This window comes from Indicator indicator, chromosome 20, assembly GCF_027791375.1.
Source record: "Indicator indicator isolate 239-I01 chromosome 20, UM_Iind_1.1, whole genome shotgun sequence".
In the NCBI taxonomy this organism is placed as follows: Eukaryota; Metazoa; Chordata; class Aves; order Piciformes; family Indicatoridae; genus Indicator; species Indicator indicator.
Window position 1 is genome coordinate 18,719,969 of NC_072029.1, and position 70,577 is coordinate 18,790,545.

A 70,577-nucleotide genomic window follows, 5' to 3' on the forward strand; every position below is an offset into this window, starting at 1 on the left:
GAAGTGCTTGGCAGCAGCTGGAGGGAATGGGCAAGAGAGGATGGCAGCTGTCAGCTCCCGGCCCCCGCTGCTGAGCCCTTGCCAATGGGACAGCATGGGGACTTGCAGGGCTGCCCTCCCTGCTTGGGAAGAGCCTTGGGGTTGGGGTCACACCGAGCTAGTCTTGGTGTGACCAGTGCAGCAAGCTCCAACACAGGCACCATATTTATTTGTATGCTTCCACAGTGCCCAGCATGGAACAGTCTGCACCTGTGGATGCAACAATAAAACGAGTGATAAGTAACAAGCCAAGAACGAGCCAGTGCAATTAAATCTGTGAAAGTGACGCTCACTTTCTGGGGAAGGATGCTCAGAGTGGCTGAGGATGTCTTTTCTGTGGGTCTGAAGATGCATGGCCAGGCTAAAGCCCTGCAGCAGTTAGAGGACACCACACAGAGAGCCTTGCCCCACTTCTTCAGTTTCTCTGTAGGAGATGAAGGGAGCATGTCTGAAAAAAGGAAATGGAAGGCATGCCAGCTGCAGTGGGAGAAAGATGGAGTGGCAAGTGAACTGCTTGTCTAGTCCTTCCTTCCTCCCTTCCTCTCTACCTTCCTCCCTCCCTTCTTCCCTCCATCCATTTATTGGCACAGAAGATCCCACTGACTTGCTCTGGGCTTCAAAGCCCTGTTACACCTTCTCATGGAAGGTAAGCAACGATGATATGTTCTTTCTCATGGACTCAGAACTGTAAGGGACCTCCAAGGCCAGCATGCCCACCTGTGGCTTCATGTAGAACCTCACCAGGTCCAACTCTAAGAGATGTTCCTATAAATAAAGCAACGTCTAGTGTTTGCTCTGAGAGACCTCCACAACCTCCTGGCACTGTGTCCTGGTGCCTTCTCACTCCTCTCCAGCAGGAAGCTTTGCCTGATGTGTACCCTAGATTTCCCTTGGTGTAACGGAGGAAAGTCCCTTACTCATCCTGTTCAGGGAGAACAGACTGTCCCTTAGTGCCCTCAGCAGCCTTTCATAAACAGACTTTGGCCTGTGTGCTGTGTGCCCCAAACGGGATGTTGAAGTCAGTTCTGCATTTCCAGGTAGTAAATACAGGAAGGAGTCTACTTTCTCTTCGGGAAAGAGCTTCATGTATATTTTCCTTCCTTATACCACCCCATAAGTCTCACTAGCACCATCAGGGGATGTCATCTCACAAACTTCTTCCATGACTGCTGACACTAAGGCCAAAATCAGGTGCTGTGCAGACAAAATGGGTGCAGGTGATGACCTTACCAGTTTCAATGGGATTAACTTAACATATGCCTAAATGCTCTGCTGCAGGAGGTCAGAGTTGCCTGTAGTGGGTCACTGCAAGATGTGATAAGAGAGTTCCTGATGTACTTCTTGGGCTTTGGAGCATGGCAATCACTGAGTATTATGGCTTAGCACTGTAGGTGAGCAGAAGGGCAGTACAAACTTTGGTACAAGCTACTCCCTACCTTGCTGCAGGTCACTTACTCCATAACTCACTGGAGTCATTCCTCCCTGCAAAGAAGGACAAGCTGAAGAATTTGGCTGGCCAGATTTGATTTCTTTCTTTCTTTTTTTTTTTCTTTTTTTTTTTTTTTCATTTGGAAGAATAACTGCAGAGCATTTCCTCTGCCTTGTCCTCTCCTGTGCTGTACTGGTAGCTGCACTGAAGCTGATTGATTAGTTTAATAACAGGCAGTTGATATGCAGCCATAAAATTATGCACTTTTACTCATCAGCCTGATTGAACTCCTCTGCTGAGCACACAGGAGCAGAATGGCAGAGTTATAATAATGAGGGAAACAGCCAAGGGAAAAGCAAGCACGGTGGTGGTGGTGTTATTGTTGTTGTTTTAAAGATGAGGAATAAAATTACTCCAGGGAGGAGCTTTTCCAAAATAAATACCAAAATACAGAGGGAAAATGTTAAGATGTAATTAGCACTGCTACAAGCACCATTAAATGTCTGCTGAGGTTGGAGGTGGCAGCAGAGCTTCCTTTACACCCACCTGGTCTGTGTTGGAGTTTCAGGAGGATGGGACTGTCCCTACAGAGCACTCCCAGTCCCTGTGTCCTCAGAAAGGGTGAGTGGGACAAAGTCCTTTCCAGGATGAATCAACTTGATGGGGAAAAGGAGAAACTAGCTTGCCTTTTTTTTTTTTTTTTTTTTTTTTAATTTTTCTGATTCTGGCCAAAGAGGGAAGGATATGGGGATGGAGCTGGGAAAAATGTTTCTGGGAATGGTTTGGCCCCTCTGGCCCCATGTTAATGGCAGCAGTGGATAGGAGATGGTGTGATGGAGGTGAAGGAAGTAGCAGGGCTCTAGCAGCCTGGCCTGATGAGGACATGACTCCTATTGGTGATGTCCCTATGGCCTTGAGCTCTGCTCTCTGTTTCTGGGCTGAACTCAGACTCTGCCCTGGGGGTGTCAAACATGCTCTCCAAAGCTCCCAAAGGGAATTGAAGGTCCCCATTCAGCTGTGAATCAATATGCAGGAGCAGGCAGCAGGGCTTGCTGATGAAAAGCCACACAACCCCCATCCATGCATGGAGAATGGTATTTAAGACTTTATTTCCCAATAAAATATTTCCCAGTGCTCCAGCATGGCCTGCTCAGCTGACAGGCTCCCTGTTTGTCCTGCACACATTCATTTTATTTATAAGACTCATTTGTCTGTGAATAGGTCAGCCTGCTCCTGGTGCCTGTGATCCCCATCGGTCTCACTGCTGTGGAACATTTTAATTGAACCCAGCCGCGTGCTGTGACCCCAGCAGAGGCACCACGCCGAGGGCTGGATGCTTTGCCACTAGCACCATTCTCCATCCAGAAGGTTTGCTGCAAAACTACCAGATTTTCCCTTTGGGACAGATTTCCCTGAAGGAGGAGATGGGAACAAGGGAGGGAACAAGCACTGCTTGGTATTTATTTTCTCCCAGACAAATGCTTGGCAGATGGTTGCACAACTCTTCTTGCCCTTCTCCCTGATTGCACCCCATCCAGGTTGTAACTGGCAGCAAGGGTCTTTTTCATCTGCTCCAGAGGGCTTTGGGTCAGGCCATGTGTGGCTTGTACATTGCTGTTGGAGATTATACACAGCTGCACTGACATATCCAAGGATGCTGCTTCTCCAGCTACTCCTGTGTCCATTATGGGTGCCCTCAGCTGTGGTTCTTGGGTGGGTTTTCCTTCTGGTATCTTCCTATGCCACCTCCCGTTTCCCATCTCCCTGTGGTCAGGGTTGCTGTTGCTGAGTTGCTGGTGGTGTGTATTATTTTGTCGAGATAACCCTGCAGGAGCCTCCAGTCAGGAAACTCCTTCAGAGCTCCTGAGAGCTAAGTGCTGACTGGCACAGTCACCCTGCCTGTCTGAAGTAAATGTCCCCTGAGGGGTACAGGGACAATACCCCTGTACAGAGGTACAGTTTAGAGTCACTGTAGGATCCCTGTTGTCACCTCCAACAGATCTCAATGCCTGTGCATGGGCCTTTGAATCCTGCCAAGGCAACCTGGTGACCATCATTGGAAGGCAAACCTTGAGTTCATGCACAGCTGTTTGGATTCTGCAGGGGCAGGACTAGGCAGGATTCAGTTTCTGTCTTCACACGGGATTGACTCAGCCCATGCCACTCCTGATGGACATTTCTCCTCTTTATCGTTTATCCTCCACCTCCTCTGGTGATGGAGGTCCATAGCATTAGTGGTAACTCCAATGCTTCACCACCCTGAGGCAGAGGGGAGGTTCAGCTGCTTCTCACAGACATCTGGTATCACTTTAGCACTCTGTTTTATATGATTCCACGGGACGCTTGTGAATCCACAGCCTAAACAACCTCCCAGCAAGAGCACAGTTAGGATTTCTAAAGCTGCAGCCACAGAGAACTTCATGTCCCTCAAAACAATGTCTGTAATCATCTAGCTGCTCCTGGCAGTGTTCCAGTGGCACCTGAAGCACATCTGTCCTGGGTATTTCTTGTAGTGCAGTATGGAGTTTAATCAGAGTCTGCAGAAAGTGGTGGAATTCTTTCAACATCCAGCACAGAGATGGATCAGACATTGTGAAGAGCATCCTCACACAAGCCCAGGAACCAGGAGTGAGGTCCTAGGTTGAGGAGTGTGGGGCTGGAAACCCTGAACTCTGTTTTCTCCCTCTACTGTTGTGTGTCTGCTTCCTTCCTGGTGGCCTGTACTCTTTGTTAGTCAGCAAAGGAAGATGTGGAGCATGGACCTGAATTGAGAGCACTGCTGGTGCTAAAGGAATATCTTGTTCCACACCACCAGGCCTACAAGTGGCTCCTTGTCCTCTAGGCTGGAGTGTGTCCTCTGGCCCATAGTGGAAGAGAAGCACACTGTGTTGTAGCAAAGACTTTGCTTTTATTTTTCTTCATCAAAAATAAAAGCAGACTCTGCTAATGACTAATAAATTGTCTTTCTGCAAGTGAAAATGTTGGCAAAAGCTGATCATAGGGCTTCTTTATGCAATGAAGTTGGAAAACCTAACAAAGCTTTCTTTTTTAACTTCTCAGTTTGAGCAGTAAGACAGAGGAGCCCTTTCCAAGGTAAAGCATGTCCCAGGGAGAAAGCATAAGTGGAGGCAAAGGAACATGTGGACAGAAGCCACAACAACAATATTCTGACTCAAAGAAGGTTGCAAATACATTGTACATAGTTGGAAATATTCTAAAACCATTTTTTAAACCAAAGCAGAAGTTGACCAGAAGATAGCCCAGGGCAGGAGGAGAAAGATGTGGAGTTTGAGTTAGGAGTCCAGGGAGAGTGAATGATCATCAGCCTGAGAGGGAGCTTCAGGGCAGCATGGAATGGGGCAGGGGCAGGAGAAGAGGCAATGAAGAGAAAGGAAGGAGAAAGAGGGAAGGGAAGGGAAGGGAAGGGAAGGGAAGGGAAGGGAAGGGAAGGGAAGGGAAGGGAAGGGAAGGGAAGGGAAGGGAAGGGAAGGGAAGGGAAGGGAAGGGAAGGGAAGGGAAGGGAAGGGAAGGGAAGGGAAGGGAAGGGAAGGGAAGGGAAGGGAAGGGAAGGGAAGGGAAGGGAAGGGAAGGGAAGGGAAGGGAAGGGAAGGGAAGGGAAGGGAAGGGAAGGGAAGGGAAGGGAAGGGAAGGGAAGGGAAGGGAAGGGAAGGGAAGGGAAGGGAAGGAAAGGAAAGGAAAGGAAAGGAAAGGAAAGGAAAGGAAAGGAAAGGAAAGGAAAGGAAAGGAAAGGAAAGGAAAGGAAAGGAAAGGAAAGGAAAGGAAAGGAAAGGAAAGGAAAGGAAAGGAAAGGAAAGGAAAGGAAAGGAAAGGAAAGGAAAAAGAGAAGAGTAAATATTTTCTAGTGATTTAAAAAAGTATTTTATATAAAGTAGAAGGATTGTGGTGTGAAGCAAAATCCAGATCTTAACTGTACTGCTTGTGCTTTCTCCTCTGCGGGGGCAGCTCTGTGGCTGCCCTGTGCTGCAGGAGGGTCACTGCTTTCATTTTCTTCTGGCTGAGTGACCTCCTGGTCACTCCAAATGTCACAGCAGAGCCCAGGCCCCCTGCTGCAGCCCCTTTCGGATGGGGGACACTGTCACCAGATGAGAAACTTGGCTTCAAACACCAGAAAGCAAACCCATGCCAGAAACAAGCACCACTGAGAACAAGAGGGAGGGGGGTGCCAGGTCCCAGTAACTATTATTGACCAACATACCCAATACTAACAGTCCATGGACTGCAACAGTCACAATGCCTCAAATTCCCCTCAGACAGCACCCCTAGAAACAGAGGGTTTCTTCATGTTGCCTCACTGTCAGTGATAAAACCTTGAGCTACACCAGCAAAGCGTGGTCTTTCCCAGGCAGCACTGCTTTATTTTGTGGTTGACATTTAGCTGTCACTTGAGATGGGTACATTAAAACTATGATAAAATAAATATTTGCTCAGCAGGAAGAGCTGCTGGTAGGTAAATTGCCTGGCATTACCTCCAGCATCTCACACAGCATGAGTGGGGAGGCACAAGCTGGAGCCAGGGAAATCTCAACCTCTGACCATTCACAGGCTATTAAAGATACCAGTTTACCGCTCTGGGAAGCTCATCTGCTGGCTTAAAGCTCAGCTTGCCATGTAAGCAGCCTTGATTTGAAAGTATCAGGTGCTGGCTTCATCTACCAAAATCTGTTGAAATCCTGATGGAGCAGTTGATAGAAACCAGGACACACTCATCCCATCTTACAGTAGGAATCCAAAATGGATTAGATAAGCTACAGTGTCTCCAAGATGCCTCTTCCCTTCCATGTCCTGCCAAAGTATCTGCTAGCTGCACAGGAGGTTTGGTGTGGGGGAACAGATACTGCTGCTCTTTAAGTGTGTCCTAATCATTTGTCAGCATCCTTTCTAATGCACTTCCACCTGGACCTCGGCTTTCTGGCTCTCTGCTGTTGTCACATTTTGTTCCACTCTATCAGGCAGCCCTCTATCTTGTATCCTTAGCCTGTGGAGGCCATCCTCCGCTGTAATCAAGTCCACTCCCAATTTTAGCTTGTGTTTGTTAACCCCTCTCCCTGTGATAATTACCTTCAGCTCTCAGAGTGTTTTGGTGACTCACTATCTCCAGCTTCCCAGCATTGTTTGTAACTGGAACTTTCCAGTACCTGTTCCATTAACCCCCTGTATGGAAGCAACCTTACCTCTGCATCCCTCTCACACTGACTCAATCCTCTACCTCCAAGATGAAACCAGTCCCTTCTGACTCTCCCTTGGGGTGAGTTCCTGGCCTGCTCTTTGTCCTCTGTGATCACTTCATCTTTCTGTGCTGCCACTGCTCTGCCCATGGCCAGATGGGACTGTCCTTTCTTTGAATGTCACTAGTTAGTAATACAGGTCCCGGGGCAACCAGTAATTTTTGTTTGTCCAGTGCTGAATTCATCCATAGCCACCATACTGAGCTCCTCCACTGAGCAATCTTGGGTTTGATGCCTGATACTGTGTTCAGAAATGACCAGCTGTGTTTTTAGAAGCACTAATGTTATTCTGCTATTGCAGAGCAGGTTCCTCAGACTGAAATTTCTATTAAGCAAAACCTTTTCATTTCTGCATATTAAAGGCTGGAGCTCTTCTCCACTTGAATTCAATGGCTCATAACAGATCCCCTCCACTACCCACTCTCGGGTAATGTTAGCTCAAAGATGCAAAGGCATGAAAGACTCTCTGGCTCTGAGCTTTCAATAAATCTTGAATGGAATGTGGGTTTTTTTATTAATAGGTGTCCTCTGCTCCCTTTCCTCCCTTCCATCTTCCTCCACACTAACAGCCCATTACTGCAGCTCTCCTGAATCCCTTGTTTGTCACCCAGGACTATACCAACTACTGAAAAAGCTCTCCTTCTTCTCTGTCACCTCACTTCAATCTGCTCGTCACACAAAAGCTGGTTTTGTTTTGCATTTGCCTGCTTTAATCGTGTCCATTTCGTTATCATTTTAACACCTTTTGGCTCGCATTCTCCAGTCCCCAGCCAAAGAAAGAGACCAAAAGAAAAAAGCTGCTGTCTTGTTTTGTTATCTGCCCATCTTTGTCTTCCACAAAACCAAAACTTTCAGCTGCATACCTCAGAGCAGGCAGTTCATGCCAATATTTTTTTGCTTTCTTTCCCAATCTCTCACAATAATCTCCCAGCTGGTCCCCCCTCCAAATGATTTCTTCTTCAGACTCATGGATTCTGTGAAGTCTGTGCTGACCTGTGTTAACTCCATGTGATGCTCCATCTGTTGTTGACTTCTATGTGTTTACTTCCTAAGGGGAAAACTGAAAATGTGACTTCAAGATCTGGCCATTGTCACTGTCATTCCTCAAAAAACAAGGTCTGCTGTGGATTGAGCTCTGATTTTGATCTGCTTAAGCCTGCTCTGGTTCTGCTTGACTGGCAGAGGACTCATGAAATGCTTCCTGTGCAGTGTTCTATCTCACCTCAGCCTGCGGAGAACCAAGGGCGTGAGCGAGGAATGGACAACACCAATTTTGTATGCAAAGACTCCAGAGTGGTCCCCAGATTATCTGTGCTGTATCCCTGGCTCCACCATGGGGTACAAAGCACATCCCAGCATGGGCATCATGGTGATCAGCCTCCCTAAGAACCACCACAGTAGAAGCAGATCTCCAGAAGAGACCAGAACCCCCTGGTCTGTGCTCAGGTCAGTACATGTGAACCTGTTTTCATAGAGACAGACTCTGTTATCTCAGCATAGCAAAGGCTCTGCATTCAGACAGAGACTGAAGCTGTCTCTGAGCTTACATGTACATAGTTCTCTCTCTGTTTCTGTCAGCATATAGGCATACGTGATGCCAAAGGTTGGAGCTCTAGTTCAAGTATATTTACACAAACGTGTGAGTGCATGGCCAGTGAGGTGCATTAAAAACACTTTCTTTCAGAAATAGCGTTGTTTTTCCTGGTGAAGGAGAACAGTTTCTCTTATTTTCTGTGCCACTTGTATTTTTGGGCTTTGTGAGGCAAAATGCCAAGGAGCGACAGCATGTTTACCTAGAGGCAGCTAAAAGAGCTGTGTAGCAATCAAGGTATTGAGTGGGTTGGGCTGAAAATAGATCAGCTTGGAAAGACTTTGATCACAAAAGTTCAGCAGGGGACTGGATGGCCGTTAAATACTGAAAACAACCTCTCTGGGAATATAACAGGTTGTTCAGAGAGGTGGTAGAAGCCCCATCCCTGGAAAAATTCAAGGTCAGGTAGGACAGAGCTCTGAGCAACCTGATCTAGTTTAAGATGTCACTGGTTATCACAGGAGAGTTGGACTAGAAGATCTTTAAAGGTTCCTTCCAACCCAAAGCATTTTATGATTTATGATTTTATGGTATCCTCATCTTGCCTGAGCTAATTAGGTGAAATGATCTTGTTTAGTGCCCATGGTCTGCCTCACTGACCTGTTGTGCCATAGCTACTCCCAGCTTGGGAACTGAATTGCCCTCTCCCATCCTCTGGGGCTTAACTTTCTAGGTCAACATTGAGATGGAGACATGTGGAGGATCCCCTTAAAAAAATACTGAGCAAGGTGCAGACTCCTTCCTCCAGTCACTCCTGAACATTATCATGGATTCAGTACCTGGAATGCGATTTTTTTTTTTTCTGGGAAAACTTCTTTCAAAAAGATATTTGTGGCCTCACTGGGATATCACTAAGTGCTTCACCTCAACCTTTCTGGGGCAGTTATTGAGACTGGCACTTCAGGATGTGGTTTAATGGCCATGGTGGTAAGTCAAAAGTTGGACTTGATCTTAGAAGACTTTTCCAACCAAAACAATTCTATAATACTATGATTCTAAGAGTTTTGTTTACACCCTCTCCTGGGCTCCCACGAAAATAGGCTCCAGCTCTTTCCCAAGCTGATAAAGTTTTGCTTTCTTCTTTCTTGGTGAGCAGACTTGCCTTGCCTTCTGCCAAGCCTAACCTACCTGAGAGATTAACAAACTATTTGCCTGCAGCTTCATGTATCTCTCTTTGTACAATACCTTGTGCCAGCTCTCCTTTCTGGGCATGTCTATACAGCTGTTTTGGCCCAGAGTCTAAGTCTGGCATGTCTCTTGGCATCTTGACAGTCATGATAGATTACAGAAGAAAGTGTTTGGGCCCTTTTGGCAGCTCCAGGAAAGCTCTCACCCTGTGATAGGAGAACATGAACACAGCCCAGGCCCTGGCTTTGAAGGTGTGGGGACATGACAGGTCCAGTCACAGGTCCTGGGCTCAGGTCCAGACAAAACCAACAACATCATCATGTCTCTGTAGCACTTTGTTGGGAAGTGTTTCTGATTCTTAATTGCTTTATTTTGTAGCAAACGGCTTAGAATCGTAGAATGACAGAATTGTAGGGTTTGGTAGGGACCTCTGGAGATCATTGAGTCCAATCCCCATGCCAGTCCAGGATCACCTAGGGCAGGCCACACAGGAGCTCATCCAGCTGGGTTTTGAAAGTCTCCAGAGAAGGAATTAGGATATTACACTATGAGGCTCTTTTCTTTGCAGATTCTAGCTGCAAACACCAGGGAGAAGTGGTCACGGTATAGGGCTGCACGAAATCTGTCCAGCAGATAGAGCACTGTAAACCCAAGGGCTCTCCTCAATCTGCCAGCTGTGGAGCTTGTTACAGACTTCAGTACCTACTGTTATCAAGAAAGCCATGGTTACTTCAAGACTTTGTGTTTTCATGGCTGACAGACCCTAATTCTGTACACCATTAGTGGGAAGAAACAAAAGCATCATTTAAAGGTTGTTTGAAGGGGGTCCCCAACAAGTGCAGAGCATGCTGGGTCCATTGCTGTTCTGGATGATACTGCTCATGCTTGTCCTCCCAGCCCTGTTGATACTTAAGGCTTTATCAGACTCCATGGGAAGTGGTTTGAATGTGGTCCAAGAGATTACCTGAGGTTTTCCAGCTTCCTACATCACATCTGGCACAACTGAGCTGAGGGTTCCAGATTTCCTCCTCCGTGTTATACACCTCAGGTCTTCTGATGCCTAGGGCAGTATTTTAGCACTCTGTAAGAGGCTTAGAGACCACATTACTCTTTGAACACAATGATACTGGCCATGAAACTCTTGCAGCTCTTGAAAATTGCTGGGACTGATTGTTCATCACTATGGGCAAAAATATATCTACAGCACAATCAGCTACAAAACAAACAAAGATACCTCTGTGGGACAACTGACTGGTGGTAGAGATGTTTTATTTCAGCATGTGATGGGGACACTGATACAGTCCATTGCCAGGGGCTCAGACACTTGATTCTGCTCACAGAACAAACACCCTGTATCTGTTATCCCTAAGAGTGCTGTGCCACTGAGAATTTGAGGTACCAAAAAATCCCTGTATAAACAAGCAGAAACATCAGCCCACCAGCCAGCTCCTTACGTGTTTACATTCAATGTGCATGGAGAACCAGGTGAAAAGTAAAATATCATGACTGGATAACACTCTCTTAGAGACTGCTTGTATTTCATATCACCTCAGTATAATGCCACAGTCCAAACTTGCCTGAAAACCTGGGAAAAAAAATATTTGCAGGACTACCAAAGCTCAAAAAATATCTCCAGCTGAAGGCCTTTTATTCCTTGGATTTTCCAAGCAAGGCTTATGTAGTTGACATAGGAATCATGTTATTTTTCAGGAAAGAGGTTTAGAGAGAATGGGAAAGAGCAGCAGTGAGCAAGCAGCAAGTGCTCAAACCAGCCCATCTGCTGTTGTTGGATTAATTTCTAACCTGTCCTCTCAGCTGGCCAAGGAGAACTTGCTAGGCTGAATTTATGTCTTTAGCCCAGGTTAAGGTCTGCCACATTAAAATAAATCAGCACCAACTTTGGGTTAACTTTAGAAGATTAAAGATGGAGAAGAAATCACAGAAGAGGCTGCACACAATCATCAGTGTGGGGAGAGGGAGACAACCCCATGCCACCAACAGCTTGAGTATGGCCAGGGTGCTTCCCCAAGATAAAGGAAAGAATGGAGAACCCCAAGGTGAAGGAGTGGATGAAAACAGACTTGGACCCATGAGCAAAAGGCACTTTCCTTCTGCTCTGGGATCAAAGGTTGTGTACTCTGAAGAAGTAAATTTGAACCATTGCTTGTCTTGTTACCATTGTTTCTTGTTACCAGTGTTTGTCTTCTCTTACAAACCATCCTCTGCCAGAGGAGTAGTAATCCTTAAAACTTGGAAGTATTGTGGAGGAAGGAGGAGTGAGTTTGTTTTTTGTTTTGTTTTTATTTCCTTTTTAAAAATGTGAAATAACAAAACAAAACAAAATCAACAACAAACAGATGTTTTTACTGCCAGGGAAAGGTTAAGCTAGAAACAGAGGAGACACATCTGCAGAAAAGAAAATCTTCCTCCTAGCTTTGTGGAATGCTGGAGCACTACAAAGGGAGGGAAAGCACTACAAAGAAAAAAAGTAAGTCTGAAGAGTGGACTTGAAGTCTGATTTACTGCTTACCTGCTTACCTGATTCCTCGCAAGACGGGCTGGCAGTCTCGCAGGGCTGTATCAGGCAGCATCTGATCAAGTTTTCTAACTCATCTGCATGTGAGTTTGGGGGTGTTTGAGCTGAGCTAAACCTGCCAGTGGTTTAAAGTTGGCTATTACACACACGAAGGAGAGCTGGGCTGGTTGGACCCAGTGTCACAAAGCCTCTTTCTAGGAAAGCAGCTTTGCGCAACGGAAGGAAAGAGAGGTGGTTGTCAAGGTGTAGGGCATTCTCGAGTAAACAAGTGGTGTGATGTGGCATGGCTGGGTGAGATGGGCAGTCAGCCCTGTGCTGAGCAGGATCTGTCCCCTCTTCAAGACAAGGCTGGGCTTGCAGGAGAGTTTGGCTGAAAGTCAGCCTGTTGTTTATGGCAGCAGGACTCAAATCTTTGCCCTGCCCTGACTCCCTGCGTGGTCCCTGGCAAGTCACTTAATCCCAGTGCCCTGTCTAGGTACAGGGAGGAATTACCACCCCATGACACCCAAGGTTTTGGGTGCCAAGCTCTGTGGAGGGGCACGGCTTCCATGTGGGCATGATGCACTCTTAGCAAACAGGGCCAAGGGCATTGCAGTGGAGCTGCTGCAGGATAATGGGGACGGCGGACAGTGCAAGAGCACCAGCTACAGCCATGGCAGACGCAGAGCAGAGCCTGTCCCTGAGAGGTTCACAAGCAGAAACAAAAACAATGCAAAAAATAACAACCACTGAACCACTGCAAAAGCACCGCAAATCCTTAAAAACGCCCTCAGGCATTCACCGAGCAAAATCCCAGCGGAGCTCAGCTGCCTCCCTGAGTGATACCAAACCATAGCGAGTTACCTTCCCACCGCCCCTATTCCGGGTGCGCAGTGCTGGTGGTGGGGGCTGGGGCACCCCCCTCCCACCCCCGCCCCTGCACTGCCTGCTACAGGAGGAGGCAATGGATGGCTCTGTCCTCGCAGCGAGGACTGTGGGTTTGCCCTCCCCAGGAGGGGACACGCTGTGCTGCAGCAGGCCCGGGGGGTTGTGCTGGGGCTGTGGAGCACATCTGCCAGCCTCCAGCCCGCCAGTACATCTTGTTTGTGTTTTTCTGCGGAGTACACTCCCAGTGGGTTATGTCAGAGGTGAGGAATGCAGGGCCACCCTGTGTCATGAGATCAGACTTACATTTTTAGGCTGAGCGCTTACCGTATTTGCTAGGAAGCAGCACGCAGGCGGCACGCGGGGCCCCAAAGGGGTGGGAGATAGCTACCCCCTTCGCCTTCCATCCCTTCTTTTCCAACCCTCGCTCCAGCAGAGCCGGGTGGAGCGGATGGGGCCCGTCTGCTGGAACAAGCTCTCCCTCTGTTCCTCGCAAGGAGCAAGAAAGGAAACGCAGTGAATTAAGGCGAATGAAAAGGCAGCAGTGAAAGGCACCCGGGCGCCATGCCAAGCGCTCGGAAAACGCTCGCAGGGAGAGGTGGTGGCGAGCTGCTCTCTGCCGCCGCTCAAGGCATCGGCACCCGGGACTGCACCATGGGGAAAACTCAGTCGAGCAGCAGAACCCACAAAAATCACCATTCCAGGGGCTGAAAGCATTAGGAGAGACAAGAGCCCATCAGGGAGGCTCGGAAAGTTGGGCTGGGGGACTCTTACCGTGAAAGACATTTGCAGCGTCTGACCCAAAGTGCTGCCCAGAGGAGTAACTTGCCCCCAGTTTCATTGCTGGGAGCCAGCACCTTACATCCAACTTTCCTAAAATCTCTTGACTGCTTTGCAGGAGTCGTTCAGATCAAGAAAAGCTGGAACAAAAGAGCTCTGCCTTACAGGGTCACTGACCGCACTGCCCATTCCCTGGTTTAACCACTGAAGACTTGGAAGCTCCTTTGTAGCTTGCTTCACACCTAGGGCAGAAAGATGGGAGCTGCTTTGATCCCAGTGCTACTGCACAGAAAACCCACTGAGGTAGGGTAGGGAAGGGCTCCCCTTCTCTGCTCTGTTTTTCTTTTTATTTTTTTTATTTTCCTGAAATAGCTGCAGTAGTAAGTATCCTAAGATTGAAAAGCCAAAAAGCAATGAGAAATCCTTCCATAGTCCATGTCAAACTGAACTCCACTCTTTGTTGTTTTTTTGTTGGTTGTTTTTTTTTTTTCCTGCTTTCCCTTATAGAGGGTTTTGAGATGGTGGTGTTTTGTTGTGTGTGAAGGAAAACAAACCCTGACATACCAAATTCCTTCACACAATGGACTTTCCTCTCTCTAAACATCCTTGTCAGATGGGCCTCTTGCAGCTCTCTCCTCTTCCCAGAACAAGAGAACAAATACTAGGAAATGTGGAGAGATGAACTGCGTGGAGCTAGCTGCAGTGGAGGAGTGCAAATCAGCCCCATATTTCTTAGCATCTCCACTGCTGTCTGGTCCTCATCTGGAGGGGCCAGGTGAACCTGTGCCACTGACAGTTTTCTGCTCTGCACCTCAGACTGTGATTGGTCCCTGCAATTGGTAACAGGATAATTTCAAGTCCTTGTCTATTATCCTGGACCCTCTGCCATCTGTTACAATCTTGTTTTGCCATGTCACCTCCATGTGCAGTCCCAGACTATTTTTGTTACTGTAACTTAGTCTCAAGAGCCTTTTTGGGTAATTCTTCCATTCATGGCAGATTTTGGGTGTTTTGGGGTTCTCTCTAGGCTTGTGGTCCTATGAAGGTACTGTAGATGTCCTATGGAAATTAGAGGTGCCCATCAGGGACAGGAGGAATTCCTAATTGTCACTTTTTCTATGACTGTTTCAACAGAAACAAGGAGCATGGAAAGAACAGTGCTTTCCCTGTCAGGAATGGGGCAGAGAAGGCAGAAAAAAAAGACTAAAGAAAGAATTGGTGAAAGGCACCACCACATCCAGGGGCCTGACTCTGATCTTGCTTGAAGCAGGTTATAAAACCCAGGACATCTTACTAACATTGGCACCAGAAGAACGAGGAAAACATATTTTAGACCAATTATGCTGCAGAATATGCATGAGATTTCCAATGCACCTAAAGCCATCATAATCAGGGAGTGCAGTAATTTGAGCTCTAGGGGCAGATCTACAGACTAGGGCCACAAGAATCAGATGTTTAACCCAATATAAAATGACCTTGTTGTGTTGTTTGGAAACATTTTCTAGGGTTTGAAAGATTCACAACCACAAGAGCTCTCTGCTGCTCTGCTAACCTCCCTGCTGTGACACCCTGCAGCTAGCTCAGACTCATCTCTCCCAAGCCCTCCACCTATCTTTCTGCTCTCTGTATTCCAAATAACAGGTATCTCTGTCATTCCCTGAAGGCTGGCATGGGTTTTCCCTTTCCTGCTGGAAAAAGGTTTTCTGCACCCAAACTTTCCTGTCCTACTGCCATATTTCCCCAGTTTTTGTAACCACCAAACATGACAAATCTCTCTGCACATATTCAAGACAAGACTGCCTTCACCTGTACTCCCTTCTATGAAACTCAGTGTAAGAGCATCCCATACACTTGTACTCTTGAGCAACTCAACTCACCTACATAAAAAAGAATGACATAGAGCTGATAACTCTAAGCAAGAGGCTCAGGCCAGACCCCATGGAGTAATAGGCCAGGACTTGCAGGGAGCTCTTGTTCCTTGATGTTGTCCAGGCTCCCATTATGAGCCAGGAAGACTTACCTGGCTTGTGTGGATTCAACTAGCTGTCCCTCCTGGCCATGTTTCCACTGGTCACTGGTGCAAGCTAGGAACGTGGGACTGCTTCTCCACCTCTACCCATGCCCTCCAGGGTAGAGCTAGAGCATATAGTCATAGCTGATCTGTCTGAAGACCAAGGACACTGAGAGATAATGCTGGCAGCAGTGGGGTGCCCTGCCCCTACCACAGGGAGGTCCCTTGAGCACTACATTAGGTTAGATGTATTGCTCCACAGTATGGCCAGAGATTCCCTGGAAACACCACTTTATTCAGGGGCATCATGTATTCCACAGACCCATGATCAAGCACCTTGCCATACCCTCATAATTTATCTTGTCTCATGCCCATGTAGCCACAAGAAAGCCACAGAAGAGCCCTTTGTGGTTTTAGTTCCCCTCAGCTGTGGATCATTCCTCCAGTACTTCTTGCTCTTACATTCTGCAAGGCAAACCAGGAAAGATCACAGTGCAGAAACAATGATCAATATGATGGTCCAGCTTCCCTTCCACTAACCAAGTGCATGCTCCACTGTAGTGCTACAGCCACCCAGAAGGAATGAGATATCTGGGAGATGCTCTGGGGTGCTAGGTACTGCTGCACAAGCCACTCCAGAGAGAGGTATAGGAAGGACTTCAGGCAGCAACAGCATGATGATTTAATAAACTTCAGCAGACTCTTTGCCAGGCATATCCTGCCCAGCTTGCATTGAACTGACTGACAGTGAGGCCAGTCAGTGGCACCCAGCTCCAAATGACCAAGACTAGCCTTGTTTCAGTGCTTAGTAGCTGATTCATGTTTTGGTCTTCTGCCCCACCCAGTCTAGAGTGAGTTCAGCATGTCTCCCTGCACTTCACTCTCTTGCTTTCAAGGCTCTCCCTCACCCAGAGAGCTTCCCACATTCACAGCCCAACCTTCCACAACCAGTCTTCTCTGGTCTCCTGGACTGGACACCATGCAAGGCAGGAGCCAGCAGCTTGCTGGCTTTGATTTACCATCATCTAGGAAAAATGCTGGCTGATCCTGCCAGCTCTGCTTCCTCTTGCACCATCTGCTGTTCATGATAGCCATCCCCAGCACAAAGACTCGGTGGTTACCTCCACCAGCCTGTCTCCTGGGAAGAGGTCACTTTTGGGATCCCTGTTCCTGTATGGCACTGCTGAAGATGGCATCTGGGAAGTGGAGTTGTGGAAATGGTGCTGTGCTGTGCCCTGGCAATGCAATGGAATCCTGTCTTACTGCTTTTTCTGAGGCTTTTGTTAACATAATGACTCAGAAACATCAGCTTAGCCTCGAAGCAACACCCTCCACGCAACTCTCCACCACACAAGGGCTCCCACATGTCCTGGTGTGACAGGGAACATGGCAGTGCTGGCTGTGATGACCAGTGGGATAGACAGACTGACAGTTTCTGGACTTGGCAAAAATAGCATGGCCTTGGGACAGTGGGAATACATCTCCCACCAGTTTTGTAGCACCAGGTAATGCTCAAGTTTGGTCTCAGGGACTCACCTGTCTATGGAGGGAGTTACAAATCAAAACTTGATGGTTTCCCATGAGACTCCTGAATGAAGTAAGTATTTGTGGTCTCTTTCATTACAGAACTACAAAGCAGAGCCAAATGGGTTTTCTCTCAAACAGATGGGATGCTGACAGGTGCTGCTGGAGGCTGAGAGATGGAAAATCAAAGAAGATGCCCTGGCTGGTCTGTTACTAGCTTGAAGAGAGAGGAGCAGGTGAGATTTGAGTTCCTTATTCTGTCTGGCTAGTCAGATGCTGTAGCAGTACAATAACATAAACATGTATTATTTTTTTCTCTCTATTCTGCTGGGTCAGGACAATATTATTACCTTGCCTTAAAGGCAGAAGAGTGAAATGTATCTTAAAGATGGGAGACTGAATTACCTCCCTTGAGACAACAAGGATCTACTTGTATAGCAAAGGTCCCAGAAGAAGCAGGGTTATGTCAGAATAGTATTCTGTAAAGTAATAGAAAACAAAAGATTTTCTTTCTCCCTACATAAATAAATTCTGTGTTTCCTTTGTGGTTCAATTTTCAAGGCTTGCTGAATTCAAGGAGGATGTGGTCACACTCATTGGAAACTCCAGATGCTACAAGATATAAACACAAATCTGCATTAAGCTCACATTTTGGATGAATTAAATCTCATGTGCTTTCACTCTATTTTATCTTGCAGGATGATGGCAAGCTGCTATAGTTTTCATGTCCCTTGGAGAGCATTTGCCCAATATCTCAGATATCTCCTCCTTGATTTCTTTGACAGGATCCAGTCTTTTGTTATTTACTGAGGTCACTGTAGCCTTGGAGAGAAATCAACACAGTTGTGAATTATGAGCTATGCTGGTAGGATATTTCCCTCTGATTGTTTGACTTTAGTGTGAATAAACTCCAGATAATTAAAGATGAGTTCAAGTTACAGCACTTCACTTATGGCTTCTGAATTCCTTGTCTAGGTTGAGTACTTTCATGTGGGTCGTTAGGAATTGTAGAATGGTTTGAATTGGAAGAAGCCTAGCATCACAGCAATGGAGCTGCATCTCCACTCACCTCTCACCAGACTTAAAATAAAATAAATCTCAGAATCTCTAGGATGAAAACATCATGGCTTGTTGCATGGCTGTTCTTCAAGTTTAGACATGGTACTCTCCAACTGTTTTTTCACCTGCAAAATATTTCCATTCCATCTGACACTTTCTGTTGCTGAGCATCCAAGGGAGAAGGGAAGTAGTATCCTGGCCAAACTGAAGTCACTGCATTTTGAAGCCACATTGGTAGATAATGTGCAGTGCTGTGATACAACAGTGCAGGAAGGGTGTCCCTAAGTGCACAGCCACCCCAGGGCACGGTTAAAGGAGTAAATTAGACTTTTCCATCTGAATGCTCCATTTATTATAAATAACCACCACTTTTCATCATAACTTACTGCCCACTGGAAGCCCTGCAGTAATGCCATCGTGGAGCCTAGGGAGGAGAAGAGGGCAGGATGTGTATAGTTATTTGATGGGCTCTTTTCACCAGGGCTGTGTTTGCATCTACCCATGTGCACAAAGCACTGCAATTTAGAAAGTCTGGGCAGTCTTTGGCAAGGTCCTCTTTGTACACCCAAACTACAGCCTAACACATGCTCTTTGAAACAGTCAAGACATACTTGACTCTTGCCTTACTTTGGGAGTTTATAGCTCTTATTTTTAGTTAAAACTCTAAGTAAAGTAGGGCAATAGGTCTATGTTGGATCTGGAGGATGCCTCAGCACCCAGCTAGCTGGACAGCTTTAAATAATGAATTGTAACAGTGTGAGAGCTGAAATCCCTGTCCCACACCGACAATAACCAGGCTAGCTCAGTCTGGAAGCAAATGCAAGCTGTATTTACAAGCAGATCTACAATCTACGATGAAATGCAATGAATATGTACAAATAGACACAATTCACAACATTTACAAATATATACAATCAACAGAAAAGCACAACCAAAAGGCCTTCCCCAAGGGGCCTTCCCCCCAGCCAGAAGGAATCCCCCCAGACTCCCATGGCAGAAGGCAGAGAGTCAAGAAGCAGAGAGGCTGTTAGACTTAGCTTGTCAAGGTCAGTGTGGTATCTTCAGCCAGAAAAGAAGAAACAGCAGACAGACAGAAGCCCAGCAAGCAGAGAACTGGGACTGCCCAAACTCTCCAACCTTGTTTTGAGTAGAGATTCTTAAACATTTCTATCTCTCCAATGGAAGTGTTTGGAACAATCCTTATTTGCTTTCTTACACCCAATAGTGATTTATTTACATTCTTTCACTTTCTCTACTTGAACTTTGTGAAGAAAAATTAAAAAGACAGTCTTAAAACCATCACAGGTTTGGAGTTTGTGAAAAGCCACAACGGCACAACCAGATATAAGGCAGTATTTTTACCCTCTGGGAGGAGTCATGGACTTCCTTTGGATGTGAAACTAAACCACTGATTATTTCTAGTGGATTCAGACTAAGCAACTTGGATCTTTTCTTCAAATTAAAGAGCTCCATGCTCCCCTGTGAAGAGCTTCTTTGCTAGATCAGGCTGGGTCCATTTCGAGGAGCAATGTGTGTGCATTGCCTCAGGAGAGTTCCTGTGAGAAGCAAGAGAGTGAGGGTGAGTTCCCATTCCAGCTGTTGTCAAGAAATTGATTTTTGGTTGCCAAGATGAAGAGTTTTCTTCGTGATGGCTGGCACAAGCAAGTCACCAAGAGGCTGAAAACAGAGAATGAATTAAATGAATATTTAAGGGAAAAAAATATTGAAGCATTTGGCAAAATACTTTTTTCTTTGTATCCTTCTATGAGGTAATGATCATCCACCACCTGAATTATGGTGGTGGGCATGACTCCTCTCAGGACATACATATGAATCACTGCTGGACTGTGTGTGTGATGGGCTGAATGGACAGCTCAGTCCCTGGGGAAGTGTCTGGTGACTGGTGGCTTTTATTTGACCTACAGGAAAGCCACTCATGGTGGAGAGAAGCACTTCAGATTTCAGCTGGTTCACATTTTATGTGTTGTCACAAAAGACCACATGTGCATTTAGCATGCAATCAGTAGATGGAGGAAGGTTTTTTTAAACCAGAATCATAACAGGTCATGGCCAGTCACTAACCTCTAGCTCTCATGGTCACAGGTCCCCCAACACACGGGGGGACCCTCCTATCTGTGCATGAGGTGAAGGCACTGATTGCCATTCAACATCCTGTCCCACCAGAGACTGGATGGGAAATACTGATTTGCTTTGAGAGCTCAGGAGCAGAGGCAGATTCACAGATGCACTTGTCTCTCTGTTCACAATCAGTGGGAGTTGAGGACTGCTGGGGCTCAAGCTTTCCGTTTAGGCATTGGCCTAAGCTGGGCTGAACAGTGGATTTGACACTGCACCATCCATCAGGGGCCTTGTGTTTATTGTGGGCTTGTCTCTCCTTGCAGGCAAAGGAAACGCAAAGTCAACTCCCCTCCCATGCCAGGTTGAAGGCACCAGTCATGGAGCAGGAAGGTAACACTGAAATAAGTCTCCATAAAATGCAAGATCTTTGGTCTTCTACACCAAACCAAAATGCAGACCTCTATCTCCTATGTCGGCCACCATGGAGCCAGCAGATATTAAATAAGCTACTGTCTCCACCCAGTTGGTCTATATTCATCCTGGCAGTCCCAGTGTGCCATGTCTGGCTACTCCTACAAAATGTCACATCCTTCCCAGGGGATGTTTTCAAGCCAAGGTGCCCTTTAAAACCTGAACTTCATGGCTAGGAAGAAACCACTTAGGATTAGATGTAGAGGTCAAAGAAAACATAACTAAGGAGGCATGAGGTTTTCTGTCACCTGGTGACAGCAATAACTGTCTCAGATTTGTTTGGCTTATGTATATGATGCTTTCAGAGGTGGGACCTAAGCACCATCATCTTCTGAGTGCTGCACATGGGTGTAGTTACTGGCCACTGAGGCAGGTTATTGATGTTCCTCCTGGGAATGCTTTGAGAGCTAGGGCAGAAAAATGCTTGTTCTACAGCCCTCTGCAATCAAATCAGCAACAGCCATAGGGGAAGTCCAAAGAAATGGCTCCTCCAAGGACAACCCACAGCCAGTCACTTGAGGGACAGAGACCCCTCTCCAGGAGAGTCTCTTTGCAATTTGGGAACCTTGAGGTTGAAAGCTCTTCTGTGGCTCACACCTGAAAGGACACTTTGTCTTCTCTGGATGAAGGAATCTGTCTTAACTAAAGCATTTCAATTAGAACTCATGACTGAATCACTGCAAAGTGCCAAGGACAAGAGTCATTAATACTGGAAGACAAGTTCTAAATAATTTTTAATATGCTCTGCAAGGCATTCATAAAAGGCCCTTAATCAATATGCACTTCAGTTCCTTGCATTAGGGTTTGTAGAATTTAAATTCACAGCAGATCAAAGGTTGGGAAACCAACATACATTTCTATCAGAGCTCCTGCACAGCCACCTGGGTCCAAGCTGTTGGGCGAGTCTGACCAAATGGATCAGACTGTTTTGGTCACCTGTGCCAAAACAAACTGATGGTCCCAGTCTCTGAAGAACAGGTGTTAGGGCACATCACTGACATGGGTGGAAGTTTATTAGTTCCTCTCAGTGACAGCAACCAGGATTTTGTTTGGTCTTCTCAGCCAGTGTTAAATATTCACAGGCACTGTGTCCTGGTAAGAGCAGGGAGATGATAGAGCAGGGAGATGATGGGCTGAACTGCTCTCAGGGCTGCAGCTGTTCATGCCTGGGGATTCCAAATCTTCACCTGCAGCATTCATGTACCCTCATGGCTTATGCCATAGATTTGATAACTGTCTCCCTGCAAGGGTATGGGGCTAGACTTGTGGTCCATGCCAAGCAAAGCAAGCTGATACTCCTTCCTCCCACTGCTGGCAGTGAGGAGATCCATCATCTCACAGCAAGAGCACTGAGAAGCACAAACTGCCCCAAGGCAAGAAGAGACAATGAGCCTCATCCACAACTTGCATGAGTGCAGGGAGCTGGACAGTTTGAAGCTAAGCATGTGCTTAAGCATTCGGCTGGATCAAGGCCAGGGGTGCAGAAAATAAATTTCCCTCAAGGAGAAATATCTAGGAAAAACCAAACCCTAGAGGAAGCTGAGGGTGAGGTTTGTGCTTCCTATTTCAGTCTAAAAAAAGCCTTGTCCCAGAAGGGGGTGAGTTTCAGTAACATCCACTGTGTCTGTGTCACCCTCCAGATAGCTCAATTCTGTTTTATACAGAATAGGGATGATGAAAGTAACCCCCCACAATGCAGATGAGCCGTCAGAGCCTCCTTTTCTGCAGTCAGCATTCAAGGGCAGAGCATCATCACCCTGTGAATGATTCATAGGAGAAGAGATCCACCGACAGGAGCACAGATGGTTGTTGCAACAAACTTTACACCTCGAGATGAAAACAGGACCTGGGGACAGATTCATGCCATGGTTAATTGCATGCTCTGTGCTATGGGTTTGGATGAGGCCAGCTAGCTCTCTCCTCAGACATGACTTGGGGGAAGTCAGGGGTTGAAGGAGGTATCCTGGAAGCAGGCTAGATGCAGGCACCCTGTTTTGGAAGCTAAAAAAAAATGCAGTTCTATAGAGGCAAGCCAGGTTAAGCCATTTCTCTGCCTGCCTCAGGCCCTGCTCAGTTTCCTGCCAGCCTAAAAATTCCCCAGTGCTGGGAAATCATCTTGAACCTTGTATGCACCCTGCTGCGGCTCAGCTTGTGTTCAGAGGGAGGCATCTGTCTGATTTTGCTACCTTGATGCTTGAAATGAGCTAAGGAGAAGAATGCAGCCTTTCGAAGAGAGAAAAAAAAAAAAAAAGAAAAAAAATGAAAACCAGAAAGAAACCAAAAGCGGGGGCGGAGGGAAGGAAAAGGGAGGGAGGATTTGGTCTCTGAGCGTCCTCTTCGTCGGCCCGCATTGCGAAAGACACTTTTTGCTAGGGCTGGGGTGCCCCTCGGTTTTGCAAAGCATCCGGGCACGGAAAACTCTGTCCCAAGCTGCACCTCTCCAAAACGCAGCGGGAAACGCTGGCAGGGCGGGAGGCCCCGCGGTGGGGCTGCGGGGAGCGGAGCGGGCGGCGAGGGGCCGCCTGCCATCTAGCGGCACCGGACCCGGGCAGCCACCCCCGCAGCACAGGCCGAGAAAAACATCCCAAAGCAATGCCCAGACCGCCCCCCACCCTGCAAGCTTTTCTTCCCCATCCTTCTGCAGGGGGATCGGTTTGTGTTTTGGGGTGGGGGGTGTTTAAGGAGTGGGTTTGCCAGCGGGGTCTTGTGCATCAGCCAGGAAAAGGCAGCGAGACGTAAGGGCAGTGGAGCAGAAATGGATTTGTGAAGTGAGGAGCCAAGGCTGAACCGAGGAGCCATTTACTCCTCCTGTCTGGGTGTTTTTCCCCGCTCCTCCTGCATGACTCCTTTGTCCTTCCTTATACCTCCGTGGAGGATTTTTTTTCTCCTCTCCCTCCCTGAAAAGAAATGCCTCATGCCCGAAGTAAGGCTCTCCCCAGTCTCCTGAAGCCTCCCTCCTCCCATTTTGTGGCTTCCCATTCTCATCCTGCTGCTGGCCCCGATGGGGATCCAGGGAGGGGGAACAGAGGGGTACTGCCATGTTTCTGTTCTCCTTTCGATTATCTCTTACCTCCTTAACAGACCCCCAGAACTTTGAAGGGAAGTTATCTCAGTTGTGGTGTGAGTTCAGAGCACAGGCAATAGGTTGTGTCCTGAAGGATTTATTCACTCATCTTGCTCCATAGGTGCTATCAGCCAGATGCTTTTAAAACTCCTTTTGGTGGAAAAGCTCTACCCCCAGCTAGATGGGAATAGGTGGGGAGAAGGTCCTTTTGGCCCTTGTGTTGAGGTTATCCCATACCAGATGGTCATAGTGCTGGGAGCTGGTCCCAGGTGTATTTCATCTATCAGGAGAGACATTGTTTGGGTCAGCAGCCTGTGCAAAGAGGGATTCTGCAGAGGGGAAAAAGGTTCAAGGCTGCAGCTCCACAGTGCTGTACTGGGGGACCAAGCTCACGCTGCTGTGGAGAAAGGGAGGAAACCTTGAGGGGGAAAAAAGGGGCGTTTTGGATAAGTGCTGCTACTTGGTCCTCTATGTTTAGCACAGGAGAATTGAGCTGCTCCTCATCTCCCCAAATCCTGTCCAGGTTTCCTCCATAGTCCCAGCTGGTTTGCCCACTCCTGATTTTTCCACACAAGCCAGTTTCTTCTGGGACTGATTCCACTATTTTCACATGTTAGATTGCTGAAGCTAGAAAAGGATTGCAGAGTCCTGATGCTCTTATCAGCACTGGATTAATTAAAAAAAAAAAATCAGGAATACAGAAAAGCTCAGCTTTAACCTCGTGCTAGAGCAGTTTCTAAGGTATGCCAGTGAAATAAAAACAGCAATTTGCAGCTAAATAAAAATAACAATTAAGCATTTGAAATACAAATTTACCATTCAGAAGAGGCAGATAAATATTCAGAGCTGTTCATTACAAGGTTGCTGCTGTCTCTCAAATAAACAGACAGGTACAAAATAGCAGTCTGAATATTCCAATTATGCCAACATCACATCAAGACGGATGCTTCTGGTCCCAGGTGGCAGAAAGGGGTGAAGGGGAGATGAGGAGAATGGGCAATGGGCAAAGCGGGTGTGGGAAGCATATTTTTTTTCTAATTGATCTTAAATTTTGTTTTATGCAACTGCTGTCTAGATTCTCCTTCATGGAGGGCTTAAATTCTCAGGGATGGGAAGCTGTCTTGGGGCACTGGTGCTCCTCATGGCTCCTCTTTCTGACATGGGGTTGTCCTTTCTCCCAGGGAAGACCCACCACAGAGGGGAAGCAGGATTTGGCCTCTTGCCCTACAGCCAGCCCTGGGGGTCTGACAGCAGGGTGCTGCAGTGCACCGGCTCGGGAGGGCAGAACGTGGATCAGTGAAAAGCAAACCGCTGCCAAGCACAAAAGCTACAAAGCTTTTGGAGCTCAAGTGCTGCAGCTGATTGAAAAAATAACATCCCTCCTCATCCCCCCAGGGCTTCCCTGCCCCATGGAGGTGGGGGGATATGGTTCAGGGACAAATGAACCCTGTGTTGCGGTAGCCTGGGTGAGTGCTGGTGGTGCCGAACCCCATTATGGGGCCAATGCAGGTGTCCAGGTGCTCAAAGGTGATGTATGTGACACCTTGCCGGGGGATCTACAGTTCTGAGGGTGACAAGTGTCACTCGGGGATGGGGGGTGGGAGGGAGGGGTGTGATGGTTTGAAACTGTCTTTTTAATTTTTTCCTTGCAAAGTTCAAAACAGAAAAGTGAAAGATTGTAAATAAGTCACTATTGGGTGTAAGAAAGCAAAATAACGATTGTTCTAAACACTTCCATTGGATAGATAGAAATGTTTAAGAACTATTACCCAAAACAAAGTGGGGCATTCTGCATATTCTGCGTTCTGCAGTGGGGGCAGTTGCTGGGCTGTCTGGCTGCTGTTTTTTTCTTCTTCTCTTCTGGCCGAAGATAACATGTACTGACCTTGGCAAATAAGTTAACAACTTTCTGCTTAACAAACTCTGCTTCTCTGTCCACGGGGGTCTGGGGGGAAGCTCCTGGGAGAGAGAGAGGCCCCTCTGGGAGGGTCCCCTTGGGGGGAAGCAAAGGGAGATCGGTTGTGCTTTTCTGTTGATTGTATATATTTGTGAATGTCGTGAATTTTGTATATTTGTACATATTCATTGCATTTCATTGTAGATTTTAGACTCTGCTTGTAAATACAGCTTTTCATTTGCTTCCAGACTGGGCTAGCCTGGTTATTGTTGGGGGGGGGGAATTTCAGCTCACACCTACACAGAGGGGACAGCACATCTCTGCCCCATGAGCATCCTGAGGGAGTGTGGGGTGTGAGAGCAGGTATGGCTGGGTGAAGAGTAGTGCTAGGTCCTGTACTTGAGTCACGACAACCCCAGGCAACGCTCCGGGGTCGGAGCAGAGGCTGGAAATCTGGACAAAAAGGATCTGAGGGGTGCTGGTTGCCAGCCAGCTGAAGATGAGCCAGCAGCATGCCCAAGTGGGCGCCCAGTGGCACTGGGTTAACAGTTGGACTTAATGATCTAGAGGCCTTTCCTGCCTTAACAATTTTTTGACCCTGTGACACGCCAAGCACCCCGGAGCCAGCGGCAGGAGTCTCCAGCCCATTCCCACTCGGAGCTGGGGAGCAGGCCGATTTGTTGCGCGCAGGCGCAGCCCAGCCCCGTAGCACGGCGTGATGGCGCCGCCGTGCGTGTGCGTGTGTGAATGACGCGGCCGGGCCTCGCTTGCGCGCCCCCTATCGGCTCGGCGTGGCCGCCGTTGTGCGTCGTGCCGAATCTGCGGCGGGGTGGCCGCGCGTTGCTGGCGTCGCAGCGTTCTCTTTGCCGTGCGGAAAGTGCGACGGCGGGACACGGGTCGGCTTTACACCGGGAGGGATTTCATCATGCGGGGGGGGGCTGGGCGGCGCGTCGTGCCTCTCCATGCCGCTGCTGCCGCCCCGTAGCGTCGTGCCCGCCCTGCTGCGCCGCCTCCGCCGCCTTGCTTGCCCGCCCGCCGCCGCCGCGCTTCGCTCACGGCCCGCCCCGGCCGCGACCCCCATGGACGGTCCGCAAGCTGAGGCGCTGCTTGCGCCCCTGCGGCAGGCGGTGCGGCAGCAGGTAAACCCGGCTTGGCCTGGATGAGTGGGTGATCCCCGGCTGAGGGGAGTCTGGTTCAGGCGGGTGGCTTCTGAGGTGGGGGAGACACCTTCTGGGAAGGATCCACCTGAGACGGAGACATCTGAGGGAGGACACCGGGCAGGGGGGACTTGCCTGAGGAGGGGGAACATCCTCCGGGAATGACCTTTTTTGGGGGGGGACACACCCTCCGGCAAAGGCCTTGAGGAGGGGGGCACCCGCCGGGGACGATCCGCTTGGTTGAGGGGAGAGTCCCGGCTTGGGGTTGGGGATGTGACTGAGGGGTCGGGTATGTGACAGATCCGCTCGGATCGCTTTGGCTTGGGTCTGGGGAGGTGTCCCCCGTTCCCCATCGAGTCTTGCCGGCTTGGGTGGCTGTTTGCCCTCCCTGCCGAGTGTTTTCCCTCAACCCGACAGGGCCCTGCTTGCGACCCTCTAGTCCCGTGCTCTGGGGCATTGCAGTGCTTCAGCCGTGATCCCACAGAAGAAAGTCTCTATAGCTTTTCCCGGGCTTCCCGGCCAGGGTCGGCTCTCTGGGGTGGGGGTTTGCACTTGTTTCCCCTCGGATGGACCGTGCTGTGCCCCAGAAGTGGGCTGTCAGGGAATGCGGGGGCGGCAGCGTGTGGAGGTTTCCCGCAGACTGCCCTTTCCCCTCCCCGTAGCGATGCTGCTGTGTGTAGGAGCTGGCTTGCAGAACTGGATCTGTGCGTCAGTCTACCTGGCTTTCCTCTCCTGGGCTTCATCTGACTTATGTGCCCAAGCTAGAGCTGACTTTGTCATGCTTTTAGGGCCCTGTAGCTGGCTCTTGATGTTTTCTTTGTACAGCAGCCTGCATAGGTTTCCTTGTCCCATAGGGTCACAAGATGACTTCCCTTTAGAGGTATCTTTGTGTTGGATTTTGCAGGTGAACCGTATGTTTTGGAGCTGCATGCTTGCCTGATGCGCTGTAAGGGATAATCCCTTTGCACGTTTTCCATTTCGTCATTCTTATTTGGCTAGATATGTAGCTGCCTCCTATTAGCTTGGTCTGCATCACATTATCTTTACACTTTCCTCACAGGTGAAACTATTATCTTTAGCTTACTTCTTACCTGAGAAGGATTTGGTTGTCTTTTTACTTCCTAACTGAATCTTGATTTTGGTCCCCTTGCTGTGTATGTTACTGGCAGTGGAGCCTGCTCACAGCACATGGGAACTCCCTTTCCTTCTTGCTTTAGCATCAAGACCCATGCGTGTCAGTTCCCCACATGCATCTTTTAAAGTGGCTGAATCCATAGTCTTCTGCTTAGTTGCACACATAGCTATGTGTGTGTCCCATGTATCTGTAGATTTGTGCATGTGTTTTCCCATTAAATGAGTGGATTTATGGCCCTCTAATTATACCAGCAGCAGCACTTCAATGAGTTTTTATTATGAATCATTGTACAGCTTAATGCCTTGGCAAGAAAGCTTCTTGTAAATAAAATTACGATCTCCTGACCTAGCCAATTTATTTGTTTTAAAATCCTGTATCTTGGGTGCTGTTATTTGCCTTTAAAGTATCAATGCACCCTTTCTCTCTGGCTGCCTGTGGGATTGAAACAGGAGTGAAGGGTGTCAAGTAAAGGTCTGTGGGTACATTTGTGTAGCTGGGACTGTGGATATTGTGTTTTACAGCTCACAGTAGTAATTCACTACAATGTTTGCAGAAGAAGAAAAGGAGGGAGTAAAAAAGATTGGGTTAGTTGATACCTTCTGATGCAGGGGACCCTGGCTATCAGCTTGTAGAGAAGCAGGTTAATTAAACCTAAGGGACTCTTAACCTATGGAGAGGAAAGTGAGAGGCGTATCTTCCTGCAGCAGTGCCTGATGCAATAAGCTGCCGTGATCTAGGGGTGGATCCCTCTCTGCTTTCCTGGTCTGTGGGACAAAGCTGCAGCAAAATTTGCCACATCGAGTGCTGCTGTGAGCTCCTCCTCTGGGTTGGGCTCAAGACTGTAGCTTTAATTAGATTGAGTCCTGTCAGCAAACATAATTGTTTGCTTCAGTTGTGGTGGTTTTTTTACCCTCTTCTTGCGTATGTCTGAGTTCTCTTTCTTACAGATCAGGACAAAGAGTTGCTGTATGCTGCTTTTAGATGCTCAGCAATGAGGAGGGTGATAGCTTTGTTGCATCAGCAGTAGCTGTTTTGCTGCTTCCTTGATGTTTTCCCACTGCCGACCCCCTAGCTCAACAAAGGCAATGTGGACTTACTACTTTAAAAGAAAAAAAAGAAGGATCAGATCCCTCCCTCTGCCACGTTACCCAGGAATGGCAGTTAAGTCCTCAGCCCTCGAGTGAAACTTTCATGTTTTGGTGTAACTGGTTAACAGGAAGGAAACAGCAGATTTGTTTTATTCTTACAACCGATGGGATTAGGGAGCTTGACAGGATTGTTGTTTTTCTTTGTTTTCTTTGTGTGTGTTTGTTTTGATGCAGTCTTTTGAGTCTTCCTCCTTTTATTAATAAAATTAGCTTTTGAACTCCTTAGTCTCTGAAGCACTTTCAGCTTTTGTAATCTGATTACTGAATGGCAGTCTGTGGATTCTCTTCTCCTTTGTTTCTTAGTTGCCTGTAATAGTAATGTCAGAAAAGCAGAATTTATGACAAAGCTGGTATTATGGAAATGTTGGAATCTCTGTGGACTCTGTGGGTTTTTTCTCTCTCCCTCTTTCTCTTTTCTTAAGTTTTCGTTTAATGTTTCTTACATGGTGCTAGAGAAGTGCTGAACTTGGAGCATCCCGTTCTTAGAACTTGAGAGGGCATTGACATCTCTGTGCTTTTTCCTCCTGGGTCAGCTCCTTTGTCCCTTTCAGTAATTCAAGGTAGAATATTGGCCAAAGAAGAGTGCACTGAAAGGAAGACTTTTAATTAATTCATCTCTAAGAGCAAAATGAGCATCATTCTGAGAATCATAGTCAGAAAAGCTGCTGCTGAGTATTTAAGGGTTGAACACTTCCCTGGGATGAAAGGGGAGAATCTTTCCCACAGGCCAAAGAGAACTTTGTGGAACCCTAGCTAGGTATAGTGGTTTGACTGAGGTCACGACTTCAGTGTAAGCCCACAGCAAGGTTTTGCTGCTCTGAAATACTTAATCTTTGGGGTTCTGTTTGTGGGGAGAGGGTTAAATTTTTCATTTTTTTAAACTCCATTCTTTCCCAAAGTTACTGGACAAGCTTTTAAAACAGTCAGTTTTACAGATAATGCAGTGCCTTCTCGTCTGTCTTCTGTGAGACCTTGTTCTCAAAATTCATGTACTTACTGTACAGTTTTAAACAGGATATGACAGAGGAAAAGAAGTCTGAAATGGTCCTAAATTTTGAAGAAAAGGGAAGATGTAGAAAGAAGAGAAGCCTTACTGCCAAAAAAGAGAGCACAGAGTGTATTAACCAACTGAGAATCCACTTGGTATTTTTCTGTCTTTGAGGATGCACTATTTTTGAATATCTGCTGTGAAGTGGTACACACAGGAGTGTGTGTGTACACACTGAGATTGAGTAACAGGTCTGAGATTTAACAGTAGTATGTGTGGGGGCTGAGTTTCTCTAATGATGTCTAGTTCTGCTAACTCTCAAACACTTAAAGTGTTTCTCACTTCTACCAGCTGAAGCAGCCTCTTGAGACCTGTGTGGAGAGCGACAAGGCAGGACAAAAGCCTCCTTTTGGATTGCCAGGGGAGCTGAAAGGAGGAGAGTTCTTGTCTGTGGCATTCAAAGAAAGAGTCTATGTCTTATGTTTTGTCTCCTTCCAGGGAGAGCTTGTAAGGAAGCTGAAGGAAGAGAAAGCTCCCCAGGTGGATATCGAAAGAGCTGTAGCAGAGCTTAAAGCTCGGAAGAGAGTCCTAGAAGCAAAGGTGAGTCTGGATATTAAATTCAAGTTCCACAGTTCTGTCTCAATAAGCTTTAAAACTTGGAACAATCATAGCAGGGTAGGCTGCTTGAATCACTTCTGAAAAAGTTTGCAATTTCATCCTTTACTTGTTAGGTTAATATCTTTTAGTGTTAAATCATGGAGTGTCTGCAAATAAATGTGAGTTCAGGTTGTTCAGCTGCAATTCAGTGTATGTGTCACTAGTCCTTGTTTATTCTGTAGATCTTTTTTGTGCACAGCAAGAACACATTCTGTTCACTGTAGTGAGCTTCATCTTCAGGCACTTTGTGTAGCATTTAAATTCCCAGACTGGCACAGAACATGCTTCTTTAGAAACCATTTTTTTGCTAGTTTAAACAAAGGTTTTGAAGATGTCTCAAACAGCCTTAAAGAGAGGAATATATTGTATGAAATTGTGCCCTCTTTTTTTAAAGGTGATAGTGCTCTGAAAAGGCTTTCTGCAAATTAAATGATAGAACTTCAAGTTTGTTTTGTATCTAGATCAATAAAGTAAAAGTACACTTTCTTATCCTGCAAGGTTTTCTGACTGAAACAACAAAAGGACTCCTGGAGCTTAAAAAACAGTCAGGTGTGCAGATTCACCCAGGAAGCTGTGAGGTTCTTTCAAATTTGTGTCACATAAAAGTGATTGTAGTTGTGCTTTGGTGGTACCCTTAAAAATAAAGGAGTAAATTAAAAACACCACTGATTGCAACTAACTCACTGTGAGAATAGGAGTATACCTGAGTTGAAATCAGTTGACCCTCTTTGTCCTAGAGAGTCATGTGAGGCAAGCAGTTGGCATGCTCTATCTGGTCTGGTGTGATGGCTACCTGTTTGTATACATATAACTAAAATTAAAAAACCTGATTTTTCCATAGTCTTCAGCACAGAAATGTGCTCTGAAATGATTGCATGAAACTTGGAGTAAATAGCTTCTAAATGTGTCCCAATTCTGTTTCCCACCCTTAGAAGCTTGATGTAGAGATGTAACAGGGCAGGTTGGGAGTCTTGGTATCCCTGTGAGCCTCACCTCACCTTTCTACTGGAAGAGTGCTGGTAGGAGGCTGCGTAGGAATGTGCTTGCCAGTTACACAATATGTGTGGGCTGGATCCCTGTCAGTACCAGAATGACCTTGTAAATGCATCATCTGCCCTTCTGAGTGCAGCACTCAGAGTCTCTCTTGATGGTGTTCCCAGCAATGCATCATAATTAAGCTGTTGCACCTTGTGCAGAAGGCAGCAGTCTGAATGCTCGTTAGCTGTAGCAGCTGCCACTTCAGTTTTCAGTCCCTGTGATTCCTACTTAAGGATGGCAGAGTGGCTCTGAATTTGAAGCTTTGAACAGGGCAGAGCAGTTGAGTGTTTAAAATTCTTTGGGTTTATGTCCTCAAACCTCATCATAAGTCAGTAGACGATTCTGCTCCTCTGCAGGGTCTTTTTTCTTCTTGAAGACTTACACAGGCACTTTTCTGCCTTCTATTTATGAATGTATTTATGAATATATGTCAGAAGAGACTGTTCCTTTGACTTTTGCACTAGATCGTTAACTATGCTCTTTAGATAGTAGAAGGGAGCTCTACAGAATTCTTTAACCTATGCCAGTTACTCTATTCTGCTGGCTATTTCTCTCTTCCAGTTCAGAACTGGGCAGTGTTACTGTACATGTCTGGGCAAATTCATCCTTCTTGTACAGTGCATTTAAGTCAGGCCACATTTATTTGTCTTTACAGGTGCCAAAAAAACCCCAACCCAACAAGAAGAGTTTGAAATGCTTTGCTGTACAGTACTTGTTACCAAAAGGCTTTTCAAACTGACAGCATTAGCCACTTACTGAGCTTCTTGGCTTGACTCTACTTTAATTATCAAATCATATTTATTAAGAAAATGTTTCAAGTCTCTTGACTTCATTCATGGAGTTGGTTGCAAAAATCATGAGTTTTAAGATAAAAGAGCAAGTCTGCTGTAGAATTTTCACAGAATCTAGTCATGGCATTTCTCTGTAAGTGATTTTTTTGAGTGCAGGAGGCCATCTTTGGGAAAGCCTACGTTTTGCTAACAGATATTCTTCATACAAGTAAGTAGCTGAATACACACCTTTGGCAGAGCACAAGGATGATGATGTTTGTCATCTTCATAGTCAAAATTCTTTCATGTGATGAGCACTATTGAAAGCTTCATGTATGCCAGGAGTTACATGTTTGTAGTCTGAGCTAGTCACTTCAAGATGTTTATAGCCAGGGAAATAGGTCAGAAGAATTGCTTGGAAAACTGGCATTTCTTTCCAGTGATTGTAAAGAAAGCTGTGGATAACCAGCTCAGGCTTAGCTGTCTGAATGTTAGGGCAGATGAGTCCACCTCGAGTGTGTAAAATGCTGCATTTACCAACAATCATGTCGGTAATTGACTGCTTGAATCTCAGTGTGGCTGTTCCTGTTTGGAAAATGAGTGTGTTGGCAGGGTACCTGTGCTTCAAAATGGCCTTTACAGACTTTTGACTCGTAGTGGTGAATGGAGAAGATTTCACCTCCTGCCAGAAATTGGAGCTATTAACTGGTTATGTTTTTCTTGAATTACAGGAGTTAGCCTTACAGCCCAAAGATGACATTGTGGACAGAGTTAAGATGGAAGACACCTTAAAAAGGAGGTTTTTCTATGATCAAGCCTTTTCTATTTATGGAGGTATGGATGGGAAGAAGTCTACATTTTGATCCCTTTAGGCTAATGTTCTGGTCTTTATAGCTGTGTGAAGTGCTGTATCCTTGCAGTGTTAATGCAACATAAAAGAAATTCCTTGAAGTTGCCTTTACACTTCCCTACTTGAGCCTTTCAGAAGTTCCCCCTTTCCAAAGTCTTGATGGGGGCTCAAATTTTGTCTTCTGCTTTCCGAATGTGAGTGGATTTTAGGATGCATGTTCTGAGCATTAGTGTAGAATATGGTTTCTTTGCAGAGGGTGCTCACGTGTTTTGGTGTTTAAGGGGGTGATCAGCCTATTTCCACATAGTCATACTATCTGAACTTTTCTTGGCCAGACAGTGCTCAATAGTACTGTGAACTTTAGAACCTGTTACCTAGTGAACCCTGTCAATGAACTCTGGTACAGGTGAACAAATGTGACTGTTAAACCTCTTCAGATAGCTGATTTGAGCATCTTGAGGGGCAGCACAGTGCCTGTGTGGTTTCTGCTCTTTCATTTAAGGCATTTAAATAAATATTCTCTGTTCTTTTCTTGGCTTTTTCTTCCTCTTTCATCCATGTGCCTAAACTGGTGATTGGCAAATACGTTCTGTTACTGACCATACCATACTGTTTTGGCCCATGCATTATCACTGCTGTATTCAGATTCTTCCTTCAAACAGGTTGCTCCTGAAAAACTCTCCACAAAATGTAATCCATCGGTGGAGAGAGTGTAGGTTTTAGAGCTGTTAGTTGCTTAGTTTCAGCTTCTACCACTCTGTGACACCCTAGCGTGCTCTGCACCTGAACTGTATTGGTTAGTGTACAGGGCAGGGTCTCTAGGTGCTTCACAGAGTTTACTTTCAGCCTTTGTGTCATGGTCTTTGCATGAAAACCTCTTTGCAGTGAGCCACATTCCCTATTCTGTTTAGCACAGGGAAGCTGATGCTCAGAAAATGACCTCTGACTTAAATCTACTGCTGGAAACACTGAGAAGGGAGGACATTTCCTCCAAACAAGGCAGGTTCATGCCATCTCACACGTTTTTTTACCTTTTTCTGTTTGCAGGTGTCAGTGGTCTGTATGACTTTGGGCCTGTTGGGTGTGCTTTGAAGAACAACATCATCCAAGCATGGCGGCAACATTTTATTCAGGAAGAGCAAATCCTGGAGATCGACTGTACCATGCTCACGCCAGAGCCAGTTCTGAAGTAAATGTGGATCTTTGGTTTTTTTCTGCAGCATGTAATTTCTGGTTATAGTTGCTTCTTTTTTTACAGTCTTCTGTAAAATTACCCACAGGGACGCTGAGGTTGGGCCACCCAATTTAATACTTTGTTGCACTGCAAAATAATTAGGTATCCAGTGCACAGCTCAGTGTGATAAGCTGATGCTCTGTAAATCAGGGAGAGCAGTGGGACTTATGGCTGAGAGTCTAATGTCTTAAAGTTTCCTAGCACTCTCATTAGGTAAGAAATTGCCATTGTCCTTTTTCCTAAAAGATAGAGAAGACAAGAAAAAGTATTAGGTGACTGGTTGACTTGCCTAAATCTGGAACATCTAGGTCCCAGATTTAGGAGAGAGGCCAGGTTGCTTGACCACCCCTCCCCTCTCTGTGGAGGGCTGGCAATATGCAGTGTATTAATTGAGCTCTGAACGCAAATGCTGCTTCTGTAGCCCTGGGGATTGAAACCCTGTTTTTATCCACAGGCGAGGTAGAGGGACCATCTTCCAGGGTGAGAGCATACTTCAAACTCTGGACTCTCTATGTGTCTTCACTAAGACTGCCCACAGGTTTACTGAATACATCAGGAGCTTTTGGGCTGCGAGCCTGAGCTGGGTCAACTGTTACTTTGTGTGGGTCACAGCACAACAGGCAGAAGCTTTCACGGATCACTGGTATAAAATAGTGGTCCACCTGAACTACTGGTTACTCCTCACAATTGTATCTATGTCTTGCTTCAGTCATTATGCAGTTCTTAAAGGCACCTAGTGTCATCTGAGTGACACGTCCTAAGATTTAGATGTACTGAACTGTCTGACAGGTGAGGTTTCCTGTGGGTACTGCTTCCTGTGAATCTGTCATCTGAAGGAAAACTGAGCCTGCAGTTTGGGCAGAGGGTTTGAAGGACTTCTCTTTGATAATGGTGTGTCCACTGGGATCACAGCGTACCTGTCCAGTGGCAGCTTTCATGTTCCTTTTTTATATCATCTTTTCTAGGACTTCTGGTCATGTAGACAAGTTTGCTGACTTCATGGTGAAAGATGTGAAAAACGGGGAATGTTTTCGTGCTGATCATCTCTTAAAAGGTTTGGTTTTGTTCCAAGGCTAGGTGGCCTTGGGGGGATATCTTGCAGTGCTACAAATATGGGAGAAAAAGCACCTTTCTCAGGGAAGCCAGTTGGTGTAGCCATTCTTTCATGCTTATGTTTTTGAAAAGTTCATCAATTATATCACGCCAAAGATCCCATAAGTTCTCATTTCTACCCAAATGTTGTGTTAGTACTTAAAGGAGGTGCAAGATCTCTAGTGAAAACATAGCTGAGTCCTTTTTTATAAAACCCTGGGTCATCAGGCTGTAATATTACTGTTGTCTAAGCTAAAAACTGCCAGTGTTACAGGCTTTTTGTTCTCTGCCATGGTCTGATTTTAGTTTTCTTGAGGTTAAGTTACTTTTTGCTCAGAAATGAGAAATGGAGTGATGCTATAAGAGGACAGAGCCTGCTTTCCTTACTCAGGGCAAATTACATGGCAACTGCTGACCTTCATATAGCTTAGAACTCAGAACTCTGTTGGCTTTTGGGAATGCTAAAGAAACTTCAGGAATTTCTTAGGTTTGCAAAATCCTCACAGATCTTTCTGGTTACTGATTAAAATTTGTTTAAAAAAACACCAACAACAAAAGGATCATGTGGAGGAACCTTAGAAATAAGAAAAACCTCTTTGAGAACTTCTTAATGTACAGCTCCACTGTGAGAGGAAGGATTGTTCTACTCTAGGTTGAAATGAGTTGTGCTCTTTTTTAGCCTTCTCCTTGGAAGTTGTGTGTAGATCAGTCTCTTGTCATTAAAGCTGGTTTAATAATGCTAATTTTTATTTTAACAAATCCAAAAGAAGCCCACCTAACCTCTGCCCATTTTGCACACAGAACAGCATCACACAGAGGTGTGTCTCTGTCTTTTCTGCCAGCCCATTGCTCGTGACCAGGCAACCACAGTTACTGCTCTACAAAGTCAGATGGCTTTTTCAAATGAGAGAGGGAGTTCTTGGTATCACTGTCTGCCTTTGGATCCTCTGGAGGATGTTGTGCTTTAAACTGGAATGCAGTCTAAATAACCCCACTGTACCAGCTCAGTACATGCCTCTGGGTGCAGTTGGATAAAATTAGCCTGGCTGGCTTGAGATCAGACATTGCTTTTAATTGCCAGTCTATATAGAAAGAAAATAAGGACAAAGAGACTACAGAGCTATTGCTTGAGTTTAGAGAAATGAGTGTTGGAAAGAGCTAGGTAGGGAGCTGTTTTCCCTGTGGCACACCAGTACAGCAAACTGGTGCAGCTCCTCAGCTGTAGATCAGCATTGCCTGATGATATGAGTGGAATTACCCTGATAGACACTATCAAGGCTCTTGGTGGACATGCACTTATGCTCACGCTGGATGATCCTTCTGGTTTGTCAAGCTTTAGTTTGGGGTCATTGATGAGGTTGCAGTGTAAACTCACTACAGACTTTTGCTCACAGCTCACCTGCAAAAGCTGATGTCTGACAAGAAGTGCACAGCAGAGAAAAAGGCAGAGATGGAAAATGTTCTAACTCAGGTGGGTGCCTGTGTGGGGAGGTGAAGGCTTCAGGGACATGTGTAAAAAAGTGCAGAGGCAGTGTCGCTGCTGTGTCTCTGAAGGTGTTCAGAAGCCTTTCTCTCAGGGATACATGTTGGGTTGTACATGCTCCTAAGTACTGAAAACTTCCTGATTTAACACATAGTGCAAACTTGCTGGTTAATCACATCTCCCTCCTGCTGTTCTGGAGAACTATTCCTATTATATTGGTCCCTTGAATGTTGGACTGGTAGGGCTGAAGCTCTGTCCTTGGAGCTGGTGTGCCCTGTTCCACTTCAATCCCTGGCAGGAAGCCTATTTTTTCTGAGTCTTCCCTTTACCTTGATAAATCCCTCACTGTGGGATTATGGTAGAAAGGAATGGAGATGGGTGAGAGGTTTTGTCAGAGTTTTTCTGCATCACCTAAGCACTGAATTGCTAGATTCTAAAGTTCTCTGGGCTTTGCAGCACTGAGATTTGTTCAACTGTCTCTAGCACTCCACAGAGATTTTTCCTTTGTTTACCCTGAGAATAGTTGGTGCTCCAGACTTACATTCCTGAGCAGCTGTACAGACATTTGCTTTTATTTTTTAATTTGTTTTTCCTACTTCATTTTTAGTGTTTGTTCTCATGACTTCTAGGATAAATGCTTCCAGAGCCATGCATAGAATACATGTTTCCTTCCAGAAAGATCCAACTTTGTCCAGTATATTGCATCACTGAGCTGCTGTGATTGGGTTGTCAACACTACAACACTGAACTTTGATCATCCTTTGATGGGAATCTCTCTATTAATAAACCAATGTTAAAACCAGTATTAATTCCCTCTGTCCTTTAGGGGAATCTCCCTATTAATAAACCCTTTTTATCATCTGTCTTGAGTTTTCTCTCCTACATGAAGGATCATGACTATTGATGCTGGAAGCAACTCCTTTATTTTAACCTTGAGTGTTAAATTGTTGCTGTACTGTTCAGTGTAGATCCTTAAGTCTAGAAGCCACATTTAAATGTAGATATGCAAAAGGCTAGTACACAAATGCACAAAACAGTGCCAAAACTTGTGGCTCATTGCAATTAGATCTGTCATTCTACTACTGCTTGATTCCCACCTTCCAAAAAAAAAAAAAAAAAGGGAAGTTAGAGGCCTGGAGGGGGCTGACGTTATCCAACTTCTGAAAGCATCCACTGATTGACAGACTGTTTTCAGAGCAAATGGAAAATCTTTCACCAAGAAGCACTGTGCTGTGGAACTAAGATGCAGAACAGCTCTAAAAGAGCATAGGATGCATACCTTGAATATTATATTTCCTGAAGCCTAAGAAAGAAAATCGTGTGCAAACAAAGCCCTGCGGAAATTTTAGCTTTCTTCTCTTCCATTGCTGTATTGTTTTCATTCCCAACACACTGCCCACCATGTTTTAGCTGAAACTGTTTGAAAGAGGCTACTGGTGGGTGGTGATACAGTCCCAATGACTTTTGCTTTACACCCACTCTTAGGCTCAGTGCTTGCATTTCCATCTAGACTTCAGACTTCCTGTGGTATGACTGAGTCGTGGACCTGTATTACTAAAATGGGTTTGCAGATCTGCAGTGGTTTTTTGTATCATTGGTTCAGGCTTCAGCTTGCTTGAAAATTTAGGTTAAAAGGGAGTATTTTGGGCAGGTGATTCAGAACTCTGCATCAATCTCAGTAAAAGATGAAGAAAAGAAAATTCATTCCTTTTGCCTTGTCTAGTAATTAAAACAATTCTCCTGTGTTTTGATATTAGTTGGACAACTACGGCCAGCAAGAACTTGCAGATCTTTTTGTGAACTACAACGTGAAGTCACCTATCACTGGGAATGACCTGTCCCCTCCTGTTTCTTTCAATCTGATGTTCAAGACCTCCATTGGGCCTGGAGGAAACATGCCTGGGTAGGTACTGAACTCATTCTGCTCACGTTCTTTCTTCTTCATAGATCACTTGGAATAAAAATGAAATCTCTGTAGGTTTGAAATACTCAATTTCTTCTTGACTAGCTGTCCCCTGCCTTTCAGTCCCAGTCTTCTCTGGCAGGTTAGCATTTCTTTTACTCTTGGTGAGGGGTAGGAGAAACAAGGAGCTTTGCAGAATCATGGAACCACTTGAAGCAGCCAGATAATGTGGATCACAACTATACTCTTGCTGGTTGGAGATGTTTCCATAAAACAAATTAATGCTGGGTCCCCAGCAACTCCAAGGCTACAGAGAACCTGCTTCAGAGTTCATGTTTCAGAATGAAGTTATTTAGCAGGGCAATCCAGAGGTAGCATCGTTTGCAGGGTGTTGGTAGTTAGTGTGTGAGAATGTAGAGGCTGTTGTCTTTGAGTTGAGGTCTCCAAAACTAAAACTGAAACCTCCATTAAGAGTCAAGAATATGATTCTTGCATTTGGTCTGGGATTGGATCAGAGATACATCTTGTCTGTGTTCTCTAGTAGTATGTGAAATAGTGTCTGAGAGTGGTGTCCTCTCTGGAAGCCTCAAATCACCTTAGGGGTTGTAGGGACCTTACCACTTCACAAGTCATGTGACAGCAGAGCCACAGTCATGGTTTGCCTGCACAAAGGCAAGGAGGGTGCATTCCCTGTGACCTCCTTGATGCCACTGGCCAATGTATTTCACTCAAAGACCTTTTTCCATCCTATGCTTGCATCTCAAAAGCAGCCAGGTCCTCAAGTTTACTTCTGGGATTAATTATGTTTGCTGTGTTTGGGCTCCAGCTGATGTTTGTTTGGTTTTCCCTTCAGTCTGTTTTGTGCCTGGAGTTAAAAGACTTGAGAAGAAAGTTTTGTAATAATGGTGGGGTTTTTCCTCGCTGTTTTCTCCACCTTTTTTTCTTCCTGATTTTTCCTCTCCCCTATCTCCTTTCAGCTATCTGAGGCCAGAAACTGCACAGGGAATATTCCTCAACTTCAAACGTCTTCTAGAGTTTAACCAAGGCAAACTGCCTTTTGCTGCTGCCCAGATTGGAAATTCCTTCAGAAACGAAATCTCGCCCCGCTCCGGCCTCATCAGAGTCAGGTACTGCATGTTTCCCCTTTGAACAGAAGGGTGCTTGGGAGTGGGCAGCACCTCCCCTTTTGTTCCAATGTTTGTACATGACTGTCTGACTTCAGTGCTTTCTCTCAGAGGGCTCCTAACAATGTCTCTAGTAGGGCTTGGGGTTCAAGGGTGAGCTGATTTAATTTAAGATTTCAACTACAGGATTATGCCTAAGCCTGGCTGGTGATAAACAGGATCTCTGCAGTAGCTGCTGAATTAGAAATACCTGGATTAAACTCAGTTTTACTAAAAAAAATTGGCTTCCATCATCATCTAAAAATCATACTGAAGGTGGCTGTGTCCTCCACAGGACATGCAGCTTTGCTTGTTTGTGTTCACATGATTTATTCAAACCTGAAATCTGGAAACAAAACGTGATGGACTCTGCAGCACTGTCTCCTTATCTTGGCTCTGCAACTTATTAGAGAGGAAACTGTGAGATAACCTGACTTAGGGCATGTCTTTGTGTCCCAAGATCAGTCAAGCAGAAAAGCTCAGGGTTGTTGAGAATTACTTTCAAAGCTTTCTGTCTCATGATAAAAGCAATTATTGCATTTGATTAAGGATAACCTTAGTGTTTTAACTGAGGTTATGAAGTCTCTTCAGTCTAATTTGGAGCAAGAGCTCCCATTCAGTCAGTACAGTTCTGCCATACACACGGGCAGAATGTGCTGTAAACTTGGTCATTAATTAATATGGTGCCATAAATGTCAGGGAGAGGCAGCAACACCATTATCACTAGGAGAACCCTTTGGAATTGTCTTAGTACTCCTTTCTTGCACACCTGGAAATGAGAACTTCTCTTATTGAAATGCAGTTTCAGTCAAGTATAAATTATACACTTGTGGCACATTTACTGGAGGCTGTTATGCTGTGATAGCAAATTATAAGCTGCTGCCTGTGATTTACAGTTAGTGATTATCAAAAGCTTTTTTAAAGGTTCTGGGTAACAAGCTAATTCAATGTAAAGTGATTTAATTTTCATGGCTAGTGTGCTTTTATTCAAAACAAGGGAAAAACTATCCAGCTGTGGAATTGGTGTTTTTATAATTTGTAACTCACTGTTCTACCACTCGTATTGGAGAATCAAGAATCAAGAAGGTTGGAAGAGACCTCAAGGATCATCGAGTCCAACCTGTCACCCTACACCTCATGCCTATCTAAACCATGGCACCAAGTGCCACGTCCAATCCCCTCTTGAACACCTCCAGGGATGGTGACTCCACCACCCCCCTGGGCAGCACATTCCAATGGCCAACCACTCTCTCTGTGAAGAACTTTCTCCTCACCTCCAGCCTAAACCTCCTCTGGCACAGCTTGAGACTGTGTCCTCTTGTTCTGCTGCTGGTTGCCTGGGAGAAGAGACCAACCCCCTCCTGGCTACAACCTCCCTTCAGGTAGTTGTAGACAGCAATGAGGTCACCCCTGAGCCTCCTCTTCTCCAGGCTAAACAGTCCCAGCTCCCTCAGCCTCTCCTCATAGGACTTGTGCTCAAGGCCTCTCACCAGCCTCGTTGCCCTTCTCTGGACATGCTCCAGCAATTCAACATCTTTCCTAAACTGAGGGGCCCAGAACTGGACACAGTACTCAAGGTGTGGCCTAACCAGTGCTGTGTACAGGGGTACAATGACCTCCCTGCTCCTGCTGGCCAAACTATGCCTGATGCAGGCCAGGATGCCATTGGCTTTCTTGGCCACCTGGGCACACTGCTGGCTCCTGTTCAGCTGCTGTCAACCAGTACCCCCAGGTCCCTTTCCACCTGGCTGCTCTCCAGCCACTCTGACCCCAGCCTGTAGCTCTGCATGGGGTTGTTGTGGCCAAAGTGCAGCACCTGGCACTTGGATTTGTTGAATGCCATCCTGTTGCACTCTGCCCATCTGTCCAGCCTGTCAAGGTCCCTCTGCAGAGCCCTTCTACCTTCTAACAGATCAACACCTGCTCCCAGCTTGGTGTCATCTGCAAATTTACTGATGATGGACTCAATCCCCTCATCCAGATCATCAATAAAGATATTGAACAGGATGGGGCCCAGCACTGATCCCTGGGGGACACCACTAGTGACAGGCTGCCAGCTGGATGTGGCACCATTCACCACCACTCTCTGGGCTCGGCCCTCCAGCCAGTTCCTAACCCAGCGCAGAGTGCTGCTGTCCAAGCCACAGGCTGACAGCTTGGCCAGGAGTTTGCTGTGGGGGACAGTGTCAAAGGCCTTGCTGAAGTCCAGGTAGACTACATCCACAGCCTTTCCTACGTCCACCAGGCACTCACCTGATCATAGAAGGAGATCAGGTTGGTGAGGCAGGACCTGCCCTTCCTAAATCCATGTTGGCTGGGCCTGATTCCTTGGCTATCCTTCAGGTATGCAGTGATTGCCCCCAAGACAATCTGCTCCATGATTTTCCCTGGCACTGAGGTCAGGCTGACAGGCCTGGAGTTCCCAGGTTCTTCTGTTCGTCTCTTCTTGTGGATGGGCATCACATTGGCCAGTTTCCAGTCTTCTGGGACCTCTCCAGTGAGCCAGGACTGGTGGAAAATGATGGACAGAGGCTTGGCCAGCTCATCTGCCAGCTCTTTCAGCACCCTAGGATGAATCCCATCAGGTCCCATGGACTTGTGAATATCCAAGTGACTCAACAAGTCTCGAACTAATTCCACATGGATTTCAGGAGTACAACACTGCTCCTTGGCCCCATCAACCAGCTCAGGAGGCCAGTTATCCTGAAGTCCTCCTGCCTTACTGTTGAAAATGGAGGCAAAGAAGGTATTTAGAATCTCAGCCTTCTCCTCATCCTTAGTCACAATGTTACCCTCCACGTCCAATAAAGAGTGGAGGCTCCTCTTGCCCCTCTTTTTAGCATTAATATATTTATAAAAATGCTTTTTGTTGTCTTTCACAGAAGCGGCCAGTTTAATTTCTAACTGTGCTTTTGCCTCTCTAATTTTTCTTCTACATGATCTAACAACACCCTTAAACATATCACTAGTTGCCTCCCCCCCTTTCCAAAGGCGATAAACCCTCTTTTTTTCCCTTAAATCCTTCAGGAGCTCCTTGCTCATCCAGGCCGGTCGTCTTCCCCGCCGGCTCGTCTTACGGCATGTGGGAACTGCCAGTTCCTGTGCCTTTAGGAGCTCCTGTTTGAAGTAGGTCCAACCATCCTGGACCCCTTTCTTCTTAAGGGCTGTTACCCAGGGAACTTTCTGAATAAGTTGCCTGAACAACCTGAAGTTTGCCCTCCGAAAGTCCAAAGTGAGGGTTCTGTTACTGCTCCTCCCTATTTCCCTGCATATTGAAAACTCCACTATCTCATGGTCGCTGCACCCTAGACAGCCTCCAACCATCACATCTCCCACCAGCCCTTCTCTATTTGAGAACAGCAGATCAAGCAGAGCCTTGCCCCTGGTAGGTTCACCTAAGAGCTGCATCAGGAAGTTGTCATCCATGCACTCTAGGAACCTTCTGGACTGTCTCCTCTCTGCTGAATTAAGTTCCCAGCAGATGTCTGGTAGGTTAAAGTCCCCCACAAGGACAAGGTCTGATGATCTTGAGACAGCTTCCAGCTGCTTATAGAATATCTCATCAGCCTCCTCGTCCTGGTTGGGTGGTCTATAACAGACTCCAACCAGGATGTCAGTTTTGTGTGGCCTCCCTCTGATTTTAACCCATAAGCATTCAATCCTTTCATCTGCAACCTCGAGTTCTGAGGTATCAAAGGATTCCCTAATATACAGGGCCACCCCTCCTCCTCTTCTCCCTTGCCTGTCTCTCCTAAAGAGCTTATAACCCCCCAGTGCAGTACTCCAATTGTGAGAATCGTCCCACCACGTTTCTGTAATGGCAACTACATCATAGTCTTCCTGGTGAACCAAGCGTTCCAGTTCCTCTTGTTTGTTGCCCATACTGCGTGCATTGGTGTACATGCACTTCAGCTGGGCTGCTGATTTCACCAGTTTGTGTGGTCCTCCCTCCTTTCCAGGGAGACTGGTTTCCACTCCCACCCCCTTCAGACCTAGTTTAAAGCCCTCCCAATGAGTCCTGCCAACCCCAGTGCCAGCACCCTCTTACCCTTTCTAGATAAATTCAACCCATCTTGGTCCAGCAGGTCAGGTGCAGTAAGAGTTGCCCCGTGATCAAAGAAGCCAAAATTCCGCTGCTGGCACCATCTCCTAAGCCAACTGTTGATGGTGTGGGTTTTCCTGTTCCTCTCAGTGTACACCACAGCTGCTGAGGGAACTGAGCAGAACAGCACTTGAGCTCCTGCCCCGTCAATTGATTCAAGCAAGAAGGCTGGGAATCAGCACATGAGTAGAGATGTGTTAAAGACAAGTTCTTAAAGCAGAATGTCCACCATTGCTGAACGGAGCAGTATCATTATCCTCAAGAAATCACCTCACCTGCTATTGTGGGCACCTCCAATACAAGTTAAAGGCACTTTATGATTCAGTGGATTACTCTTCACTGACCCTATAGCAAATGCATACTTCTAATATGGGTATCACAGCCATCTGGAAAAACTACAAGGAACTTCTGGAAGTGTTTCCAGGGGTGATGTTCTCTGCTCTGAATCACAGTGGGGATGGCTGTGGCCTAACTATGGAGAAATTTCTATATGAATTTGTAGAAAGTTTTATTAGGAATTTGGAGAGGAAATTAAATCCACTGTTGAGACTGGTCCATGTTCAATCTTAGCTCTGGGTTTGCATGTGGTTTTAAACTGCTGACTTGCTTGTGTGAGATTAAAGCAGAATCATTTATTAGAGGGGCTGTGGCTAACACAGAGAATGTTTAATACACGGTTGGTTGTGTTTCCATTAGGGAATTCACCATGGCAGAAATTGAGCACTTTGTAGATCCCAGTGAGAAAAATCACCCCAAGTTTCAGAATGTGGCAGATCTCAACATCCTCCTGTACTCCTCCAAGGCCCAGGTCAGTGGGCAGTCTGCCCACGTGATGCGGCTGGGAGATGCTGTCCAGCAGGTAAGGTTCCTCTTGTGAACACATGGAGCTTGCTCATCTGAATATTGCTCTGGAGATTAAATCATAAGTTGTTGTCTTGGTGCCAGTTGCGGTTTGCTTCCAGATTTAGGGATCAGTGAATCAGTCCAAGCCTGGCCCTTATAACGAAAGCCTGCAGGTGGTGCTGGGATAGTGCTTAGAAGTTAAGCTTCATGCTTAGGTAAAGGGAGAGGAGCAGTAAGAAATAGCAATATCCACCAAAAGCTCAGCAGTGCCTGGGAATCTGCTACTCAGCTGCTGACCCCCATCAGTATGTGACTTACATGTTGGGGTTGCACTACTCAATTCTCCATTCATGCAGATGAATGAGTAGGTTTACCCACCCCATTCAGTCCACCTTCCCAAAATCTCAAATGAAAAAACCACTACAACACTTCCCCTCCCCAAAACCTAAACAAACCCCCCCAAACCAATAACAACAAAGAAAAGAACACCGCCCCCCACTGTTGTATTGCAGCTGTGAACTGTAGGGTACAGTTGTGGGGTCCTGAGGTATAACTATGATGATTCCCTTGCGCTGTTTTAATGCCAGTGACCACACTGTGGCATACAGCAAGATATTTTCAGGTGGGTGATCTTCAGAGGCAGCTAGTGGTGAATTCTAGAGTAACAATGACTTGCTGTTTAGTTCAGGTGAAGATACTACCATTGGCACTAAGTGAGTTTGAAGTTCAGGGGAGACACAGTGCTTTATCACAGGCAGCTGAAAGAAGTTCTGTCTGACATGTTTGTCAGGTGGTCTGCAGAAGTACAACAAATGATGACTTTGCTTCCTTAGGAGTTAATGTCTGTGTATTTTTGTTTGTCTTCCTACTTTTTCCCTTTCCAGGGTGTGATCAATAACTCCGTTCTCGGTTACTTCATTGGCAGAATCTACCTCTTCCTTACAAAGGTTGGCGTATCCCCGGAGAAGCTGCGCTTCCGACAGCATATGGAGAACGAGATGGCTCACTATGCCTGTGACTGCTGGGATGCAGAGTCCAAAACATCCTATGTAAGTGGCAGAGTGAAACAGCAAGTGGCACTCCCCATAAGATCTGCTCAAAGTGCAGAAAAGGGCTCTGCTTGATTTCTTGGTTTTTAAAACTAGGGCTATGAGTCTGCTGCTTCTGCCCAGTCCTGCACTGGTATGAACACACTGCAGTGGAGAATACTCTGAATCCAGAACTGAGGGAACAGGTCAGGTCCCTGCAGTGGGCTTGCACAAAGTTTATGAACTGGTTATGCTTCTTTGTAGGTCTGTGCTTCAGACTCCTTTGCTGGAGCCTGAAATTGCCTGAGGTCTTCTCACTGGTTGAATTTCACCTGGAATTAAAGGAAGTCAAGTCCTGCTGCTTTCCAAAGATTGTAACCCTTGTAAAGCAGTGGGGAAGAATTTGTATTGCTGGAGGTGTTATTCCAGGGCAGATTCCTTCCTACTTGAATGCTTGCTCTTCCTTTCCCACTTCCAAGCTGTGAGAAATGAGTTCACTCCTGCCAGTTCAGACAGCTGGTGCTGGGAGAAAAATTTCCCAAGTATTTTTTTATTTTCATGCTGAGTCATTAAGAGCTTTTCAGTTCAGGCCTTGTTGAATACTTTGTTTTTCTCTTGTATTGTTGGCACATTTTTCACAATCCAACCATGTTTTTCTTTCAGGAAAACCACCAGTAGGTAGTTAGGGGCAAAGCTCATTTTAGATGTTCTTGGAAAGCCTTCAGCCACGTCACTCAGTCTCAGCCAAGTATGGCAGTAGGGGAGTGATAGTTTCAAAACAATGTCTTTGAAGGCATAGTAGCTAGATGGTGTAGATTATGAAGTCTTTCTCCTCTTGAAGGGTGCAGAATCTACTTTTTGGGTTGAATCTGACTTAAAAGTTTGTTTTTCCTTTGTGCAGTGAAGCAACTGTTCTGCCTGGTTAGGCTGTCTAAGGAGTGTAGGGTGTGTCCAGGCATCTGAAAATATCTGGAGAACTCTGTATGTCAAGTTCCAGTAAAGGATCAGAATGGATTTTGCTGAGGTCTGTGGGGTTAATCTCTTACATTACAGTGACCCTTATATGAGTAGACCCCATCCACAGTCGTGGCCAGTTTGATAACCAAACTGGTAGCATAGTCAGCCCAAAGGTGGCCACAGGTCAAGGCTTCAGATGGTTCAAACAGTCTTGTTTAAGGGTAGGGAGAACCTCCTACAAGCTATGAGTGAGGAAGTTGTGTGTGGTTGATGGATTTTGTCTGCAGGAGGATTTTTAGGTTTTATTGGTGAGGATTTTTCCTCTAAGAAGCGTAACCAACTTACTGCTAGTGATGATTTGTTATAGCTAGTAGGAGGAATAACAGCCAGTAGAGTTCTACCAAATTTAGGATTAGAAAAAAAATCACTGCAACTTTGATGAGTGATTTGACTTCATGCAGAAGAGCCCTGTAGATGGATGGGTTGGCTTCCTCTGAATGCAGATAGCTGACTCCCTTATGTTCATAGCTTCTCTTTCCAGCCTGGACATATGTGGGCCACATCATGTAAATAAGATTAATAAACTTGTCAGGGATCAGGACAACAGCCTGACCCAGAAGTGAAGGCACAAATCCCAGGGGCATGACAAAACCACCTTGTGAGCTAAACTCATGCTGTGGTTTGTCACTTAACTGACCAAAAATGTTTATACCAGTTTGTAGCACTCCATAGTAAAAAGTAGCTGCTCTGAATAGCTTAAAATCTGTTCTGTAAAGTTAAACATATATTCTGTATATTCTATTCTGGGAGAAGTGACTGTAGTACCCTAATAATTTAATTTGTGTTAAAACACAGGGAGGCCTTATTACCATGTATCAGTACATAAAAGGTGGCTGTCAGGAGGATGGAGACTCCCTTTTTACAAGGAGTCCCATGGGAAAGACAAGGGGTGATGGGGACAAATTACTGATGGGGATGAGTTATTGCTGGGGAAATTCCCATTACGCTCCAGAGGAACATTTTTCACAAGGAGAGCAGTTAGGCATCAGAAGAAACTCCCAAGAGAAGTGGTGGATTCCCCTACATGGGACAGCACCTTCACAGGGTGCTGGACCATCTCATTTAATCTACACTATCACCTGGAAAGGTTGGGGTCCCTTCCAACCTGGCATTCTGTGAAATTACAGAAACAATTCTGGAACACCTTGTTTTTTTCCAGCGCAGAGGTTTCTTTTGTTCACATGTATTTCACTGCAAACTGGAAAACCACACAGCATTTGGCTGCCTGTGTGTCCATGCTGATGGGATGGTGCTGATGTGCCTTCTCTTACACAGGAGTGTCTTTTGGAAAATCCAGGTGGTGGCTGTGTTTGCTGCAAGTGTTGAAAGGCTTCATTGGTTCCCTGTGTGCGAATGGTGGTTTGAGACTCCTCCTTGCCACACATACTGAAATGGTTAAAGAATTGTTTCCCCTGTGTGTCATCTGTTTCTTACTAGCTTTTAAGGCAGGCTTTTGGCCACTCTGGTGTGGCTGGTTGCCTGCTGTCTATTCCATGCTTGCAGAGCAGCAAAGCCCTGAAGGCATGATGTCTATGTGCCTATAGCATGTGAGTGAAAGGTCTGTGTGCTCTGGTCCCAGCCCCAAGCTGTTGGCACAGTGCTGTGTTCTGCCAAGCCATGTGGAAAACCCAGCCCTGAACACAGGCACTGGTTAGATAACTGATCATTTCCTCTGGAAATAAACAGAATCATCCAAGTGAGGGAGCAACTAGTGAGTGAGGGCTGCTTATTGTAACAGAGCTAATTATGTAGAAGAAACAGTCCTGGGAGCAGAGAGGGCTTAAAGGTGAATAAACATATTTGATGGTTAAGTGGACAAAAATGTGAGTTGGTGAAAGCTTTCCTTTGTTTTTTTCAGGGTTGGATTGAGATTGTTGGCTGTGCTGATCGTTCCTGCTATGACCTCTCCTGCCATGCCCGTGCCACCAAAGTTCCTCTTATAGCTGAGAAGCCTCTCAAAGAACCTATATCCTTTCAGAACAAACCATTCTCTTGAAGTGAAAAGTGACTTGACAGTGAGGTGTCTTGGGAGGGCTGTGCAGCTCCATTTTAAGTTACTTCTGTAAATGTAGCAGGGGAACTAGAGCTACAGACCAGCATGACTTGGGAAGTAACTTCCAAAGAATTGAGTGTGTGGGTGACTTTACTCACATGGGCAAAGGGAACTTATTAGGGTGCTTGAATTTTTTCTGACTTAATGCTAGGCTCTGTTTTGTCTGTGAAACATGGTTTAAATGTGAGTGTGGGGTTACTCTACATCATTCCATGGGTCTACTGATAACGGTACTTGTCAAAAAAAAAATTGACCTTCTGCTCTTCAGTATTTTCGATTGTTCCTTTCCTAGAACCATAGGATGGTTTGGGTTGGAAGGGACCTTAAAGATCTTCTTGTTCCAACCCCAGTGCCATAGGCAGGGACACCTTCTGTTAGATAATGTTGCTTCAAGCCCCATCCAACCTGGACTTGTACACCTCCAGGGATGGGAGATCCACAGCTTCTCTGGGCAACCTGTTCAACTGTCTCACCACGCTTGCAGGGAAGGATTTCTTCCTTATATAATTTAAATCTACTCTTTTCGAGTTTAAAACCATTAGCCTTTGGCTTATCACTACACTCCCTGATAAGAGTCCCTCCTCATCTTTCCTACAGACCCCCCTCAAGTAGTGGAAGGCTAATATAAGGTCTTCCCAGTAGGGGAAACTTCCCTCTCACAGGGAATTGCCTTAGTCCAGTAGCAGAGGAGATGTCTTTGTGTTGTATGGCATTTAGCTTTGACATAGCAAATGAAGCAGGCTGTGTCATCTCAAACTCCTTAACTACCTTGTACAGAACAGTTAACATTGTTCAGTTTGAGGCAAATAAGGGAGCCATTGGCAAAGCTTATAAGAAGGATGCAAAGGTGGTGATGGAATACCTGTCCATGTGTGATGAGTGCTACATCACTGAGATGGAGCAGCTGCTCAATGAAAAAGGGTGAGCTGGCTCTCTGTGTGTGGTTGGACACCTCTGATGAGGGTTCCCAAAGTGTTGCTTGGACTAACTTGTGCTGTCTGAAACCAGCTTCTGCATGAGAGTGGATCCTCTGAAATGTTTTAATGTTGTCCCTTCTGGCAAAGGCATTGCTGGTCATTCATCAACATATATCTTGATCTATACACACAAATGTGTAAACACAGTATTCAAATATTTATTTATTTGTATGGGAATGAGCTTCTGGCTTTAGTAGGATCATCTCATAAGAAAGACACCTCAGTGAAATGGGAAGTGTTTAACAGCTTCCCTACTCTGGTGTGAGAATTAGCCACAGCTGGCAGATGGTTCTGAACTGTGATTTTATAATTACCCAATAATTATGTGAGTGATGGAACAAAGTAGTTAAATGAGAACCAAAACTTGTCTGAGTATCCTCCAGTGTTCAGTGATCTGCTTTAGGACCTGTTACAGCCTTTGGCTTACAGGGGCAGCACTTTGTATATTGTTCCTTCACCTGCCTGCCTGTATTCCTAGCATGTGCAGGAACCGAACATGTAAGAGGTCTCTACAGTTGTCAGCTTTGGCTGAAGGAGGCCAACAGCTGTAGATGTTATGAGAAAACTAATAGTGCTTGAAATGATTCAGTGTAGGATCAATGAATACATTTTAGGGTAACATTTACCTCTTTTTTGTTTTATCTGACCTAAGATTTGTATCTCTTACATTTCTGTGAATGTGACAGTGTAGAAAAAACAGTAGCACTCGGGGAGAGAAACTATTGCAGGATATATGTACACATGTTAAGACCAGAAGAAAATGAACTTGGTTCATCCAGAACCACATTGAAATGATTGAATAGATGAGTTACAATCAGTATCCCAGGTTTAAACTGATAGTGGACTGCAAATCATGACAGTTGTTTAAATTCCAGCTGTATTCTGTATTCAGAACAAAGCTTTTGTGATTAGCACAGACTTTGCTTAAACTTGGTGGGGTTTGTGTTACACTGATTTGAATGTTTCGGCTTGAAGGGTCTCATTGCTAAGTAGTGTGTTTGACCTGCCTCTCACATTATCATGTTTGTATAAGTCCCTGAAGTGAAGCTCTCAGGTTTATAGCAGCAGTGTTCTGTTAGGACACACAATAACTGAGGCATTTCCTTCCTGTAAGTGGGACAGGTCAAAACAGCCTGAGTTCTCCTCAGCAAGGAGTGTGTACCAGTTGCAAGTTAGCAAGGAGCAAGAGAAAGTAGCTAAAGGACCATAATATCAAAAAAGTTAGAAATAATGAAATAACTGTGCTGGACCCACCCCTTTGGTACCTGTGAAAATGCAGGGTACCTTCTGACACAAGTCAGTTTTCATGAGTGGTCCATGCACTCAGACAGATGCACAGTCTGCAGCGAGTGCCTCTTCCACATGCCTCCCATTTTTTAATGTTTTGGTGTCTGTGCTTCATCCTGAGATTCTTCCATTTCCCGAGTTTGCTTCAGGCTGTTAACCACAGCTGAGCTCAGTGTGATAATGAAAATGTTGTTTTTTTTTCCAATATAGAGGTAGCAATTTTATCACTGACATCAATTTCTTTTAATGGCTATGGCACACATTTCTTTGATCTCTGGGATTTGACCTGGTTTCTATTGTCCCCCTCTTAAAGTCAACCAACCAATACCATTAAGGAGGTGTAACTTGTTCATTTGTTGCTGGAGATTATAAGTGACTTCTTTTTCTTTTGCAGGGAATTCACTGTTGAAACTGAAGGGAAAACTTTTAAATTAACAAAGGACATGGTTACTGTGAAGAGATTTCAGAAAACATTACATGGTAAATTGTATCTTTGTTGTTTGATCACCAAAAATAAGAGATAGAGCAGGATGCACTTTGAATGTGAACTTTGTTAGTTGTGCTGTCCTATCCATGTTTTACCATGCAAATACTGTTTCCTTGAAATACGACAGCTCAGGAGAGTGGGAAAGCTTTCACACAGCAGTGGGATTTCAGTGACCATTCATGCAGACCTGCCTGCATCTCACCTGGTCTGTTCAGTAACCCATTCAAGTCTCCTTCTCTGGAGACTTTCCAAGCCCACCTGGATGCATTCCTGTGCAGCTCAAACTAGGTGTACCTGACTTAGCAGTGGGGTTGGGCTAGATGATCTCCAGAGGTCCTTTCTAACCCCCACCACTCTGTGACTTTGGGTGGTGTATTATTTTTGTATTCTGGGATTTGTAGGATCCCATGTCGTGCTAAGAATCAGCCGCTGTAGTGATGAAGGAGCTGGGAAGGGTGCAGTTTTGGGAGCTTTCATCTTCAACAGAGGGGCTGTGGCAGCCTCTTGGTAGGGTTATGGGCAGATCTTTTTGCTCAGAGTTCCTGTTGTCACATTGTTGCCTGGAGTTGAGTCTTCTGGCATCTGCCAGCTCACCAGGCTGCTGTCCTGACCTTTAAGCCTACAAGTTCAGTCAGTTCTTCTGGTAGTCAGTAATCACATCAACTTTGGTCAGTGGCTGCATCTCCACAAAGCTTTTGTCCTGATGTGGGAAATGAGGCAGCTGATGCCTGCAATTGTTGTTTCTTCTCCAGTTGCTAGCTAAGCTTTTTCTAAAAAGCTGTGCTGTCTGAGCACAGCTGTCCACGGAGCTCCTTCCTCACAGAGGGGAGGAGCAGGAGAAAGCCTCCCAACAGATGTGTGGCAAGGACTGGAGAGAACAATGGGTGTATAATAATGTAGCATGTTACATCTGAGAATTTGTGTGGGCATTAACTAGTTAATCCTCGTTCTTTCCCCCTCTCATGACACATTGCAGAGGAATGGAGAATAGGGAGGGTGTAGCACTGACAGAGGCAGCTAAATGAGTTAAGGATGTCTTTGCTGGAACCTGAACTTGATCTGCAGCTCCATGTATCTGCTCAGACTGCTGGACACTGAGGCTGTGTCTGTTAAACCAGTTCACACTTCTGTTAACACGTTAAACCAGTGTGGGCCAGGGATTGAGCCTTACCCTGCCCTCACCCAGGGTGGTTAACTGCTGGCACGTTCCCTGGCGCAGTTTTGGTCTATGCCAAATAGTACTCTCCCAGACAATGCCTGGGTGTAGTTTGTGGCTTAGTGTGGAGCAGGGACTGTTCCCAGTGAACAGTCTGGGTAAGGCTTTGCTATTGTGAAATGGAAGAGGGTCAATCTGCATCTTGTGCTGTGCTATTTGCTGTCTGGGCCAGAGAAGGGGCCCTGCCTTATTTACAGCCTCCATACATTCTATCCATGGACTATGCCCAAATCTCTACTTCAGGTATTTGTAATTTAGAGCAGAAGTGTTTAACTTTTTATTTCTCTGTGCTCAGCTACATGTAAGCAGAACTTCCCAGCAGAAAGACAGCTTCAGTAAGCACATCTTTTGTGTGTGTGTATAAATTCTCTTTTAATGATGACGTGGCATCTTTTGTGTTCCAGTGGAAGAAATCATCCCAAATGTAATTGAGCCCTCATTTGGTATTGGGAGGATCATGTACACAGTGTTTGAGCACACATTCCACATCCGGGAAGGAGACGAGCAGAGAACGGTGAGCAGTCCTGGGGCTGGGGCTGGGCTTCAACCAGCTGCAAGCATTTGCCTTTGCCTAATATCCAGGGGAGAGACAATACAATACATAGCAGAGGTGGGAAAACTCAGGTGAGCTGTTGAGTTGCTGGTTTTGGCAGTGTAGTGTCACTTACACATGTGCACCAAGAGCCTTCTTGGTGCTGTGGTGTGTGAGGCTCTTGCTTTATTACTTGAAAGGGGAGAAAAATTCCTTCTTCTGCATTCACACTTGGCAATGACCCATCACTCAGAGGAAAACATCTCTTCAGTGGTTTAGTCTGTCTCACTGCACAGAACAATAGGCTGTTTCCCCAGTCATCCGTGGGATTCAACTTTCTCTGGTTCTGAGTGTCCCTACAACCTTAGCCTGAAACTTTGCTGCCACAGAGGGCAGAGCCAAGTGTGTGTTACGTACAGAGCACCAGCCTGCTCCAGCCAGTGCCCACACTGGGATGCTCTACACAACTGCTGGTGGCCCACAGGAAGCTGGCTGTAAACTTGATGCTGGTTCCTAATGGTTGTTTCTGGTCCTAGATTGTGATTGTAGTGCCTCTGCATGCAACAGGATGTGATACAGTTATGAGTGGGGGGAACAGGATTCAGGATCCCAGTATTAGGACACAACTGACGTTCAGATAATCACAGACTGCTCGTGAAGTCTAAAACATGGGACTTAGCTTCTTTCTCTACTTTCTGTGTAGCCTGGCCTGCTCTGCATTGTGGTATATATCAATTGCATGACTTAAAACCTTAAAAAAAAAAAAAACTTAAAATCTGCTGCTTGCCAGAAGAAAAATTATTTCTCCCCACCTTCTGGCACACTTATCTGAGGGTATCTATGGAGGCTTCTGAAACCTTTTGAGCTGCATATACTCCATGTGTGTGTGGAGTTTCTCTTGGAATCAAACAGAGAGTGAGGTGATTGTAAGAACCTTTCCCTTTATTCTGTGCATAAGACTAAATCTGGATTGACCCTTCTACCCTTCGTTACTCAGATGAGGTTCACTTTCTTTCACTTCACTTTTGGTGGGAGGTAATATTTGGCCATCAGGAAGGAAGGGGGAGTAGAGGACATCTGGAGAAAATCAGTCTTCCTTCAGTGCTGTGAGATGTTACTACTGGAGCCTTTAATGCTCATGTCTTACAGAAGGCCAGCTGCTCCCTTGGACCACTCACCTACATCCAACCTCTGTCAGAGCATATTCTCACCTCCTAACACTCTGGTCTAACCATTAAACTTGTATTTATTTGTATTTATTTTTCTTCATTCCTTAGTTCTTCAGCTTCCCAGCTGTTGTAGCACCATTCAAGTGCTCTGTCCTTCCTCTGAGCCAGAATCAGGAATTCATGCCTTTTGTCAAGGAACTATGTAAGTGTACTAAGCAGAATGGATCTGATGGGGATGTGCACTGGAAAGAGGTTTATTCCTCAGTGCTGTAGGGAGAAACTGGCACTGGGATCATGTCTGTCTCATATGAAAAGGGAGAGCCACCAAGCAGAAACAGCTGAGTTGGTATCTGTCAAACTCTTCACTCAAGCCCCAAAAAACCCAGCTCCCTTCTCTTCCTTGTGTTGGCTTGCAGTGTAAAAGACAGTTCTTTTTTTCCTTTTATATCGAAAAGAAGTCTTTCCCACTGCTTAGGAGAAGCTCTGGGGTTTTTGTTTGTTTGTTTTTTGCATAAAATTATTCTCTTCAATCTTATTGGCCAGTTAATTTACTGAACTGTTCCCAGAGTTCCTGAGCCTCCAAGGATTCTGTCAAAATGTCAATATGTGAAGGATGGGAACAAAGACTCGATGTCAGAGAGTGCCTTTTGCTGCTGGCATCAGTTCTGCTTGGCACCTCATCTCCCTGTGCTGGGCATGTCCTTGCACACATGTAAGGCTGGTGTGGTGTTGAGTGAAAGTGGAGTTGTGGGATGCTAATGACAGGTTGAAGTTGATGACTGCTCTTGGGGTAGAGTCGAGTGATGCATTGTGGAGAGCTGTGAGAGTAGTGTTGTAGTCTTGGTAGGGACTGGAACATTGAATCTTCTGTCAAAACGACAGTGAGGGTCTGTAGTGCTGCTGGGAACAAGGACATGGTACCTCGCTTCAGGTAGTGCCTGAGGATGTGGGAGGCCTCTGCTGGGTGTGTAACGAGCCCTGCTGATCCCCCCTGCTCTGCTCTCTGCAGCCGAAGCACTCACCAGGAACGGCATCTCCCACAAGGTGGACGATTCCTCGGGGTCCATCGGGCGGCGCTATGCCAGGACCGACGAGATCGGTGTGGCCTTCGGGATCACCATCGACTTCGACACCGTCAACCGGACCCCTCACAGCGCCACCCTGCGGGACCGCGACTCCATGCGCCAGATCCGAGCAGAGGTAATGCCCGAGGAGGGCTTGGGCTGCTGCCAGGGGCAGGCCTGTTATGGGGCAGGGGAGAGCATTAGCTACTGGTCCTGCTCCAGTGATGACGCTGGTTTGTGTGGGAGCTGCCCCCAGCTCTTGCAGGCAGTTCAGCTGCTCTGAGAAATCCCCAGGGAGGTGACAGTGGTCAAACAGAAGATGCCAGCCCTGCTGCTAAGGTGAGGAGAGGCTTTTTGTTTGTCTTGGATGCAGAGGTGTTGATCTTGCTTGAAAGCCATGCCTTGTGCTGATTGCACTGCTCTTCAGAGTGACTCTTTCCAAGTGAAGGCTTCTGAGTAAATGATTTGCTAGGTTGTGTCTGGCTTTCAAAGGCAAGGCTCTTCTGAATCCACAGGCACCAAAAGGCAGGAGCTTTTTGCCTGCTGCAGGCTGACTGTCAAAGCACAGCTCAGACAGAACTCCTCAAATCTTGCTTCCTGCCAGTATTGCCTGTGCAGCACCAGAGAAGCTGGTAAACCAGAAAGCCTGCCTGAGGTGTGGCTAGTATGGCCATAATACAGAAACTGGAATGGCAAACCCTCCCTATGGTGGTCCTATTGCCTGTGAGCAAAACCTGCTCAGAGCTGTGGGTCTGCAGCCTCCACACCTCTGTCACGCTCTTTGCTCCCTGACTTCCCCCAAGAACACAGATTGGTTTGTGGAACAATGGGAGTTAGTGCTCACTTGCAAGGCTGAGTTCTTCCAGCTCCACTATGTACCAAGACACCTGCACTGCTTGGGGCTACTGACTTGCTGTTGGTTTGGTTCAGTGTAGCAGGCAGTGCCAGCTCCTCAGGGCACCCATCTGTCTCTGTATCACCTAGATGACCTCTCACTGCTGAGCAGCAGAGACAAGACTTTTTTAGATCCTTCAATTACTGCAAATTTTCTAGTTCCTCTCCCTGATCCTTCATACCATGACAGTGTGCTATGAGGAGCAAAGAAAAGGCACCTGGCAGCTTCCTCTGTACTGGTCTTACCTTAAATAGGACCTGAGTAAATCTTGTCTTACAGCATCATCTGAATGTGTGGATTGTTTTCTTTCCCTTCTGAAACTGTAACGTACCACCAGGGATGAACCTTGCTGTGACCCACCACAGTGACAGTTGCATTTCCTTCATGGGTTGCCCCAAATAGCCAAGCAGTCTTTGCTCAGATGACACAGACTATAATTTAAGTTGTCCTCCTAGTTAATCACAGAAATCACAGAAACATTCAGGTTGGAAAAGACCCTGAGGATCACCAAGTCCAACTGAGAACCCTGCTCTACAAAAGTCACCCCTAAACCATATCCCCAAGCACCACATCCAAATGACCTTTAAACACATCCAGGGTTGGTGACTCAGCCACCTCCCTGGGGAGCACATTCCAATGCCTGACCACTCTTGCTGGTAAAATGTATTTCCTACTGTCCAGTCTAAACCTACCCAGTCGTAGTTTGAGGCCGTTCCCTCTTCTTCTAGCACTGGTTACTGTTTTTTCACCCCAAAAATGATCTTGCAGGAAGATACCTTGTACCTGTTCTGTTGTTGATGTAGAGATTATCCGTATTCCCCAAGTATCTAGCAGAGCAACTCGATTCTGATGACTTTCTTTCACTTGTCTTTGTGGCTTTGCCTGCAGATCTCTGAACTTCCTGCCATCATTCGTGACCTGGCGAACGGTTATCTCACTTGGGCTGATGTTGAGGCAAAGTATCCACAGTTTGAGGGACAAGAGACTGGCAAAAAGGACACAATAGAGGAATAAAGAAAAGGACCTGAAGTAAAATCCCATCAGATGTCCACTTTTTACTGTTCATGTTAATATGAAATAAACTTATCATGTACTATTCAAAGCTGCATTGTTTGTGCACACAGGGACTATTTGTTTTGGTTTTTGGTTTTTTTTTCCCTCAATTGCCTGAATTGACCTTTGAAAACTGAAATAATTGCAGTCCAAGTTAAAGGTGTTATGAATAAAAACGCCGTTATATTTGCCTGCTTCTCTGTGTTCATGCAGCCTTGTGCTTTCTTCCGAAATGTCTTTACCCTTTTTTTCTTTTTTTTTTTTTTTTTTTGTTAAAACCTTTTTTTTTTTCTGTCCCCCATCCTGCTTATGGCTGTTGTTGCTACACATTTATTACAGCCCCTGAAGAAGGCAGGTACCATACACCCTACAACTTGGATTCAGATCACCTTGGACTCTTGTGCAAGATGGTACTGGTTGCTTGGCCTTGTGTTTGTGAAGAGGTGCTCAAGGTGTCAGTCCTCCTTTCACCCCTTCACAGTGCTGCAGGCCTGGGTTCAGTACTTTCTTTTGTTTTTTGCTTTTTCCAGTGTTTATTACCTGTTTCTGCTGAACTGGGAGTGTTTGCATCCCAGACAACAGAGAGGAGGTGGAAAATCCTGTTGCGGTTCTTGCTCTTGCTTGGCATGGTTGGTTGGCTTTGGAGTGGAAGAGCATTGGCAGGATCACTTTTGCATTAAACATTTTTTGGCAGCAAGGACTGAAAGCAGAGACTGTCCTGGGTAGGTGGGAGAGGAGCCAGGTGGCCTTCAACTTCTCTGGGCACTGGAGAAATTCAGACCTGTGTGCTGTCAAGGTGCCTTGCTGCAGCCACAGGTGGGAATGGCACCATAGTGTCTGAGGAGCGCTAAACCTTGCCTGACTTGGACCAGTTAGAAGGGCCTCACAGCTACTTGTGTTTTACTCTCATCCCACTGAGAAGTGGAGAGATGAGGTCTTGTCTCCTTCCATGTCATTTCATCTCAGCTTTCTCAGATGTCCTCCAGTCCTTGGAGAGGGTACTGCCATCACAGCTTTCTGTGCCTGCACAAGAAACTTCCAGGGACTAGGACAGAATTCTCCAAGCTTTTTCTTGGGTTTAAACCACTCATTTAAAGGCTGGTTAACAAACATGCACTCACCACTATACTGGGTGTGGCTGACTGGAGACCTGCAATGACAGATGGTCCTGGGCTGGAAGAGCAGCTTTAAGGAGCCCTGGCAGCAGGCATGGCTTAGAGCCATGACCTCTCCCTGCCATGTGCCTGCAGCTGGCTCCCAGGAGTGATTCTTCCAGGGCTTGGTTTCTGCCACATGGCTGCAGGGGAAGCTGAAGTGGAAATCATTGCCCTAGCCCAATCTTCTGCACATTCGCAAGAGCTCTTTAAAACCTGGCTGTAGATGATGCTGAGCAGCAAAACCAAAGGATGACCTAAGAGCTGGAGCCAAAATAATAACTAATAATAAATAACCTCTCAATCACAGAGCCTTAGATACGAAATAAATTGGATATTTTCCAGAGACTCTTACCTGACTCTCTAAACAAATTCCCCAACTTTCCAGTGCAGAGAAGCAAAGCTCATGTTTCAAGGGGAAGAACCTGAGCAGTGTAGTTGCAGGTTGCAAGTTACCTTCCTGCCCTTGCCTGTCTGTCCCTGATAACTAAATGTGAGGCCTGATCTCCACCTTTCTTCAGCCCTGGTGTAACTAAGGCATCTGCCAAGGCTGCCTCCGTCGGGTACATAACCACTGGAAACTTCAGCTGTGTTAGTCTTGCATAAGCTGCTCTGATCCTTAGCAAGGAGAGGCTTTAAAAAATAGGAATGCAGAAGAGGATGCTTGAAAACACCAATTGATTCATGTGACTGGAAGCTGCTTTCTCTGAGGCAGTAGTTGATACCTTCTCCAGACAGGCAGGCAAACAGTGGAGGTTTGTCAGTAATTAGTTTTAGCTGAAGTTCTGCAGAAGCACATGGACTGGGGGCATTGGAGAGGGAGGGGTAGGTAAAGGCACAGAGTGGGAGGGTTTCACCATGCCCATAAATCACTTTGCTGCTGATTGGTTTTGCTGGGCTTGGGTGCATGAATTCATCCTGGTGTGACAGAAGGTCACCACTTTGAATCACTCTCCTTCTCAAACTGCATCCATGAGTTAAACTGCAGTTGTATGGGTCTGTCTTGAGCTTGAAAGAGGCACCTAACCTGGAGCAAGGTGAAGATGCTGAGGTGTTTCTCCATCCTGGGGCTGCTCCAAGTACCTGCAACATGTCAGCTGTGGAGATGCCTGCGGATCTCTGCTAGAAGGCTTTCATCACAGAATGGTGGGGGTTGGAATCAGCCTCTGGGGATCATCTAGTCCAACTACTCCTGCTAAAGCAGAGTGACCAACAGCAGTTTGCCCAGGATCACATCCAGGCAGGTTTTGAGTATCTCCAGAGAAGGAGATTTCACAGTCTCTGGGCAGCCTGGAAAGGAAAATTTTTCCTTATGTTTAAGTGAAACTTCTTGTGTTCTAGTTTGTACCCATTGCCCCTGGCCCTGTTGCTGGGGACTATCCTCTTGACACTCACTCTTCAGATATTAATAAGCATTGAAAGCATTCTTCAATCAGTTTCCCTTGTGCTGGGGTGAGTGAGGGTCACCCCTTTGGTAAATGCTCCAAGATGCACAGAGCTAATCTCATAAACGAATTGGAGTGAAACAGAGGAGACTAGTTGAGGTGCCCAAGGGTGGGGAAAAGAATACAGAGGGCAGACAGGGCCTTCCAGAGTGATCCATGTTCTCTGTTTCAGAGGGTCTAGTGGAGCCCTGAGATGGCTTGAGTTTTGTACTGCATCAAGGGACCTGCCTGTCTTCAAGCAGCTGTCAGACCCAGTTGCTCCTAGATACTCCTGACACCCACTGTTATCTTTTGAGCAGTGGCTGTAAAGCCAGGTAAAGTCCTCTTCATCCATCTTCCTGGCCTTTGCTGCTGTCCATGCTTGGAGAAAGTAACTAAGCACCTCCCCACTGCCCACAGATGCAGCTGTACTGCCTTCTTAAGGTAAGGTCACAAAAGTCTGCAGCCATGAGTGGGAGACCATCATCAAGAAACTAATCAGCAAATTGTGCCTCAGCTTCACCTTTTGACCTTCAGAGGGGAGCATTAACCCAGGACACAGGTAAGCCCCACATGGAGTTTGTAGCTAAACCCTTGTTATTTAGAATGCAAACAAGGCCTGGACCTACCTGCACTATGTCACATCAGGTGGAGACCCGACCACAAGTGAGGTGCTCTTCCTGTTGCAGAGGGCGAGGGATAAGGATGATTTTTGGATGAGGTGAACTGTGGAGCCCTGGCCAGGTGGGTGCTGATGGTGGTTGCCCCAGCTCTGCCCAACATTCCTGGGCTGCTCAGCTGCTCCTTCCCATCTTAGCTCACAGCCTGTGCCACTAGGAGGTGCAGCCAGTTGAACATTGGTGTTCTGGTCCTAATATGCCCACGGTTTGCAAAAAGGTGCTTCCTCACCTGTGTTCAGGCAAACAAAAAAGCTGGGGCAGGTCTGAGGACATAAAAATGTTAAGTCATCCTTCACCAGGACAGCACAGGATTTACCTGCTGCTCCACCAACACAGAGCAGCACTTTGCCAGGCTTTACTGCAGTCTGTGCCAGCTCCTGGCTGTTGGGAGCTGCACCCATCAGCTAGTGGGCACCAAATAACTGGGTGCTGTGACTTTGACCTGCACTTGACCATGCAGTGATGTTCAAACTCCTTCAAAGCAAACTGAAAAAAAAAAAAAACCCAAACCAAACAAACAAAAAACCCAACGAAACAAACAAACAAACAAAAAAACCCACAAAAACCCCAAAACAAAACAAAAAAACACAAAAGAGGAGAGACTAATAGCATTCTGCTTAAATCCACTCCCCAGGGCTCCACCCTTTGCTTGCTGGTGCTGACACCAAGGAGCTGATGTGAGTTTAGCAGGGTGCACCCAGAAGAGGGTGCTGTCAGGCAGAAAATGGCAAGCACAAGCAATGTGTTCAGACACTGAAACCCTCTTTTATTTGTCATTCTTCTGGGTGTTTCAGCTGAGCTACAGCCCTGGAACTCCAGCACTGCATTGCTCTAATACTGCTTGTTAAATCAAGGGCTGGAAAATGCTGCTGCAGCCCAGATTTTGATGCAAGTGAGACAACAATCCTAAGAAAGTCTTAGAAATGATTTTCATAGTGGTGAAGGAGTGCACAGGAGTGCAGAGCTGGGCTGTGAGAGGGATGTTTGGATCACCTTGCCATGAGCTTATGGAGTTGGGAGGATTCACCTGATGAATGCAAGTATTTACAGCATGGATGGCTGCAGCCTCTAGGGCAGCCTCCATGATCAGTGGAGTCTGGGGAATGATTTATCTCAGTCCTAAGTGGGCAAGATTCTGCAAGCATCCAACTGCTGGTTCTGCTCTGATGATGGAGGAGGATGCTAAGGAGGGGAGGACAGACAATGTCTGAAGGTAGCAGCATGAACCTTGCCTAGCCTCTGTGTTGCAAAAATCCCCCTGGTTAAAAAAAAAAAAACCCAAAGCTGAAGGTGACAATCTTGTTCTAACAAAGGCAGCTCCAACAGATGTACTTTGGAAATTCAGTTTAAACCTTTTTGATTCCTATCTTTGCTGTGACCTACAATTCACCCTCTGCACCAGAGAGGCAAAGTTAAGTATTTATAAGCGAGGGCTGCTGAACTTCAATCTCACTCCTCATCCCTCTGCCACACTCATTTCCATGTTCCTATCCAAGCTGATCATGGAACACTCCATGTTCTGCTGTAATCTGCAGCTCTCTGCCCTGCACTGGGATGGGAGAACATGGCTTGTTCATTTCAGAAAGCAGCAAAGTCCACTGCTCCCTTCTAATATCTCAGCTTGCATTGCCAGTACTCCCACTCTGGATTTAGGCAGTATTTAGGGTCATCCCCATGTTTAGGGAGCATGTGAAAAAGGGCAATAAACAGAAAGCTTTGTTCTCTCATTCGATTACAAGAGGTGGTGAATAATCAATAAAACTTTCAGGTTAAAAGCTTTGGAATAGGTACCTGGAGGAAAGTTCACTGTCTACCTCTGTGGTTCTTCCTCTCTTTGCTTTGGACCTTCTGGCAGTTGCTGTCAGGTCTGTGAAGGTGTGGGAAGAACCAGAGCTGTAATTGGTTGTTTCCCCAGTGGTCAGCACACAAATCAGCCCACAAGAGCTAAATCCACCTATGCCAACCTTTAACTGAGAGAGTGGTAAGAACAGTGTTTGAGCTAACTGACCTGTAATGGGGTTAAACATGTGCTGCTTTAGGCAGGCTTCTGTGTCTTCCTTTATAAATTGATAATGCAGCAAGAAAAGCAAGAAACATTCAGCACATGTTCTCCAAAACCCAAAGCAAAGAATATTTGTCAGGGACTTTCCTTTCTTCAAGGGCTTTGTGTTAATGAAAGGGGTATTCACATGGTGCTGTTACAGGAACTGAGCAGGAACACAAGGATAAGGATTCCTGATTCTCCCCCAGGTAAATAATTCTGTAGGTCTGAGCTTTGGTTTCTTCCAGTGTTAGGAGTGTCTGGAAAGTGCCTTTGGGCTGCTTGGTCTGGTAGATATTTCACAGAATGGTAGAGATTGGAAGGGGCCTCTGGGGATCATCTGGTTCAACGCACCTGCTAAAGCAGGGTGACCCACAGCAGGTTGCACAGGATGTCATCCAGGTGGATTTTGAGTATCTCCAGAGGAGACTCCACAACCTCTGGGCAGCCTGATCCAGTGCTCCAGCACCCTCAAGTTCTCAGGTGGCACTTCCTGCATGGCAGTTTGTGCCCGCTATCCTTTGTCCTGTCACTGGGAACCACTGAAAAGAGTCTGTCCCTACCTTCTTGATGCCTACCCTTTGATAAGCATTAGTAAGATCCCTTCCCAGTCTTTGAGCTAAACAACCCCAGGGCTCTCAGCCCTTCCTTGTCAGAGAGATGCTCCAGTCTCCTCAGCATCTTTGTAGTCTCTGCTGGATTCTCTCTGGTAGTTTCCTGTCTCTCTTGAAGTGGGGAACCAGAACTGGACACAATACTCCAGATATGGTGCAGCAGAGGAGGAGGAGAGCCTCCTTTGACCTGCTGGCTGCACTGTGCTTAATGCACCCTAGGATACTCTTGGCCTTTGGGACTACAAGAGCATGTGAATAGATTTGCTGCCTTCCCCCTAGCCCCAGCAGGTCCTGGCTGACACCCTTCACCACTCTGTGCTCATCCAGCAGACAATTCCCAGTTGCATTGTTCTCAGAGGACATAAAAAAGGAGCAGAGCTCTCATCCCCACCCCCCCTTTTGCTAACTCCCCCCTCTCTGATCAGCAGCCCCTCAGTAATTTTCCCAATCCCACAACCCCATCTGCAAAAACACAACGATGGAAAGACAAGCCCATGGGAGAATTTCCTGCCTCTTTGGGGGAAATCAGATATGAAATAATAAATATATATTACATCTTCTAGGCAAAACCCTGCTGGTCACTAATACCTACAGATTAATTGTACTAATCCAGCATGATCAAGGGGAGATGGTTGGCTACTTGGCACTATTTTGGTCCTTTGCTTATGAAATTCCATCTCTGTGTTTGGAAGAAAAGTCTTTACATAACAGTAATCACTCAGATAAGAAAAGGACTAAACTGTCCCAAAACATTTTATTTTCTGCACAGATGCTGCCTATGAATTTAGACTTGATTAAATAACATGGCAACATAATATTTGGTTCTGAATAACAAATGTCCCTCTGTGGGAGGGAAGGAGCAAGTCTGCTCTCTCCCCTGGCTGTTTGATGGGAACAGAAATGGGGATTGAGGAAGGTTGGAGGAGCCAGCAATTCACCTGTTGGTGAGAGCTGCTTGGAAAGATAGCTAAGCACTGGAAAGCAGCTTCTCATTGTGTCACCAAAGGGCCTGTGCCATGTGTCTGGCTCAGAGAGGTCCCCAGATGTGCAGCCCAGGTGTCATCACAAATCACATTACAAAACTAAGGCCTTGGGCAAACCATGGGAAGGGAGCAGGAGTGCCTGAGGACCATCTGAGTGCACCAGGAAGGGATTTGTTTAACAAAAATGGTTTGCATCTTTTCACTACATATACTTCCTGATTCTTAAGAAGGGGTCTTCCCATGTCCCAGGAAGCATGGCACTGGGCCGGCATGGGGAATAGTACTTTTAGGAAGTTCATGATGCAAGGTGTGAACACAACCAAGAGAGGTCTCATTCTCTTTTCCTGCCCTGCTGCTCATTTCCCATTCATGAGCAAAACCATCATCACCTGCAAACAGGAACCATCTGAGCAGGAGTCAACCACAATGCACCAGAGGCTTGGAAATCAGTTAGAAAAGGGGCACTGGATAATGTATTCCTCACTGACATTTAATTCCTGTGAGAAAAAATCCCCTAACCAGGGAAAAGGTGGAGTACTAGGTGAGCCTAGGTGCCAGCTCACTGTCACTTTAGCTTGCAGAAATAGGGCAGAGCTGTGCAAAGATTACTGGAGCAAGAACATCTTGCACAGAAAAAAAAAAAAAAACAAACAAGTGAGCTTAAGAGGATACAAAGCTTTCAGGAAGCAGCAGTCTTCCACTGTGGCCTATTTTCCAGTGAGTGATTTAATTCCCTGCTTGTCATGTAATAGTTATTATCACAGTCTGCTATCAGTCTACCTACTTAAAGCTGATGAATTTACCACCTGCAAAACAAATCCAGGAAAAAAAAAAAGGAGCAGCAGCAATTAAACCAACAGGAATGCTGAAGGAAATCTTCAAAATCAAAAGTACAAAATGAAAACAGTCCTTAATTTTGTGAAACTGCCCATTTGGCTCATCTGGTGCCCATGTGGGGTTTCAAGACAAGCTGGCCCAGTACATATGAGCTCATCCTGGTGTACTGACCCTTCCTTTGGCCTCTGCCATCACTTTGTGGCATCAGAGCTCTTTGCTGTAGTTCATGGCAGGATGTTAATTTAAGGGACAGGATGGAGAGCAGCAGGGGTGCACTGGGGATGGAGTGCAGGACACACACCAAACCCAGCTATGGCTGGAAGCACAGAAGGAAGGGGAGCATTTCACAGCAGGTAATTACAATTAGGGGGGACGCTCGAGCTCCAAAAGCACAGGTGGGTACTGAAAGTTAGCACTGTATGGACAGCCCAGAAGGCCAACCATGTCCTGGGCTGCATCAAAAGAAGGTGTTGTGAGACCCTACCTGGGTCCAGTTCTGGAGCCCCAAGCATAGGAAGGACCCAATCCAGAGGAGGTCATGAAGATGATGAGAGGGCTGGACCACCTCCCCTCTGGGGCCAGGCTGTGAGAATTGGGGCTGTTCAGTCTGGAGAAGAGAAGGCTCCAGGGAGACCTTACAGCAGGGAGACCTTCCGGTACCCCAAAGGGACCTAGAAGAAAGCTGGGGATGGACTCCTGACAAGGCTTTGTTGTGATAGGATGAGGGGCAATGGCTTTCAGCTGGGAGAGATTGAGATTGGAGATTAGGAAGAAATTCTTTATAATGAGTGTGGTGAGACACTGGAACACGCTGCCCAGGGAGGTTGTGGATGTCCCATCCCTGGAGGTGTACAAGGCCAGGTTGGATGAGGCCTTGAGCAACCTGGTCAAGTGAAAGGTGTCCTTGCCATGGGGAACTAGATGATCTTTAAGGTCCCTCCCAAACCAAACCATTCTTCTGGGCAAAGTCCTTCCTTCTTCCCCCAAAACCACTGTGAACAGCAAGTTGGTTTGACCAGGTGCCTTGAAGGTACTCATTGGAGGTGGCCTCCACATGACTAAGCTGGGTCAGAGAGATCCTGTGGGACAGCACAGCCCACAGAGCCAAAGTCTCCATGCCAGATGTGGGGAGGCTCATCTGTACCCTGGGTTAGTGGGGTGCTGGGAGCAATCTAATGCCTCCTTCTCTTGGCAGAGCAATCAAACACTCCTTTTGCTGGTGACACACTCTGGTCACACCTGCAAATGCATGACACAGAGGACAATTAGAGGTAGGGTTTCTCCCTACCTCAGTGTGGTTGTCACCACAGATCAATAGTCTTCAGGTTTAGGAGGGGTAGGAAAGAGCAGCCTCAAACTCTCTTGGCAGGCTGCCCCCATGCTAGTTCCTGTTCCTGGCTGCCCAGTGCCTGGTCAGTGGGCTCCTGGGAGCTGTAGTCCTCTCTGGGAATGCTGCTTGCCCCTTTTCTTTGGAGGATGCCTAGGTTTGGTGACTGGGGTTGTTTTAGGGAAGTGCAGTGCCCACACTGCAGCTGGCTGGAAAGAATTAATCCCTTCTGCCTCTGCTTTTCATTTCCAATGTTTGCCTGTGTATTTACTTTAATTGGCAGGAACAGTGCTTCTTTTACTCCCTCTTTCAGTCCTGACTGCTACTCTGGTTGTAGACAACTACGGGAATAAAACAGGCTTGGTCATCACCTCACCCACCCCATCTCAGGGGCTGCACTTCTTCTCAGGCTGACACTGACCCTAGAAGAGGAGAGCACAGATTTTTCCATTACCATGTTCAGAAAACCTGCATGTGAAGGCTAGTCAAAAGCTTTGATCCTTTGATGGAGATCTCTTACCTTTGCTTTGTTTGAGCATAAGAAATAATTTTCACAGGAGGGACTGTGCTTTGGGTCAGGAGATGGGAGGCAGCAGCTCCAAGCGTGCCTTGGCTACAAGCAGTTCAGCCCAGTCCCATCTGGTGCTACCTGGTTACATCACTTTGGCCCTGGATGGGATGAGAGGTAGCTAAGGTGGTGGTGGTAAGTAAATACTCATTCCCCATGGAGACTGCTAGTTGAAAGTGAACAAATAAAGCATGTGTAGAAGTGTGTGCTACTGAGTGTTCTGTTCCTTATGCAGTTTTCACCCTGGTCTTTTTCCTTCCTTCACTCCCCATTTGTGGGGACACCAGGCTCCTTGCAGCCTGGGACTCTTGAAGAAGTTCTCATGGGAACTCATGTTCTCAAAGGATAAGTAAACATCTCAGAGCACTTGATGTTGGAGCAGATGTTTGCTCTGTCCCCAAAGACCCTTCCCTTCCCACCACACTAGAACATGCTAGGTGTCAGTCAGCTCAACATGTCCCACCAAACCCTGAAACAGGCACTCTCACACAAGTTCTCCCCAACACAGCCTGTCTCCATCTCTCCTCCAGACAGGCCATGCTGAATGCTGGAGGCAGAACTCAGGAGAAGTCATCAGAGCTTGGATTTCTCCTTGTTAACAGAACTTGTGATTTCACTCCATTGGTTTCTGCTTGACCATGCTAAATTTACTCTGCGGACCTGAAGGCAAAGCCAGAACTTGTGGGCATTGTTTTCATGTGGTGACTGAGGGTTCTTCAACAACTGCATTCATTTGGTATGAATCTTGCTCTGCCACTTGTTCACCTGTTGCACTCTGGGTTGAATGTCAGTGGTTCTATCAGTGACAGTTTATGGAAAAAAAAATCCGAAAACCAACAAACAAAACAATCTCATTTTTTTCTCTCTTCTCTCCCCACCCCCCCCTTTAAATTCATACTTTATTGGAGAGATATCACAAACTATGAGCCCTGATTTTACCCTAAAGCTGGGGCAGCCACACTCCCCATAGTCAATAGTGTAAGATCTAGTACTATCTAGAAAAGCTGCTGGCATTGACTCACTGTCCTGTGTATGTGCAGGGACACAATTAACACAGCTGGCAAACCTTTTGTAACAGTTCCTCTTGCTGGTAAGAACCTCCATGGCCCCACATTAGGCTAATGGAAAGGAAGGGCTCTGCTGGACCTCTGCCCCTCAGCAAGCCTAACAGGCTGCTCTGCTTCACTACCTTGGCTAAGCCATATTCCTCGCAAGGAGCACAGTTTTCCAGTTCTACAGAGAATCACCTACTCACCACAGCCTTCTTTCTAATATGAGCATCCCTTAGATGCCCCTAGAACATCCTAAACTTACTGTTTTCCCCCGTATATCTGTCTTTTGTGTCCTAGAAATGAACCTTCACCACATCAGAAGGATTTAAGGGGAGCTTCATATCAACCACTTGGTGAGGTGACAGCAGGAGGCTCCTTCAGAACCTATCAGAGCTTGCTTTGTTGTTTGAAGTCACACCCTGGGCCTGACTATGTCAATGGCTGAGGGAGTCTAACCACCAAAATTACTCTGTGCTTTTGGGGTCTGGCAGCTGTGCTCAGCTTCTGCTTGAGTCACTGCAACAAAACACCTCAGCACAATAGTGGCCAAGTAGCTGGTAAAGACAAGCACAAGAACAGCTTGTCCTGCTCCTTCCCTTCTCTCCACACCTCAGTTTCCCTGCCTAAAGAGGCAGCTTCTCCAGAGAAGGCAGTGCAGACAACCAGCAGCTTGGGTCAAAGCGTTACAGCAAGTAGTTGCCCCAAGTTGCATGATGTTCAGATGCATCCAAGAGGATGCCATCTGCAAGGTGTCCTGGGAGAAGGAAGTGGTGTATGCCTTGGAGATGGGGAGGGGAATTCCCAGTGAGGTACAGCTACTATTTCACCATGGAACATTTTTCCACTTGCCTCTTGAACTCTACATATCACAGCAACAAAATGAACACCGACATGCATCTTTGCTCTGCAGTGCTGCAGGCTCAGGGGATTGTGGATTCCCTCCACATCTCCACCAGGGACTTTCACGACATAAAGATCTATCTGACTATGAACACTGAAACAAAATCATTAGCAGTGAGCAGTCAAAACTTGTGAACTAGGTGTCCATGCTTTTGAGTAGCTGCACAATTTCCTTTACACTGAGGAAGGCAACAGGGAAATGGTTTTCAGTTCTTTAGTCTATAAATTCTGCAAACTGTTTCATCTATTCCTGCCACTTGGTTTGAATTCCTTAAATCATGCCCTTTAAAGTCCATATCCTATCAAGAGCTTCACAGTAACAGCAAGAGAACCATCACCAGTGTCATTCAAGCTGGTGAAGTCAACTGACAACTCTGGGACTTGTGGTGACAAAGCCATCAGATGTAAAACTTGATGCTAAGAAAAGCCATTCTCATTTACATCCATGCAACTGGGTTGTGGGTACACAAACCAAAGTACAATCTGCTGGCCCCTGGGCTAGCTTTGGAGAAAGTCATTGATTCTGCACAACTTACTTTCAGGGACATAATGTGAGACGATCTGGGAGCTTGGATTCAAGGTTTAAAATCCTGGTCTGGCTGGCAGTAGTTTCTTACAGATCTAGACCATGCAGCTGACTAAGGTCCATCAGCCTAGTAGTATCAAGGTGTGGATGAGAGAGAACAGAGTTGTCCCTTGGTTTATACTCTTGCCTAGATATGGAAGAGGTTCCCTTCAGCTTTCTCAGAAACAGTAATATAATAATAAAAAAAAACCTCAAATAAAACAACAACTTCCTGGTCCTCCTGCCTGTGTATTGCCCACCCAAGGCAATTGTGGCACCCACAGCTTTGGCAGGCCTTAGAGGCACAAACATACCTTTACAAAGAATGTCAAGCTCTTACTCCTCCCTCTCCATGCTCTGAGGCTTGGCTCTC

The 70,577-nt window shown here is 46.3% G+C and overlaps 1 protein-coding gene across 1 annotated transcript; it reads left to right on the top strand.

The window, feature by feature from the left end:
* Positions 1 to 26,782: 26,782 nt before the first annotated feature.
* On the top strand, positions 26,783 to 58,213 carry GARS1 (glycyl-tRNA synthetase 1). Its single transcript, XM_054390009.1, has 17 exons — positions 26,783 to 26,857; positions 30,645 to 30,746; positions 33,343 to 33,445; positions 34,509 to 34,650; positions 35,661 to 35,749; positions 37,182 to 37,258; positions 39,028 to 39,173; positions 40,151 to 40,300; positions 45,135 to 45,297; positions 46,166 to 46,330; positions 49,185 to 49,292; positions 50,155 to 50,300; positions 52,038 to 52,123; positions 53,751 to 53,860; positions 55,156 to 55,249; positions 56,057 to 56,247; positions 57,895 to 58,213. The coding sequence occupies exons 1-17, from the start codon at positions 26,798 to 26,800 to the stop codon at positions 58,018 to 58,020; spliced, it is 2,058 nt and encodes a 685-aa protein (XP_054245984.1). The 5' UTR covers positions 26,783 to 26,797; the 3' UTR covers positions 58,021 to 58,213.
* The last annotated feature ends 12,364 nt before the right edge of the window (positions 58,214 to 70,577 follow it).

Coding starts and splice junctions, on each gene's coding strand:
- GARS1 (XM_054390009.1), top strand. CDS start 26,798: ATGGACGGTCCGCAAGCTGAGGCGCTGCTTGCGCCCCTGCGGCAGGCG. Junction 26,858..30,644: donor GGCAGGCGGTGCGGCAGCAG/GTAAACCCGGCT, acceptor GTCTCCTTCCAG/GGAGAGCTTGTAAGGAAGCT. Junction 30,747..33,342: donor AGAGAGTCCTAGAAGCAAAG/GTGAGTCTGGAT, acceptor CTTGAATTACAG/GAGTTAGCCTTACAGCCCAA.